Source organism: Phaseolus vulgaris, chromosome 11 (assembly GCF_051622355.1).
Source record: "Phaseolus vulgaris cultivar YP4 chromosome 11, ASM5162235v1, whole genome shotgun sequence".
NCBI lineage: Eukaryota > Viridiplantae > Streptophyta > Magnoliopsida > Fabales > Fabaceae > Phaseolus > Phaseolus vulgaris.
In genome coordinates, this window is record NC_143508.1 from 3,814,046 (window position 1) to 3,884,379 (window position 70,334).

Genomic DNA, 70,334 nt, shown 5'->3' on the forward strand with positions numbered 1-70,334 from the left:
ATGAACATAATAAAATTTCACTAAAACTTTAATTAAACTTTAATTTAATGCAAATAAAATTACATTAAAATATAATAAAATTTCATTAAAACTTTAATTAAACTTTAATTTAATGCAAATAAAATTACATTAAAACATAATAAAATTTCATTAAAACTTTAATTAAACTTTAATTTAATGCAAATAAAATTACATTAAAACATAATAAAATTTCATTAAAACTTTAATTAAACTTTAATTTAATGCAAATAAAATTACATTAAAACATGATACATAAAACAGAAAATAATTTTTCGTTACTCACTTTTAATTAATTAATTAAAGTTTAATTTAAATGTAAATTTAATTACATTATAACATAACCTAAATTACAGAAAAGTAACAATTGATTAAACTTTAATATGGGGTGCAACAAAGAATTCATGCATTTCATGATGACAGAGAATAATTCATACATGGATTCACTAATTAAATTCTTTTCATGCATTTTATTATATTATATTATAATATAATATTAATAAAATTGACGTATTGACGTATTTCATTATTTTATATTTCTAATATAATATTAATAAAATTGATAACCTAAGGCACAGTAAATCAAATTTGCTTCTTTTTCATGAAGCAAAATTGCTTAAGCTGCAGGGATGTCGTTAACCACCCGTCTCACAATGAGTCACCGTGCCGCAGCAGCAGCCACCGTTCTGCGCAAACCACTGCGCCGCAGCAGTCACCGTTCTTGCGTTTGGGTTCAAAAGATTTTAAGCCGTTAATGGCGTTGATCCATAAACCCTAATTTTAAAAATTAGGGTTCTTCAATTGAGATTAATTTAAAATTAGGGTTCTTTGATTTTGATAGTTTAGGACAATTAGGGATATATTATAGAGGAATGAAAATCTTAATCTATAAATGTTAATTTTTTTTAATTTTTTTAATTAGGGTTCTTAAAATTGGGAATATTTTAAAATTAGGGTTATTTGATATTGGAAAAGCATTAATGGAGAGAATCACAACATGAGCAACGAGGCTCTGGTACCACATGTAAATCAAAACATGAATAAACGTAAATTGAACACACATACAATTATGTTCACAAATAGATCTTATCATATCATGATTCTCACACAATCATATAATCAATAAGGAATAGACACTTACCTTGATCCATGAGTGATCCTAATTGAGCAATTCCGTACTTGTCACACACTTTCGTGATGGTTAACAGTGAGACAAGAACCCTATAACCTTTAGTACCCAATCTCTATCAGATGTGGGTTTTTCATTAGGTATATCATGAGATATATATTTCTCACATTAACCAATGGGCCCTTTATTCTATTATTATTATTAAATCATATTTGGGTCCAAAGCCCAAACTCTAAGTCATGTGAGTCACTTTATAGAAATTAATTTACATAATTTCTTACATCCAATACTTCTGGTCGTTTGGAGAAACTATTAAGTAAATAATAATTGTTAAATTCTATGCCTACAATATTGTAGGTAATTATATGCAATTAATTTAACAATGATAGAATTCCATTATTAGTGGATTCCTACATAATTAGGTTATAAGTTGGAGATAGAAAGTCTTCTAAACTTGTATATTGTACATGAAATTACGTAATTTGAGAATGAATGTTATGGGGAGTTATTGATTATGGTAATGCCTCTGGTGCAGGTAGAGTCTCCGAGGATGCAACTCCGGCGGGGCAGCCTCCATCGACAGATCACCCTCCGCCACCGACGGTTCACTCTCCGCCATTGGTTTACCCTCCATCGTCGTCCGTTTATCCTCCACCGTCACCGGTGCACCCTCCGTCGCCGATTCACCCTTTGCTGCTGCCGGTTCACCCTCCGCCGTCGACGATTTACCCTCCGCCGGTGATGCAAGTGCAAACGCAATAAAAATCATCATTAATATTAATATTTTTATATATAAAAATATATACTTGATATATATATATAATATAATACAAATTAAATAATCATAACTAATATTAAAATTATCTAAATACACTAATTTGACTAATAAAATAAAATAAAATAAAAATTAATTATAAAATTAATTTTATTTATTTAATTTTTTATTTATAATTAATTTTATTTATTTAATTTAAAATTAATTTTATTTATTTAATTTAAAATTAATTTTATTTATTTAATTTAAAATTAATTTTATTTATTTAATATAAATCATCATTAATTGTGCATATTTTATTTATTTAAAATTAATTTTTTCATTTAATTTTTTATTTATAATTATAAATTTATATTACTTAATTAACTAAAATAAGCACAAAATTAATTAATATTTTATATTTTATATACAAAGATAAATTTATAATCTTAAAATTTATACTATTAAAAAAAAATTAAAATACCTTTACAACCATCACATCACTCACATACTTAAATAAATATTTCTCACACATCCAACTAATATATTCTGACACATTCAATTTTCTTCACTTTATTCACAACATTAGCAAATTTAGGTAAATTGTCGAGTGTAAAAATCTTGTTAAAACCTATCTTTATCTATACTACACAAACATATATTAAAAAAATGACTTTTCTATTAAAATGATACAATTGATTAGTTTTATTATATAAGTGGATAAATTTTTCTTATGGAATTTGATAAATTCCGTCATAGCACGATTTTTATTCTGAAAATGTCGAAAACATACCATTTTCTTTTTTTCAGATATTGATAACATAAAAATTACGTGAATGGTAACACTTTTAGATAATGTAGAAAAAGTTGGACTCGAATAAGACAAAACATGTCACCACGTGATTTTCATGATATGCATCAACTCTCATTTCCAATGCTAATGAAGTGGATGAGAATTTTAAGATGATTGACCCTTATGAGTTTCCCCAACTTGGTTGTATAAAGTCAAGATGTGTTATTTAAGGGGAAAAACTTGTACAAATTTTACATTAAAATAGTGCTAAAACACAATTTTAATTAACCTTAAGTTCAAATTTTAAACAAAATCCTCTGCCTCACAATTTTGTCTACAAACATTTGAACTAAAATTGTCAATTATTAGCACGATTTTTGTATTAATTAGTGTCTAGAGAGAAATTGTGTATTAAAGTTAACAAATCACAGCGAAAAACCTAACAACATAATGCTAACAAATTCAACAAGAAAAAGAATTATATCATACAAGAAAAAGGTGATGTAATATAAATTATAATAAACCGGATTTAGGGTTCACTAACGAAGAGTGGATTGAAGAATCAGTGGAAAAATTTGTGTGTTTAGTAGTTGGTCTTATTTAAGTTAACTAATCCATGACAAATCTATTCCAAAATAAAGCAAAATCACTACCACATGGATTTGAGGTGATTATATGATCGAAAGGGTATGAATAACATGCGTTTGTATAATGCATATAACTTTTATAATATAAACCTAAAATATTATTTTATCGGTAGTAAATTGAAAATTAATAAATATATTAATAGTAAAGTACATTAAATTGATAAAAATTAATAATAGTTAAATATATTTGATATCTATTTAAAAATAATTAAAATATAAATATTAAGTTGATATGATATAAAAGATTATATTTATCAGAAAACAGGAATACACTACTAAAATATTTATCATTTTTGGAACTAGTTGTATCAATATTTTAAAATTAATGTATGTTATTATATCATTAAAATAAATTTGTGTGTTTATTTGATAGAAAATGTGAAAATATAATTTTCTATTACTAAATAATGAATTAGATACAAGTCATCATAATGGCACTAATATGTCTAAGGTTTGAATTTAGATAGTTAAAGAGAAAAGTTATCATATATAAGTCGCTTTTTACAGTAAATAAAGAGATAGCAAACACTGGGTTTTTGTCATCCTAATGAGTAGTTGTATGAACTGCAGCCACAGTTGAAACCATGGAATCTACTCCACAGATATTTCGCCCCCGACAAATCTTGTAGTATCCATTTTCTCCCCAATTCTCTCCCCATGAGTTTTTAATGATCCAATAGGGCTTCTCCTTCATCCGAATGGGTGCATAGGCACCAGATCCATATCCCACCAGTAAAACTCCATGATCCAGCCTTCTTGAGCATATGTATGGGCATGATACTCCATGCATGTATGTCTGCATAAATACTGCATTGATGGCCACTGTGTTTGTGCCAATTCAAAGTCAAAATATCAGTTATCATATTGGTAGTTAAATAAAAAGGGCTCCAAAACAGAGTTCTTTCTCACCTGCAAGAGGGCCGTTTTTCACCAGATTTGCAGCAATTTGGTCTTCATCAAGTGAGATGACACTGAAGTTTGCTACTGATGCTGCAACCTTTGCTTTGTCAAAATTACAGGTCCCTCTATCAGTACCAGAATAAGGATAGTCTTCCTCGCGCATGACCCCACCAGATTTTAGGATGTACTCAAAAGCACTATTCATCAATCCACCATTGCACCCAGAGTCGCAAGAACCTTGTTCCTCTGGATCACACTGCACATTGAAATGGATCCAACTTAGAGAAGATGAAGGAAACGATTGGTAATTAGTAATATTTCTCCCTCCTTTGTTTGAATCAATAAAATTAATTATTAACATATACCAAACTTGTTTACAGTGATTAATTTAAGACTTCTATTCATTGACTATATTGTGAGAGAGTATTTATAGAAAATTATTTAATTCGATTTCAAAGTCATGTCTAAAATTGAAGGTTCCAAACATAGGATAAGTAAGGCATCTTCGTTGTACACACATACCTATTAAAAAGATGTTAGAAATTAAAATGATCAATGATATGAACCTTTTTAGATTCAACATCTTTTAAAGTGGAGGATATACATTAGAACATATATGAATGAAATAAGTGTATTTTAACCTCTAAAAATATCACCTTCCGGAATTTTTCTCTTATTGGCAGTCCATAAAAGAATTATGGTGGACTAAATTTTTCCATCAATAAGCATGGAGGAACTAAGTTTAGAAAAGGCACCTTAATGGTAAAGCCAAATTATATCTCAAGACTAAATAAATACCCCAATACCAAATTTCACCTCTCAAACTCAGCACAATATATAGTGACATGCCCTCGAACTACCCCAAAAGAACAAACAACTGAAAACAACAACCCGAATACATGCTTAGTAAAAACGCATATGCTTCTTCGTCATGTCGTAAAGTTTATCATTTTTCCAGAACAGTTAGTTTCCTAACTACAGAGGACATGAAGTCTCTTGCACTGAGAAAAAAATTACACCATATCAAGCAATAAAAATAATAAAATATTGCATGAACAAACAAAGAGTTAAAAGTTGTTAGCAAGAAGATAAATGGCCAAAGAAAGAAAGGAAACAAACCTCGTGATCACAATCAACAAGCTGCTGTTCACTAAGACTGACAAGTTCCCCTGTTGCCAGAAAGTGAGCCCCTTCGAGAGCCCCAGTAGTGCTGAAGCTCCAACACGAACCGCATGAACCCTAATTTCACCAACCAGTCAAAATCAAATATTCCAAAGCAAACATTCAAAAATCATATCATCATGTTATTACTATTGGTACCTGATTCTTGACAGGGGTAACTGCACCGTGATCTCTCCAATCAAAATCACTCGGAATATCATCAGTGGGGAGAATGGGAGCCTTATTCGCATCGGAGGGCAACCTCACACCTCTCAGGCCCAAAACCTTATTTCGGAACTCCGACGGCGTAAGGTCGGAGAACCGCGTCACTCCGTGAACCGCGGAAGGGTCCAGGCTCTGGTGGCGCCGAGCGCGGCGCAAGTTAGCCTTGAACACCGTGAATCTGTAATCGTGCTCCTCCGGGGTAGCGTACGCCTTCCCGAACCTGCTCTTGAACTCCAAAAAGTGCTCTTCTGCTCCGAGCCGGACGCCGTCCACCACCTGGCGGATCATGGAGTCCTCGCCGCCATCCGACGAGGCCGCCGCCACAAAAACGACGACGGAGAACACAACAGCGAAGATGATAAGAATCCGATTCATGTTTGAATAATTTGAGTGTGGAAAGTATGAGTTTCGGAGTTAGTTTTTATAACGTAACGGTCATGCTAAGAATAAGAACCCAACTTGCGATTGCTTAGGAGACAGGTAAGCTTTAATACGTAACACCCAATCCCTACGCGACACACAACTAACCTCCGCTGTCTTTCACCCAAAAGCCCAATAACATTATTTGGGCTTAATTAGTCCAAACTTCAATTGGGCCTTTTCAATTAGTCCTAGGATGTTTTTCCCTGCACCCCAACAAATGGCTTCCTGCACCCCCATTACTTTAGGAAAAGACCATTTACTCCTTTTAAAAATGACTTGATTTTCGGAAATTAAAAAATTGTGTTCCGAAAATATTCTAAAATAGTTTTTCTTTTTCTGGATTTCTTATTCCAGAAACACACTTTGTTTACTGAATCACTATTCCAAAAATACATTTTACATTTTACTTAAGAACTTCTAGTTCAGAATCATCCAAAACTATTAAGAAAAAATATAATATTTCAAAGAATATAGGGGTGTAGGAAGAAATAACCTTACTCCTAACCCAAAAATAATTATCCTCCCTCAAAATGGCAATTGCTTCCTGCACCATATCATTGCACCCAATTTCAATGGAAAAGACAAAAATATCCTTAATGTATTATTTTTTATATTATGGATTTTCTTATCCGGAATGGACTTTTGATTTTTATTTCTGGATTTTTATATCCGGAACACAAAAAACTCTTCCGGATATATTTTTCCGGAATGTATTATTTTCTATTTCGGATTTTTATTTCCGGATCAAAGGTTATTTTTGGAATTTTTTAAATTGTGTTGGGTGCAGGTTGGAAAATGTTGGGTGTAGGAAGAATTTGCCCCTCAAATTCAGCATTTTCGTTAGCAAAGCACAAAGCTACGGCGAAAACCTTAAAAGTGTTCCTTCCTGGACCGAGTAAATTCCTCCTTGCACCCTAACACTTTGGGAAAAAATCATTTTACCCTCTTCAAAAATAACTTTTGAATTATTCTTTTCAAAATGTTTTGGAACATACTTTTTCAAAACATATTTTACAAATTTTAAATTTATTATTTCAAAAGTTAAATAATATCTTTAAAAAAAATATTTTAAAATAATTTTTTGTCTTCAAATTTTTTATTCCAAAAATATTTTTGGTTTATAAAACATTTCTTATGTGGGAATCACCCAAAACTTTTATATATACTAACACAGGTGACTTGCGCATGTCTATCCATTTTTAATTTTTATAATTGTTATATAAATATTTATATTTATTAAAATTAACTATAAATTTATAATAATAAAATAATAACTTAATAAATTAAATATTATATAATTGAAGATGTAATCTTGAGAATAAAAAATTCAAAAAGAAAAGCAACAGAAAACTGAAAAAATAGATATATATTTTAGAAAATTAAATTCAAAACTATTCTACGTTTATATAATAATTATTTTAATATTTACAAAATTATAAAATAACCAAAATATTTTTGATAACTGTTTTAATATAAAGATAAAATTAAAAAAAATTATATATATAAAAAACGGTTACAAAATAACCAAAATGCTTCGTAACGTTTTAATATAAAGATAAAATTTTAAAAAATTATATATATAAAAAATAGTTATTTAGGGGAATCCCCTATAGATATATTTTAAAAGCAGCATGTTAATTAAGCGAAATAATTCTTTGTTTACACGATGTCTTGGTTATAAGAATATGAATATGAAAAGTATAAACTAAAACAACGTAAAGATTTTGCTTCTACGTTTCGAGTCAAAATCAAAATATAAACTTTTGATATTTATTTATTTATTTTGAGACAAAAATATTGTCCTAAACAATTTTTCTCCTCTGTCAAGTCATAATAATGTTTTTAATTATATAACTCATAATAATTCCCTCTTAAAAAAAATTCATTTTAACATGAAAACAATAATTTCTACAGAAAATAAAAGAATAAACTTAAAAAATGAAAAGAATAAACTTAAAAAATGAAAACAACTCTCATACAATTGGAGATGCGGGGGATCGAACCCCGTGCCTCTCGCATGCAAAGCGAGCGCTCTACCATTTGAGCTACATCCCCTGATGAAATTATATTTCTACGAAGCTATATGTTTAGTAAGAAAAAATGAAGAGGTGCCGGAAGAAACACCCAAACCTTATTCGTCGTTTCTCTTCGAGCTTCATTTCATGGCGGCGACGTTGAGTAATTGTTCTTATTTCTCTTATAGTTTGGGTGTAGTGCAGCAGATGAAGGGTAGGTTTGCTGAAGAAGCTTTGGAACACAGTAAACACTCAGAAGTTAGCCATCACACAGCAGGTTTGGCTCTCAACTGATAATTTATCGTGGACAACTTGAATCTCTGATTAGTGTTTCTCCCACCATTGATATTCATTTGCCTGAACCAAAATAAATGTTTATCTCTCTATTTTATGTAATACACTTCAGCATAGAATGACAAAAGCTTCTTGCAATATACACACTTTCCGACTTTATAATTGCAAAAACAGATCAATTGATGCAATTGTTAAGTTTGCTTTTTTTTTTTTAAATGAATTTGCAGTTTTACCTTTTTTAATTTGATCTCGGCAAGTACGAGTTTACTGCAATTTGAATTACAAAGCCTCAATGACAAAGCATACTATATTTTTCATTTTTCACCTGCCATAGATTCTTCCATTGGTAAACTAAACCTCAACAGTTGATTGGAATTATTAACTGAACACAATCCTTCATTACTTGTACTTCTATAATTCCTGATGATGAAATATGAGTAAAATATATAACAAAATCATATAAAGCACAATTTTTTTGGACAGATATAAAATACATTAACAGATCTCGAGGGTGATTTGAATTTAATATAAACAAAAGTAATAGTGCATCAAACAACTTAACAGAACAAATTCATATAGCAAATCCACGTCCAGTTCTTGTGTTTCAGTATTCATGTAAAAGCCACAAAACTTTGTTGGTTGAATTTTCTCCAAGCTTCAGAAAGCAGATGCATAGGACCTGTTGAAATAGGTACTTGCATATTCTCCTGGTCGTGGAGATTGGCTTGTTCCTGGTGTCTTTGATTTCTGTGCAAGATAACACTTGATATAAGGAATCAGAAAGACCTCTCAGTTTATACCTTTGTGGCATGCATACATCAGCTACACGCTTTAATAGGTTTTGCACGAGCAAAAGGTGAATCATTTCTTGTATGAGCATCGCATTTGGGCATGGACATTACTGCTTCAAAAGCTTCAACTAGCAATGACACCTTCCTTTTCCCTGCCGGAGCAAGTTGCGTGACAGCTTTTCTGAGTGCGAAATCAAGCATCCATTCCTCTGCATTTTTTCTTTCATCTATCATTTGGTGCTTCAGATAAACTTTCTCTGGTTCTAGCTCAGAAACAATGGGCAGGAAATTTGGCTTTGGTGGGTTGATCTTTCTCATTTTCTCGTCCTCTTCCACAGGTCTCTTGCGTTTAGTTCCCCATTGCCAATTCTTGCTTGTGTGCTGCTCTTCACCACCTGTGCTCTTCAACTTACTACCTTTAACTTTATTTTCCTCTGATAATTTTTGCTCCTGAACAATAATCGTGGTGCTTTCTTCAGACACTTTAGACATGTGAGTTAGGGGCTCCTGGTTAAATTCATCATCGTCATTCTCTAGGCTTGCTTCTTTGTCTTCACAGCTCTCATCAATCTTGCAACTTTCACTATTGTAGTGGCCTTCACTATTTTTAACTATCTCTTCCTCCTGTAACACTGAGACACAACCAACCTCATAATCCAAATGTTTCTCATTTTCTCTGTTGCTATCTTTTCCATTTGTTAGATGCTGAAATACTTCCTCGGTCAAAGTAGATTCGTCATACTCAGGATTTATAGCTTTGGATGGATAGTATGTTTCTTGAATGCTTTCACTTGTGTCTTCCAGAACAACATTAGTGTAATGAGGCTTTGCTTCAAAACAGATTGTCCTCTCTTCTTTGGGTTCTTGGAGTCTGACCTCTTCAACCATAATGTCTGCATAATGGCTGTTAAAGATGTCATCTAACCATATTTCAGATATATCATGCGAACTCTCTGATATCGACTTGAGTTTTGAGTTGATCTCCTCCCCTGAGCAGATGGAAGAATCAGTATTGTCTTCATAGCTGAATTCACCGAAATGTTCCTCCTCCCAACTTGTGGAATAGGACTCATCCAATTCAATATCCTCCATGTGTTCCCCGTCATATCTAGCCTCATTGCAGTAGCTTCCTGTACAGGTTTCTTCATGAAACCAACTAGTTGGTTGGTTTTCCTCTGCATCTTTAACATCTTCTCCAAGATGAAAGCTCCCTTTGTTATCTACTTCAGTTGCATCAGCAGTGAAGTAGTTTTTGAAATCCTCTTCAAAATTGATCTGAGGCTTTGGGAGATCATGAGTCACACCTGGAGTAACTTGCTTGACACCATCCTCTTCTGCTGCAATGCCATTCTCATCCTTTGCAAAATTGATATCTTCTTGTTTTTCAAGGTCTTTGACGGAGTTGAATTTTCTCACTTCGTCAGCTCCTTCCCTTTCATTAGCATACATTTCAAAAAAGAAATCCATACCAATTTCTTGTGCCAAGGGAGAGATTGCTGGATTACCAGTAGCAGCTTCATCACATGCAGGTTTTTCATGAAAGACGATCTGCTCAATATCAGAGTCTTGTTTTGTATCACAGCGGGGCACATTCCAACTTTGAGGGACCTCAATTTCCAGCTTCATATTCTTCTTCTGAGTCTCCAAAAGATGCCTCCTTGCTGACATGAAGTTCTTCAATGGAGGCAAAGGAGCATGATCATGGCCATTAAGAGAACAGCATGTATATGGGCAAACCTTCATGACTGAAACTCCCTCAGACTCAGTTCCCCCGGGGTGAAGCGTGAGGTACTCGGGAAAGTTATAGTCTTTCAAAGTTGAAGAGCAGGTAGCCCTCTCTGGTGCATTCACATCTTCGAACAGAACCGCTGATGTGAATTTTTTTGAACAAGCATTACAAGGGTTAAAACCAGGACTCTTGGTTAATGTCCTCACTGAATTCAAACTACACGATCCAGACAAAGTTTTTGCAGGTTCTTTGCAAGAAACGAAACTAGTTTTTGAATTTCTCATACACTTTTGTTTTAGACTCTTACCATCTGAACTAGATTGAGTATGAGGATGACTAACCGACAAAAGCTCTTTTTTTGCTTTTGAACTGCTGGTAGGCTTCATGTAGTTGGGTGACCTTCTGACCAAAGCCTTTTGCTGTTGAGGGGATGCTGCAATAGTTGGTGACTTTCTTGGTTGGGATAAGCTCCTTTCTGAAGATGATGAATGAGAAGGGTCAAAATCAGAAAGCTGAAAGGACCTTGACTTCATCATTTTCTTCATCTTATCAGTTTTTCTAGTTTGGCCATCTTGGTGCTGAGAGGAAGATGGCTTCGACTTTGCAAAGCACTTGTCATATTTGACATCATCAGCTTGGATACCAAGCTTTCCTACAACAATTCTTTGAACCATATTCAACAGAAAACCACATACATAATAACAGGAGATTTGGAATCAAAATAAGTATTCCTTTCTGTGGTGGAATTCAAGCACAAGGAAAAAAATCTTGTGCTCTTGTTTTCCACAAAGGAAGTTCACATTGCAAAAAAAAAGAAGAGACTATATCCCAAAAAACCAAGAAAGATTCCCTCTCTTGGTTTAATTTGCTTTGTTTGCAGACCTTTTCCTTCTTGCTTACTCTCAGTTGTTGGGAAGGTAATGGAATTTGAACAAGGCTGATACAAGTAGTTCATGGTGATCCCTACTAACACAGGGTTTTGGTGCTTGTAACACCAGAACCAGAACTCTCCATTTGCTAGTGACTTGTTTCGTATATTTAAAGCATAAAATAGTTGCTGATTTGATTCCTTAACTTCGCCTTCGAATGACTAAATTACCCTATCTTTCATTTGGATGAAGAAAACCTTGAAGGCCTTTTCTAGGTGTCCCATGAGGACAATCCAATTTTTATCTACTTTGCCATGCTTTTGTTCAGTGGCAATTAAGTTCTATTAAAGCAGCCCTTTGGTTCACCAAAATAGCCTCAACTGTTTTTTGCTTTCAATCAATTGCATGTTAATGGTGTTACATAAACAGATTTCAAAGCACTGTGTTAATACAATGGTAAAGATCTTAAATTTGAATTATGGCTCTACCAAAACCCGTTTTCTTCAATCTGTAGTATACCTACTTCCTTGTAGCATATGGTGCAACTCACATCACATGAAATGTCAGAAGTTGGCAATGAATGAATATAACATTTTCTTATAATTCTCAACTATTAATAAATTGTGATGCTTCATGATAATTAACACTAATGCTTAAAATTTTAGAAGCTTGTATTAAACAACCATAAGAGTAATCAAGAGTAATAGTGTGATTTCATACTTTGAAATTTACAATTAATTTAAATTAAGAGACATATTCAGCAGGAGGTAGGTGCATGAAAGAGAGGATCTCAAACTAATCTCTCAGCTCCTTCAAAGATTCAAAGAATGATTAATGGTAATTATGGTATGGCCCACAAAAAGAAGAAGAAAAAAGCTAAAACTTAAAAATCAAATGGTAAGTAATCACCCTAAACAAAAAGTGTAATGCTTGATTGGGGTATGATCACTGTATCTTTTATGATCATGAGGCAACGAAACACCACCAACCAATGCTTTCTCTAAGTTATTGATTATGATCTTAAATTAAAAACTTAGTATCTGAAATAAGGTTAATGAAGATGCTTTTGGGTAGTATTCAAATTTCGTTTAAATCAAAAGGTCTAACATGAATACAAATTTCTAGATAGAACACTATTTATTGAATATTTAGAGTTTATATTTTGAATTTATATATTTTAAGTTAAATTCGAGATAGACGTTATTTATTGAATATTTAAAGTTTAGTCAATTGTCATAGGGAAAGATAATCCTTCCTTCCATATACTTTTTCAACCTTTCATTTATTTGATTTAAAATCACTTTAATTTTAAAAAACAAATCAGTTTGGCTTTCACGCTAATATTTATACTAAAAATATATAACACTCCGCCTAAGAATGTTTTTTTTTAATTCTCATGCATAAAAAATACTAAAAACATATTAATAAGTGTTTATAATTTTTATAAGTCAAAAAGTTAAGCTAGTATATATTTATTAATGTTTTGTTTGGACGAAGGATGTGTGAGAATTTCAATAAGTAAATTTGCACTAATTTAAAATGTAAGCTTTTAAATTTACTTTTGTCTTTAAAAATATTTGAATAATGTAATATAAAATATTTTTGCCTTATATTCTTTGCACACCATCATTAGCAGCTAAACATACCACCACCAACTACTAACCACACCACCACTAGTAGTTAACCATGCAAACCACAATACACCATTTCATGCTAAGAAAACGCGTAATGAACCATTATGAACACTACAAATATGTTCTTATCACTTGTACACTCCAAAAAACCAAGTTAACTTCATGAAATCATAACATAAAACAAAAACCACGCAAATAATCAATTACGAATTTGGGATAATTGATTATGCTTGATGATATTTTTAAGCCATAATAGGTCATCCCTTACCTTTTCAACCATATTCGATTATGCTTAATGATGTTTTCAAACCATAGGTGAGTATCTCTTGTTTTTTCACCCATAATCGATTATGCTTGATGTGTTTTTAAGCCATAATAGATTATTCCATATTTTTCAACTATAACTAATTATGCTTGATGATGTTTTTAAGCCATAATTGACTTAATTTTTCAGTCATAATTGATTATGCTTGATGATGTTTTTAAGGGATAATCGACTATATACGAAAGATACATGTATAATCCATTATCTGAAACACGTAATCAATTATTGGCTTCAATGATGTACGCTTTAGTGACTTTGTATGTCTTCAAGATTGTTTATTGAGCTCTAGAAATGGAGTCGGTTGTACAATACACCTTCATGCACCTTCCACACTTACTTATAACCATCTTAGAATGAGGACCATGTTCCCATGCACAAATGAAAGTTGGGGCAAAAGCGGAAATGCACAATTGCCTACTTGACTTTCAGTTACTTTCTCTACATGTGATGGAGGGAGTGATTTCAATGTATTCATGTCTATACTTACCTCCTTTTCCATGCATATCTTCTAAATCAAACTCAAAGCATCCTCGAACATCCGTCTTTGCATACCCTACCCAACTTAATCACAATGTAATAAAGACAATTATGTGTAACTTATGTAATTTATTACTAATTTTATTTTATTAATATAATTTATTTTATTATTTTATCTTTTAGGTTTTATAACTTTTTTTAAAGTCAATTAATTACCTATAATAAAATTATAAATATTATTTATTTTATAATAATTTTTTATAAATTAATTATATTTTTTAATGATTATGATTAAAAAAAATTGTTATAAACAAATATCAACACTCATTTACTTTAGTGTATATGTTTCCACTAACAAGTAATAATGATTTTGAGAAGTAGATGTGAATCTATGTATACTGCTTCTATGTAATTATACTCGTGAGTTTTTTATATGAAAAAATGTTGGAGGTGATTTAACACCAATGAAACCATTTATATAAGAAAGTTATAAGATTACTTCAATTCAAAACCTTAAAGTCATTAATTTAAAGAACCTATTTAGTTAGTTTCTTATTTTATTTAAGGACTCACTTTCCTCTTCTAGGACAAACATCATTTTAACTTGTGCATCAAATCAAATTATTTATTTCTTATTTAATTGAATTAAATTTGTGTCTACATTTATTTATAATTAACATTAAAAACTTCAATTAACTTTGTAAGTAATCATGAAATGCGCAAAATATTAGCTAAATGTTCATTGATTGTAAGCTTATTGATTTCCAATTTTAATTTTTTAATTTAATAATAATTTAGAATGTATTTTATTTATAAAATCATAAAATATTAGAATTAACAGTTTTATTAGTAGTAAAGAATATTTTCAGCAACCAAAAAATAGAAGAATTTTCTTAACCATTTAATCCAGAAATTAGGTCAAGCAAATAATATACAAAATGTTATAAAAAAATATAATAGAAAAACATTAATAATACTAAATATAAAAATTTTAATAAAAAAACTACTCTTTGTTCTTTTCCTATTTCCTTGAAGAGATTATGAACAGTAACATGTGTTTGCAGTTTCAGCACTTACAAAATTATCATTTTAAAAATTAGTAAGTATTAATTAAGGATAGTAGTTCTAAAAAACTGAAAATTGCATACTTGGAGTGTGTTTTTTTTGTTGATCTCTCTCTCTCTCTCTCTCTCTGCAATTTTTCCTCTGAAAGAAGTAAAATGCTGGCAAAAGAATTCTATGCATAAAACAAAACTAGCCAATTAAGAGGGTCACTATCCTTTCTTACAATATTAAGGAGAGAGATAGAGAGCAAGGTATTTGCACAATTCTTACATTTACAATGGTAGAGGTTAATAATAATTTTGCAGCAAAATCGAATGAAGTAGTCCAGATTGGAAGAGTTCTCTTCTGTGTATAGGATTTGATCATTGACATGTAATAATAAAATGAAGTAAAACAAATGGGACACTATACAAACTAAACAAAAGAAAGCGAATTATTTATATTCCTTTCCGAAGAGCAACAAATAATACAATAAAAATGGGAGAAACAAGAAAAAAAATATACGGCAAAACCTGATTCATTGCACTTTCTTGAACCAGGCCATCATCTTCTTGGGGGTAGTTAGATTTTTTCTCTACAAATGCATCAAAATAATTCTGGTAGCCTGTGTTCTTTAAATGAAATGGAGATCTTGTTGTCACTTTCATCATTTCCATAGCCTGCCAGAGTTTGTAATAACCCATGAATGCAAAAGATAAAAAGAAATAATTAAATGTATGTCTTCTTTTCCATGATGTGTGTAGGAAACATCATAGAGAAATGTTTTAGACACTAAACAAAGTACAGTTCTTTAAAATTCAGGTTGAACTGTTATGTAGAATATTATATTTTGGAAAGACAAAACACATTGCTCATCACACCAGAAATTACCTGAAAACTGTACATGAACTGTCTTGCTTTCTTGCTTACTTTAGGACTTGGGTGAGAACGAAGCTTCTCGTACATACTTCGAGCCTCATTGGACCTGTCAATAATCAAAATATGTAAGGAACTCTTGAAAAAAGAAAAACTGGTCAGTTAATAATAAACACCACCACTTTCTAGTCTACAGGCTGTAGTTATTCCTACACAAAGTCCCAGTTGTACCAGACTAACTAACCTATAATCTAAATGTTCACTAAGACTACAGGGTATGGCAATAAAAACATACAGCTCATTCTCAAGAAAAACAAGGTCTCAATCAAAATTAGCTCGGTTTCATATGCTGCAGTGGCAACTGACAAGGATTTCATTCCCATATTTTCCCCACTGATTGCAACTTCACTTTTGGAACAGTTAAATAGTTAAAGCGACCCTCTAGATATGAAGATGTTATTTCACTATGAACTAGTGTTTATCTTGCCCTTTGCATCAGGCAACAAAATTGACATCGGAACCCTGATTGTGAATGCGGCTTAAATTTGACCACTTCAATGGCAAAGACCCCTGTTTCCATAAAGAACTTCAACAAAGACTGAGCCATCTCAGCCACGGGAACCAACCAACACTTTAATTAGAGTTGACTTCTAGAGTCATATCCTGTATTTCCAACATTATGAATTTTGGGGAGGGGAAGGGGCCTACTTCATCACTTCGCATCAACAGCCTAAGATTATACAGTATGATTGGGTGATGATGACATCATCAAGAAATGGAAATAAAACTTCTTTTGAGGGTCCAAATTTATGAATTGAGGAATATTGGAGACTACAAGGCAATACACGATAAACCAATTTGACACAATACTATGACACTATTTTCAGAACCACTTAATTGTTCATCCTTTCAAGTTAAACATACACCAACAAACAAAATGCATGATTTTGAATAAGAAACAGTCATCAACACGAACACACAACACAAGTTGAAGTTACAACCTTGCACATGCAAATTCAATGCTAGTGTGTCATCAATTCTATGCAGAACACAATTTGGCAGTTTCCATTAGAAGTTTAAGTATGTGAAATTTCTGAACATACCTACTGAGGGAGTCTTGACAAATCGACCACTGCAAAGCAGCTAATCCATGGAGTTCACTCTGCAAAGACATGATTAATCTCATATATTCCTCCAATTTTTTTCCCTTAGTTTCCCTGCTAGAGTATAGGTTATTACATTTAAAAGTTCAAAAAATAGAAAAGAAAAGAGCATCTTCCGCTGGTCCCCATTTTCACCTTCATCAAGCATTTATTTAGCTGGTTTTCAAAGGGATGATATTAGCTTTATTAAAACATTTACCTCGAAGGTTAATTTATCCATGACCTTCTCATAGCAGGACGATGCTTCATTCAGCTTTCCGTCATTCATTAACAAGTCACCATCCTTCAATAACTATAAATATCACATGCAGTTTAGAAAGTATGTAGGCTGGGATTATCAAGCAAAAGATAATCAACTAAAGAAGAGGCAATAACAAATTAAATTAAAAAGATAACCATCTAAATAGACAAGCATTTAGAATTTAAGATATCCTAGCTAAAGGATTAAAAAAGTTTGTGCATGCTGATGTTCAATCTGCCAATCCTGGTTCTCATCTTATATATCTGCCCAACCCCTTGCCCCCAATCAGTCAATCACAATACTGAACTGAAGGCTTCCTTGCTATAACCAGTGAAGATTGAATTTACCAACCAGGAGGAAATCCAAGAGACTATTAACATGTCCGTCAATATAAAGGTTAAGCTTAAATCATTTCAATCCCAAAATGGTATTTTGATGTTGCTAGATTAATTTATTTGATATGAGCAGGCAAAAAGGATTAAAAAGTTTGTTTGCTCGAAATCATCAGTTTTGAAATTACTTATTTTATTTTCTTGTAAGTATAATTGCTTTGAACTGAAAACGGTTAAAAGGCTCTAAATTTAGTTTATTACCACTGAATGCATTTTGAAACATTTTAGGAAGAACATATAAGTTGAATGTCAATCTATCATATTCTATCAAACCAAGTTAGGTCCATGATTTGAATAAGCCAAGAAACCGAAGCAGCTTGAGCCGTATTATTATTTTTTATATTGGTCATAGCAATCAATTGTTAATGATAATCAACAGTCAATACAAATATTACAAAAAGAATATTAAAAGAAGGAAATAATAGCAGTAATATTTTGGGATATAGCTATATATGCGTACCTCCTCACACTCAGATTTTAGCTTTGGATCAATATTCAATCCATATTTCTTTTTGTAGGCAGCAAGTAGCTGCTTTGTGCGAGCTTCTTTAACAGCCTTTTCTTCTTCAGTCTCTAGAACCTCCCCTGGACGTATAACTCTCCCACCACCAAACTGAAAATGCCCAGAAAGAAAGTGTAAAAAGTGGGGGTAAAGGATAAAGGGGAATCATAAACAAGTGGACAAAATTGGATTCATTAGGCCGGACCATTTGACAAACACTAAATACCATACAGTTTTTGAAATATTGGCCGGTCTAGGAAAGACACCCCAGGTAGAAACTTTTGGCTTGTAAAGTTCATCCTCGTCTTCCTTAGTCTGTTCAGGTTCTGGAACCGTTGCATCATCAAACTTGCTTGTGTCTCCAACAATAAGCTCCACCTCAGGCAAGTCATCATCAAAGAAGGGGTCTGAAATAGGAACTAACCCAGGTGGCAATCCCCTAGTCTTCTTCTTATCTGCAAAGTCAAGCCCCACAAAATCCATCCTTGAAACTGAAAGTTCTCCCTTCCTACCAACTTTGTCGTCTATAACATTTTCCCCTGAACTCCTCTCACTCCCTCCCAAGGATCCTAAAATCGAATCCAAACACCCATTTTAGCACTGCATGCATATTGAAGTACAGATATATACCTTCTCGTTATACATTACTAAAGAAAAATCAATGGAAGTCCTAGTAAGATGGAAGATATCAACAAATATCTGTCACACAAGTGCCCTCAGGTTTGTTTCTAAAGTATCAGTTTCTCTACAAGTACTCGTAAGAGAAAAATATTTTAAAACTAAATAAACTTTTTTATCAGTTAAAATCAAATTAGCTTTTAGATGAAAAACCTTCCATAGCAGTCAAAAAGTATATAAGTTTTTTTATAAGAGTATTCAGTTGAGATTTAAGAAAAGACTTTTATAAAATGTCATCTAGATTTTAAAAAATTATGTAAGAATGTAATGATTTTTTAAAACATTTTGATTAGGATTTATAAAAATTTAAAGGATTTAACGTGTTTAACAAATTCATAGCTATTCTATATTTTACTTTTTTCACCAAAATTAAAGTATATCTAACTTGTAATCAAAGTATATCTTAATTGCAGCCAATGCCAATATCCAAGATATAACATTTGATATTAAATTATCAAATGATTATTGAAAATAGTCAGTAATTTTCTTATTCGTCATTATTTTAAATAGATAAAATCTTAAACATCCAATAAAAAAAATTACATGGTAAGTCATTATTTGAAACAAAAGTAACCTGAACTTGTGATCAATAAATTTCAAAACAGTTACCATAATTAATGAGAAAAATAAAAGAAAAACAAGATTTTTGATTAAAAAATGTAAAATCAATACAAATTATAATGAGAAATTGATTCTAACATATTATTTTCCTATATAACATTTATTTGTATATTTATAGTTCTAATAATTCTCCTTATTAATATATTTTCTCGTTCTTACTCTTGGCTCTTAGAGTTATGATTGTTTTAAGGGGAGCATGGCTTAATCACTGAGAATTATATTAATATTACATTAATCGAACACGTTAATGAAATTATGAGCAAAAACAAGTACTAATTATTACCTTGTGTTTGTGTTGTTTCGCTAAGAGCAACACCTTTGTTCTGCTTGTACTTTTTGGCCTTCTCCATTGCAATCTTCACGGCGTCTGGCAAATCCTTTTGGCCCTCGCCACCGACGATTCCCTTTTTAACCGAATCGTCATCAGCAGCGCCTTGCGTAGTTCCCAAACCGGGGTTCGATTTTATGGACTTTTTATAAGCTTCGGCCTTACTGAACGCAAGCTTCACGGGATCAGCTGGGCCCGTTCGGGCTTCGGGTGAGGGTTCAGAAGATTCAGTGTTGTCGGGACCCACGGCCCAGCACATCTGCCTGGCGGGCTTAAGAGACGCTGAAGGCGGGCCTGCGAGTTTTGCGGGGGACGCGACGCGTAACGAAGAGAACCATGGAGGCTGCAAACAAGCCATGTTTGATGTGTGCGAGAGAAAACGAAGGATCAGCAAAACCAAGTATGTGTCGCAGTGTTTGCAACGCAGAGGAACCGAGCCATCGCGTTTCTGGTTCCTATTCTGTTGTTTGTTAGATAAGGCAAACAAACCAAACTAGCATTTTTTTTTTCTTACCTTTTTATCAACTTTAATATAAAAAAAAGGGAAATTTCCTATCTAGCACTATTTAGACTTTTATTTTTCTAACTAGCACCCTTTTCTTTTTATTTTCCTATCTAACACCCTTTTATTTTTATTTTCTTATTTAACACCCTTTTACTTTTTATTTCCCTATCTAGCACCATTTCAAAAATAAATAAATAAATAATAATTTATTTATTTTTTGATAATTTTAATTTTGAATTAATTAAAAAATAAATATTTTTAATGTTTAAAATAGTTAGAAATATAATTAATGAATAAAGAAATGAGTTTTTATAAAATAAAATAAAAAAAATTAAAATGTTTAGTTTAAAATTATTTTTTTAAGAATGAAGAAAATAAAAAATTAAACCCTACAACAACATAAAAGTTGAATCTATAAACATAAATTACTATTTATTTTTATTATTATTGATGATGTAATCATGTTAATTTCAAGTAAAAAATACATAACATAATTACAAAAAAACCAAAGTCAATTAGTAATAATTAATAGTAAGTAATATTGAAGTGTCTATCTAAATGCAAAATCCTAAAAATAAACTAATGCAAATGTTACACTTAATGCTTAAAAATGAGAAGCAAAAAATGAAAAAAAAGAGTCTAGAAAATAAAAACAACAACAATAAAAAAAAAAAGAATGGTAGAAAAAAAATAACAACTAAAAACATGAAAGATATAAAATAAAGGCAAACCAAATTAAGATAAAGATAAAAGATATAAAAATAAATCCAAATAAGATAAATATAAGAGATATAAGGCGATACTAAATAAGTATATGTTGATCATAAAAATGAAAATAAATGAAATATGATAATTCATTTAATATTTTCTTCAATGGTACATTAAATAGTTTGTGCAAAATGAAACATAATTAATGACGAGAAGTGCACAATCCAGTAATGTTGGGACATATTCTTTATGTGTGTCTTGGTGTTTGACAATATGGACATTTTTTTTTCGATCATGTTGTTCTTTTATGTCCATATCAGTCCTTATTTAACTTTGTTTTTTTATAATTATGTCCTGTATTTTTTACTTGACATTAACATAATTACATCATCAATAATAGTAAAAATAAATACTAATTTATGTTTATATATTCAACTTTTATGTTTTTGTAGAGTTTAATTTTTTATTTTATTCATTCTTAAAAAAATAATTTTTAAACTAAATATTTTAAATTTATTACTTTTTTATTTTTATTTTATAAAAACACATTTTTTTATTCATTAATTATATTTCTAACTATTTTAAACATTAAAAATATTTATTTTTTAATGCATTCAAAATTAAAATTAGCAAAAAAAAAAATAATTTATTATTTTTTAATTTATTTTTGAAATGGTGCTAGATAGGGAAATAAAAACAAAAGAGTATTAGATAGGGAAATAAAGACAAAAGAGTGTTAGTTAGGGAAATAAAAGTGTAAATGGTGTTAGATAGGGAATTTACCCAAAAAAATATCATGAATTACAAATTAAAAAATTAAAAAATAAATAAAATATATATATATATATAATCAAGTTTTAACTAATTCTATCATCTTTAGTTGTTTTTAAAATATTTTCATTTATTTAAAAGTTTATTAATTGTTTTGTGTTGGAAATTATGCAGATTTTTACTGCATAATTATGCCATTTAAGCCTATGTTTGTTGTTTTGTGTTGGATTGTAGTTAAGTGGTGTGAATTTTTTGGTATTTGTATAAATATTGGGACATGGAATCTTCCATTTTAATTCATTTAATCATTCCTAATAAAAAAAGTGGAAGATGATAATTAGCCTTGCTTAGCATTTGTCCTTGAATATGATGAGTCACTTATATCAGATGAAGATGATAGAAGGAGATTCACTTAAAAAATGAATTTAGTAAATACTTGCTTAGTTATTATATATTTATGGATCTAGATGTGCTGTTGGAAAAATATTTAAAATAAATTAAAACATATTATAAAATATATAATTGAATCAACAATTACCAGGGATCCAAGTTATATAACTTGATCAACTTTTACTATATAATCATATGAGTTATACCATAAGGGGAGATTTAATTAATTATGTCTAATTTTATAAAACTGCACTTGTTTTTTATTATTACAATATATATATATATATATATATATATATATATATATATATATCAGTATAATTCGATTACGGGTAGATACAATATCAAATAAAATAAATATTTTTTCTAATAGCAAGACATTATATTTTTTAGGGTAAATCAAGGACCTAGTATACTGCAGTGACATTTTCGTAATTTTTTAAAAAATAGACTAGCTTTTTTTAAATTCTTAAATGAGGATAGAGATTGAACAATATATGTAAAACTTATGTTTAGATTTAAAATATCTACGTTAAGATTAATATAGAAATTATCATCATATAACTTATGATAAATGTGGAAGAGATTATTTTTTCGAAGTAATTTTAAATTTGATTTATTTTTAATTAATGTAAATTTTTTAATATATATTCTAAATAAATATCTTATGAATCAAATTAAATATTTATGTAGTCTAACAATGAATAATACAAACTAAAAAACTTTTTTAGAACAATTTTCTAATATTATATTAAAAATAATTTAAATTTAACTTATCTTCGTAAAATTGATTTGTATATATAAATTTAACATTATTTTTATTTGAGGTGGACTTTGAAAGTATAGTTAAATAAAAAAATTAATAAACTGACATCAGTGATTTATTGAAGTGTTGTGAAATTGTAAATAAAATAAAAAAAGTAGCGTTATTTTGAAACATATGCTATTAAACCAGGTTTTTTGTAGGGTTGGAGAAAAAAAAAAGTCTCAATATATTTGATAATCTTGACCATTAGATGACTTTTATATGTTTAATTTCAAAATTGAATTATGTTTCACGAAACACTGAAAATAAAAGTTGTAGATGTTTTTTTTTCGTTTATTTATAATTTTTTATTAATAAAAAATTAAATAAATAAAATAAAACATTTCAAGATTCCATCCTTATAAAACCCCCACACAAATTTTATACTTTATCATATACATTTCCCTTACAAAAACCCTTATAATTATGTGTATTATTTCATGATAAAAAATAATGTATTAAATAAAGGATAATAGCTACAAAAATAATATATTAAATAACATATATTATAGTCTTTGGAAATGACATTTATGAATGCGGCTATGATACTAGTTGGACTTGTAAATCATTACTTTTTATACATTTAGAAACATATACAAGTGTTGCTATCAGAAATAACTGTATTTATAAATTAGATTTACAAATGCAGTTATATAAGTGTCTTTTTATCTCTTCCATTTAAAAATACGTGTTCATCAAATACGATTATATATATAGTCACTCATATAAATGTAAAATAGCCGCATTCGTTTTGTCTTTCTGCATCAGTAATGAGATAACATAAAGCCTTGGGTGAGTGGTTGCATGATAGATGAATCTACATGCACCGATGAGTTTGATGAAATTCAAGTGCATTCTTCACTGCAGAAGATCAAAACCCCCATTTATAATGTTTTTTCGTTGTTTAGCATTGCCTTGGCATTCGTCAATACACTTTTCTAATTAATGTTGAATCAAGTAAATCATATATACTCTTTCAATCCGTGTTTCTTCAATGTATATCACAACAACTATAAACAAACACAATATTTTCCTTATGGGGTGCTTGCGTTGCTTGTTTCATCACCCATTAAGATTATTGTAAAATTGTGGCTCCAAAGTGTGATTTCTTATGTTATACATTACTTAAGAGAAACTTGTTTCATAATATTGAAAAATCAAATGGAAACGAACATAAATATATTTTAGTGCATTAACAAATGTTTTATAAGGTCAAATACTCGAGAAATAAAAAAAAAATCCGATGTTTTTGTAAAGTGAGAAACCGAATATCTTCTCTAATGAGTATCTTTCTGTAATCTCTTACTACGGTTTTTTATATGTTATTCTAACCACTCATCATCTATCTCAGCTTTAGCATTAATAGGATTTAATTACTTAATGATTGCACCATGGTGGTAAATAACCTTTCTTGCATTCTAGTACTTCTTTTGCTATTTTGATATGGTTGTATTTGGAGTTCTGCATACAACATAATTGCACAAGGTTAAGGAAAATCAACTATAGTACTTGTTTTCTTTTGTTTCAGGCCATTGTCAATAAGAATTTCATATCAGCATTGTACCCTCACCAACTTGTACTGTGAGTGTTGGGTGGTCCACATGTTAACTTGCACAGAGGATCACTAGTTGCACAAATTGTTTGCAAATTATGAGTTTCAACATAGGTTTCAACAAATTGTTCTTAGTGATTTATGATTTATTAGTTATTTTTCTTAGGTTTTCTATCATTTTTACATATATGAATGTGTATAAAAATAATTATATATTTTAGAAAGGATTTTAGCACCAGTGGAACACTAGCTACGTTGCATAAGATATTATTTGTTTCACACTAAGAGAAAATTTGTATTGATATTATATCATTTACTTTTATCTCTTTAACTATTAAGTTCTTTTATTTGAACTAATTATTTTATTTGAACTATTTGTGCTACTTGCAGAAATAGAAAAAGATTGTTTCAAGAAAATGACAGAAAAGACACAAACAAACTACTGAATATTCGAATATTCTTAACTGTTGTTCATTCGAATATTCTTAACTGTTGTTCACTTTAGTAAGAAAAAAAAAATTCAACCATACAAAACACACACGTGTAGTTTGGAACCCAGAAACTCACAACTTTTTCTTTTTCTGGATGGAATAATAATTTACTTTTTTAATATATATAATTTATCATTTAATAATAAAAATAATATTCTATTTATTTAATAAAATAAATAATTGAATAATTTTTTTTATTTCAGAATAAACAAATACTTCTCTTTTTAAAATAATGATTATATATATTTTATTATATATGTATATGAATTATAAAATTATATATTTTAATATGTATCTGCATTTTCTACTTTTTATCATTTATATATATATATATATATATATATATATATATATTTAATATTAAAATTTAATTAAATAAATATGAATATAAATGAGAAGACATATAAATTATCTAAGTACACCTACTTATATATTGTGAAAAACATAGTCAATATAATGTTTATATATGGTAAATTCATGTAATATGGTTAAATTTACAAATGTCATGCACTTTACAAATGTCATGCAGAATGGTAAATTTACACAAATGTCATGTAATTTACATAGTCAATATAACAGTTACCCATGAATTTGGTGTCTTAAAAATGTTAATAATAAAATATAAACTTGATATATATATATATATATATATATATATATATATATATATATATTCTAAAAAAGAAAACACTAATTTACCATGTCATGGTTATTTGCAATATTTAGTCTTGAAGTTTCTCTTCCTCGTTCTAGTGTTAATCTTTTATCACTTATATTTTCCATTTTGCTATATAATCTAGAAAAATTATAAAGAAAAAATTATTTAAAAAATTCTAAAATAAATATGATTAATGAGACTTGTAAAGTAAAAGTAAAAACAATAAAATAGATGCAAAACAATTATTAGTGTATAGTATTTGCTCTTATACCCTCCTTCAACATTACATTGTTAATTTTATTACTTTCATTCTCATTGGTAACATGAACCAAAGTCTCATAATGGAGATCTTGAACCAAAAGCTTTGTCATCTAACCTTTTCCATTCTTTTCAATGGGCACGTTATGAGTACAAAATAATAATCTATGCTTAACACAAAAGCTGAATACAATGATCGGTCATACCATCGCTATCCATAATGGAAAGAAACATTTACCTATTTATATAATAGATCGTATGGTAGACCATAAATTAGGAGAATTTTCACCTACTGTAAACTTCTGAGGACATGCGTAAATGATAATAGATTTCGTTGTTCATTTTGACATCCATTTTTAAAGAGTAATGCATAAATCAATCAATAAATATTACAAAATGGAATTCTTAGGAAAATGAAGTTCAACTCATTTCTTTTAGAATTCATTAAATAACGAGGATCAGACAAAAGCAAAGCCCTCTAATGATAGAGACAACACTTAAAGAGATATTAATGCAATGATATGTTAAGTCATTCTCCTCCATCTACTCACAAACTTCAATTACAATTTCATAAGACAAAGGTCAAATTAGGGTTATAGAAATATTAATCAAAACATAGAAAGAGAAAGAGAAGTGAGAATGAAAGTGGAAAGTACGGTGGGTTTATACGGAGATATTCAGATTCAATAGGGACCAAGTAGAGAGGAATTAAAAATTGTTTCTTAAATCAATTTGAAAACTGTTCTTTATGAAACTACGAAATGCCCAGAATAATTTAATAGAGTGAAAGGTTGTTATAAAAGGAAAATGAAAAAAATAAATAATAAGCGTATGCAACTTTTTTTGAGGATGCAACAGAGAGTGTCTTCCTCTTTCTACATTCCTTCCTTTTTTACTTTCTTCTAACTGAAGTTTCTCCATGTCTGAAGATTGTGAATAAGTAAATCAGCTTCGAAGTAACTTTTTCGTAAAACATAAAGAAATGAAAATATATTTAAAAAATTTAATTTAATTTTTTTTTTGAAATTTGAAGTGTTTCGAAAAGCTTTAGGGTTTGAAAATTGAAAAATTTTAAATTTAAAAATTTTGAAAAATTTCAAATTTTTTTAAAAAATAGGAAATTACGCAATACCCATGATAATAAAATAAAATCAAATATTAATATAAGGATAAAATAAAAAATAAAAAATTTAGGGGAGTTAAAGAGCGAAATCCCCTTTATATATAGGTATAGATAAGAGTTATATCATGAAATTTTGTTTTACTTTATATGGGTATGATTATAGATTACTTTAGTATTTGCATTTAGATTTATATTGGAATTAGAAGAAAATATCTTTCTTCAAATGAAGACATTATATTTATAAAGTCGGTTGAGAATACTCTTCGTACTAGATTTAGATTATATATTTTTTTCATGATAATTGTTGATTGTGTAACTTGATTAATTATTTCAATTAATTATTTCATATAATTGATGTATTATAATGAACATATATTTTTATATACTTTTCGATCCTAAGTATACGGTGATGTTCAAATGTCGGCCCATATATTCGTACACATCTCAACCTTTATGTGTTACTATAACAATCAACCTCTTAATCTCTCATAAGCAATATTTTGTCTAAATTTTATCAACTCCGTAAAGTAAATGTTCTTATTGGTGTTGAGGGAGCGATCTTTCTCACACAAATATTTCTCGATTGACACTCTTAATTTAATATTTTTCTTCAGTCTCGCGATGTGGTTCACAAGACACTTCAATATTCAAGTCGTAGTTGAAATGAATAAATACTATATTAAATACATGTATTTCATGTGATTGCAAGTTAAACTTATTTATAGGATTGTGTTGAATCCTACCACACAATCTAAATTAACCTAAATATCATGACTAAACTTATCATTAGTTTGATATCAATCAGTTACGTAGCTTAAACCCTTTCAACCGATTTTCAATAATCCAAATTCAACCATTTTGTAGAGCATGTGAAATGCCTAACCCAAATTAAGCAAGTTGGGGAAATCATAAACTTCTTTAAGGATGATATCTCATTGGTTGTCATGTCATTCTCCTGGATATGGACTCGATGGACTAAAATTTTGAAAGGATTTAGATTTCCTTATTCACAACAAGACCGTTTGCGTAACTATTGGCTCAATAAACAAATATTTTCTATGATTTATTTTGAATTACAGGAAACACCTACAATCATTAAATCTCAGAGTTTAAGGTTTAGGATTTAGGATTTACTAACATACAAGGATTGGTATTATATATTGATTGTTTCTTCTAATTAAATGTTAATTTGTTACGGGAGTGGAGTTGAAAAGTGAAAAATTAAAATAAAGAAGAGGAAAAGAATAAGAAGTAAACATATTTAAATTGAAAAAACTAGTGTAAAAAGTGTAAATATATATTTTTAAATTAAAAATAATATATTCTTAAAATGTTTTTATCATCAATTAATTAATTTTAATTAAAAATATTATTTAATTTTAATTATTATTCTTACTAATATCATTTTATTATGTAATAATAATTTATATTAGAATGAAGGTGGGATCTCCAACACACCCCCTCACGTCAAGACTGTCAACTCGTGCGTGGGACTATATATTATGGATGGTCCGATAGCGGCCCGATAGCGGGTGGCAGGATAGGCCCAATACAAACACTCGCTAGGATAGGCTCGAAAGGGCTCTGATACCATATTACGAAGTGGACTTTAAGCCTAACTCAACCCCATAAAACCGGCTCATGGAGTGAGGTTTGCACCCACTTATATACAATGAAAGGCTCTAATCTTTAGTCGATGTGGGATCTCGAACAAAGGTGTCTTACATGCCTTCTTTCTTACATATTTGTCCAAACATTTGTCGACATATTATGAGATATAAACACAGTGTTTTCTTATTCACATTATAGTTCTTACCTTGTTTAATAAAACACAATGTAAATTGAATTTCAAAACATTATGAGATAGTTATTCTATCTGTATTTAAAACTTCACTGTATTATCATATTTTTGGTATCCCTAAGTAAAACCTACATGTAATGTTTATGTATCTATTTTTAGATTTTAATTTTCACTAAAAATATCTAAATATTAATTAGGGATAATTCCAAGCGATTTTTATATTTATTTTTTAAACTTTTATCTTAAGTAAACAACCATACAATTTCACAAGATTATTAATAGTCAACTAACTTAGTTAATTATCAAATAATTCGTTCAATAACCCAATTTGTTTTATAATTGTACTAGGTCAGTCATTAAACAATGTAAAAAGTACCTCTAAATCATTAACTATCATATTTTGGCATACCATTTAAATTTAATATGAATTTATGTTACATCAAATGATACAACAACGATAAAAAAAAATTGTATAATGATTAAAATTAATAATAAATGACAACTTTATAAACATTTTAATTATGTAAGTGGAAGTTTATATTTATTTATAATATGTGATTAGTAAGATATATGTTAGTTAAACTAATCTTACGTATTTGCAAAAGTTGGTACCGAAATTATTAAAATAAAAATACAATAGCATAAAAGTGTAGTGACTAAATCACATTTTTCTTATTTTACTTATATCATTTTTTTAAACATTACAATTGTGATATAAATATTTTAATTTATTTTTTCGTTGTGTAAAGTAATATTTTCTTTAACTTGTTTGTAATTCATTTTGTACAATGGATTTAAATTTTTATCACATTATTTATAAATTTTAATTTAATCAACATTTATAATTTACAACCACTTTTGGGCTTTCAGTATTGGGTTTAAACAAAGACTGTGGCCAACCCAACAGCATAGGGTTTTTATTTTTATTATAAAATTGAGAAGAAAAAAAAGTTTAGGGTTTTTGCAGGCTTGCTCGTTGATATAAAAAGGAGTCCTTATCTCCTCTTATTGTTTAGGTTTTCTTAGCTTACCCTTTGCTCTCAGTACTGAGCTTAACCCAACTTCACAAGGTACGTTCTTTCTTCTTTTACCATTCAATCACAAAATTTCATATATTTTTCGCTGTGCCATGTAAAGGTTTACGTTAATTATTGGTTTCATCGGTTTCTAAGCCGTTTTGTTTTCACCTTCGTGTACTGTTTTTGTGATGTCATGATTTTGAGTTCTATCTGATTTCATCTCCCCGAATTTGGTCCTTTTTATTGGGATTTGTATACCATTTTCTCTCTTTTTTTTGCATGTGGGATTTTTGAAATAATCGGTTTTAAGTTGCAATTTTTGTCTGCAACATTTGGTTTTAGGGCTTCTATTGTTTCGAATCGCAGATTTTGTTTTTTCAATCGTGAACTGCTTCTTGGTGGATAGTGTATTGAAGATAAAATTAGGGTGGTTGCTTTTAATTGTTTTCTTATATGAAAGACTAAAAGTGGATAGGTTGTGTAAAGAAAAGACATGGAATCAATCGAGGGTTATAATGTGTGGTGGGAGGTATTTTCAGTGAAGATTGTTGATTGTGTGTTTACATTTCCTCCGATGATGAACAAAAATGAACTTTCGTTCTTCTGAGCTTTTTCCAATGCGGAAAATTACTGGAGACCTGAACTGAGGAGGCTGCTTAAAATGTCCTTCTTTATTTTGTATTTACTTTGTTGATTTTTTTTCTCAGGTTGCATGTTGTTATTATCTTTTCTCAATGTACCTGGTATTGATTGTCTGATGTTGTAGTTAGTATATGGATTTAGTGTAACACGTGCGTGGGGTTTATTTAAAGTAGGGCTGTCACCTTGGTCTGATATGAGCTAGTATTTAGTTGAATTCACACTGTTTTATATGGAGCACAACATCTTCAAAATCCATTTATTTGGTTCAGTATGGAAGTAACATATATACTTTAAACCTGTCAATTTGAGCGTGCATTTAATTTCTTGTAGGGTAGTATGCAAAGGCCATATAATATTACTTGTTCCGCGCTGTTAGCATATGATTCATGCATGATTCAATTGTACAATGTAGCCTATTTACCTTTGCATGTGGCATGTCACTGGATTTTAAATTGAATCTGCAACCAAGTTTCACTATCTGTCTACTGTCTTTGTATTTTGTCTTAAATTTCCTCTCCAGTTTTATACCATTCCTTTTTGGATCTTTCTATGTTCCTAGTTGGTTAGGATGAAATTTATTTTTTTTCTTTTTTGCCTTTACCCAGATGAATCGGGAAAAGTTGATGAAGATGGCTGGTTCGGTTAGAACTGGAGGAAAGGGTACCGTGAGAAGGTATTTCCATACATTTAACCTGGCTTTTCATCTCAATAAAAAGACAGTTTTCTATGTAATGACTATTGGATTTTAACATGCTACGTTTTTCATCTTTTGTCATTGGATTTAATGTTACCCTACAGACTTTTTTAGCTTTTCCCCTCTACCCTCCTTTCCACTATGCACTTATTTGAGGGATTGTAATCAATTTGTTGGCTTTTTCATTTTTTGGAAATAAACACACAATGCATCTGTTGAGTTGAATTTTCCAATGATGTTTTCTCTTTTTCAGAAAGAAGAAGGCTGTCCACAAGACGACAACCACAGATGATAAAAGGCTTCAGAGCACTCTGAAGAGAATAGGGGTGAATGCCATTCCTGCAATTGAGGAGGTCAATATCTTTAAGGATGATGTAGTTATCCAGTTTCTAAATCCCAAAGGTAGTATCAGCTCAGAAATTTATAAATTTTAATATAATAGGCTATATGTTTTGCTTCAATCATATTAAGTTGGATTTTTTTTTCTTTCCAGTTCAAGCATCTATTGCTGCAAATACTTGGGTTGTAAGTGGTTCTCCACAAACAAAGAGTAAGCGACTATTCTTTTTCTTTATTGTCGTATGGTCTCTTTTCCATGAGTACTCTCATTTTATTTGTAAATGTTGTAAAAACAGTATGGAAATTAAAGTAGTGGTTGTGTCAATCTTCTTGGTTTTCTGATTAGGCTTTAATGCATTAAGGGCACAAACACCTTTGTTATAAGTTGGACTATGCCAACGCATTGCTTCCTCCAATTTCTAGAGTACTTGATAGACGCGTATTTGGTTCAGTTTATTTTAGAGAGATATTTGCTTGTTTTTTGTCAACATTATTAAGTTCTTGAGTAACAAGCAGTTAGTTCTTCACTGATTTATGACCGAGTTATTAATCAAAGTTGAAATAAACTTTTTTCTTTTACAGAGTTGCAGGATATACTCCCCAGCATTATCCACCAATTAGGTATGTATTCTGTTTTTTTTTTTCAAAGTTGTCTATTGGTGCATCTCTTGCCTCAATTTAACATTTTGATTATTAAAATGCAGGACCAGATAACTTAGAAAACCTTAAGAAGCTTGCGGAGCAATTTCAGAAGCAGGCTCCTGAAGGAGCTGCTGGCTCAGCCGCAGCTCAAGAGGAGAATGACGACGACGTCCCAGAGCTTGTTCAAGGACAGGATTTTGAGACAGCTGCCGAGGAGACCAAGGCATCTTAGAGTGTTATTGTTATTGTGCCATCGTCATATATTGTGTTTTTAATTTTTTTTTCTTTATTTATCATTCCAAGTATTTCAGGTGTTCAGTTCTCCTGTCATATACTTTAAACACTTAAAATACTCTATTAAATCTGCTTTCCTCCATCCAACTAGGTATACTTGACTGCATCTGCTTGCATTATTCGCTATTCGGTAGTTAGTGTCGGTATTTAAATCCTTCCTGATTTGCCCCTCTTTTGGCTTTGATGGAATTTTATATGGAACAACTGTTTCTAAAATTTGATCATCATAATCTCTCGCGTTCTTTTAAAGTTTAATCTTTTATTTTAACCATTTTTGTGGAGTAAGATGATTTTGATGTCTAAATTTGTCTGAACTGAGCATAATAGCAGAATGCGAAGTGATTCAAAGTGTAATTCGCAGTCTGAATGGTCTATGCTATCCCAATGAACTCAACTGTTTCTGTAAAATGGTGCTGTCGAATGATTTCTGTTCAGTTTAAAGATCAATTAAAATTTCTAATTCGTTTAAGGAAAGATTTCATGAAATAGTTGCTTGTTTTTAAAATGAAAATGAATTAACAAATTTAATGAATTTCGTTAAAATTCATTGGTGGTTAAAAATGGATAAATTATTGTGTATTTACACGTGGCCCAACATGTATTAAATTGGCCTTGTATTACATGAAGCAAACTTTCGACCATGTTTTCTAATTTGGTTTTTTGAAAAATTTATGAAGTCTCTAAAATTATAAATACTAGCAGGAACATTGTGTGTTCATTTTCTATATGGTATCTTTCAAAATAAAATATCTATATTATTATAAAATACAAAGCAGAGTGTGAAATTACTTTCTTTAGTAGTTGGGAAGATTTTTTTCGTTACTTTTCCTTTACTATATTACTTAATAGCATATTTTATTATTTTATTTTTAGGATTTTATATTTACTATAGGGTAGATAAAATATATACTTTCAGAATATAATGAATGCGTACTATCTTAATTCATTAAATTATTAATTGAAATGGATGGCGAATAAAAGATGTATCCCATTCACACTTGCAATCGTAAGAGTTTATTTCAAAAAAAATTATTGAAAATTAGATAAAATCTTTCAAAAATTCAAATTAAATATTTACTCTAAATTTTATCTTAATTACGTCAGACCCCCAAACATTTAAATCATAATTTGTGATGAGTTAGATGGCAGAAAATATTCACATTTTAAAATAATCATTTTATATTTTCCATCTTTATTTATTATACTAATAATGCTTTTTCGGGATAAGACCTTTCCTTCACCAAATTAAATTAGTTTTTTTTTTTTTTCTAATTAAAATGATTTCGAATCTTCCTTTTGTTAAAAGATAAGGCCCCGAATAATATGGATATCAATATTGTCACAGAAGATTTGTGGTACTTTACGCTTCACTCACTTCCATATTCCAATTTAGTCTCTTTTATTATGCCTTTAACACAAGTAGTTCATGCCAATGCTAAAACTGTAGTTTTATACCACATGTTTAATATAACAAACCCTTAATTTTAAACAATTCAAAGTAAAAAATTTAACCTTCATTAAAATCTTCAATATATTTATATATATATAGTAAACATTTAAAAATATATAAAAATAGAATTTTTTTCTTATATTTTTATTATTGTTTAGTTTTATGAAATTTTACACAAATAATGAAAAAATGTTTGAATACTTTGTATATGTTCACTTATTGGTATGCATTTAATATGCAACTTTAGAAGTTATATATAATAATGCAGTGTGGGACAGAGGAAATAATAGCAGTCACAAATATTTTCTACAAAATTTGTACATGCAGAATCAGGAAAAGCCTTGACATGAATGCAAAAATAATTGAAACCTATTTTACATTTGATACTATACTATACTACTACAGATTTGTTTTGCTGCTCCACTTCCAAGAAACAACACATGAAGTTATTGGTACAGTTTCCTGTGTGTTAATTTATTCTGAAAGAGGTGAATGTGGATGACCAAAACATCATAAGTATATGTGTTTAGAGATTAATGAGGTTGTGGTTGTGAGTGTGAGTGTGAGTGGTGGAGTGAGGAGGATTGGTGAGCATGTGAACCACTTCCCTCATGGTGGGCCTGGCTGGGCCCATTTCCCTAACACACATCATCCCAATATTGAACATGTAAATCACACTTGTCAATGGATACGCACTGAGCCTTGGATCCACCACTGCCAACACCAACGCTGCATCCGACGGCGGAGAGATCTCCAATCTCGTTTTGTTGATCCATCCAACGATGTCCACTCCATCTCCAAACTCCCCCACTGGTTTTCTCCCTATTATCAGCTCCAACAGCACCACCCCGAAGCTGTACACATCGCTTTTCTCGTCCACTTTCAACGTGTAAGCATACTCTGCAAACCATTACAAACAAATCATCTTCCACCAACAAATCATTAAAACAATGCTCATTCTTAAGAAGTGTAATTTTACCCTAATTCAAACTCATAAAATCGATAAGTTGAGTTAGATTTACTTCGTTATAGTCATTTCGATTCTATCTTAACTATAGTTTGTAGAGTTTATTTGATCACCATTCATAATATATTATCACATACAAGAGTTCCGACTCTTTGTTATAGTTATTTCGATTCTATGTTAACGAGAGTTTGTTGGATTTATTAGGTCAGTCGCTATCACCATTCATAATATATTATCACACACAAGAGTTCTGACTCTTGGTGTGAGAAGTGTGTTGAAATTCGACATCGACTAAAGATTAAAACATATTTTATAGTATGTAATTAGTGTAAATCTCAACTAATAAGTCGATTTTATGAGATTGAGTAGGAATATGAAGAAAAAAGGAAGAGGGTTAATGGAACCTGGAGCAATGTAGCCGTAGGAGCCAGCAATGGAGGACATGGACTGAGAGGCACCTGGGTCGTGGAGGAATTTGGCAAGTCCGAAATCGGCGACATGGGCTTCGAAGTTTTCGTCGAGCAATATATTGTTGGATTTGACGTCTCTGTGAATGATGAGAGGGGAACAATCATGGTGCAAGTAGCAGAGTCCTCTAGCAGCTTCCACTGCAATCTTGAACCTCATCTCCCACCTTAAGTGCCCTCCCTTCGCCCCATGCAGCCACTCTCCCAAGCTCCCATTCGGCATGTACTCGTAAAGCAGCAGATTTGTCTCCTTGTTCGACACGTAACCCAGAAGCCTCATTATGTTTCTGTGCCTTATCTTCCCCAGCGTTTCTATCTCAGCCCTGAAGCCGTAATCGTTCCTTCCGCTACCCGCCCCAACCAACCGCTTTATAGCCACGTCGGTTCCGTTTGGCATGGACCCGCGGTACACGATCCCCGCCCCTCCTTTTCCTATGATGTTCTCCTCCTTCAGACACTCCACCACGTCCTCCGCTTTCCAGTTCAGCCGCTGGAACGCCGTCAGCTTCCACGTCATCGCCCGGTGCAGCATCCTCCTTCGCATCATGTACACCGTCACCGCCACCAGCAGCGCCGCTGTGGCTATTGCGATCACGGTGATTATCGCCCTCGTTTGCTTAGAACTCCAAGGGCCGCGCCTTCTTCTGAAGGCGTCGTCAGGGTACATGGAGGAATTAGGGCAAGAGCGGGAGGAACAGAGATTGGGGTTCCCTTCAAAGGACTTGTCGCTGAACACAAAAAACTGGCCACCCGTAGGGAGCTTGCCTTTGAAATTGTTGTAGGAGAGATCCAGCGTTGTGAGGCTTGCCATGAACCGAATCTCGTCGGGGATTGGCCCTGTTATCAGGTTTCTGGAGACATTCAAAATGCTTAAGTCCGTGAGGTTTTTTATGCCTTTCGGAATCTCCCCGACGAGCATGTTCCTGCTGAGGTCCACGGAGGAGAGTGAAACGCAGTGAATCAGCGTCGTTGGGATTGCTCCCGTCAGATTGTTGCCGCTTATGTTGACGGTGGTTAGCATTGGTAAGACAAAAACCTCCCCCGGGATTTCTCCAACCAACTCGTTCGCGTCGAGTGAGAGTGTCTGCAGTGCCCTCAAGTTCTTCAACGCCGGGGGGATTCTCCCAGTCAGTAAGTTGTTGGAAAGTGTGAGAATCCCCAGAGAATCGCCGGAAATCTCCGGTGGCAGTTCGCCGTCGAAACGGTTGTTCGCGAGTTCGATTATCTTGACCGAAGGCAGTTTGAAAATTCCTGACGGAATGGCGCCGCTGAGGTAGTTATTGGAGGCTCGGATCTTGACGAGAGACTTGCAGTTTCCAATATCATCAGGGATTTGACCGTGAAAGAAGTTGTCGGTGATGAGGAAGGTTTGTAACCTCCCACTCTTGCACAAACCCGGAGGGATCAACCCGGTGAAGTGATTGGTCGTGACGTCGAAAAACTTTAACCTCCCGTTTTGGCCCAGATTCGGGGGCAGCACGAAGGAGAAGTTGTTTTCCCAGAGTTGCAGCGTTTCCAGATTCGGAAGCTCGCCGACGAAGGCGGGAACAGAGCCGCTAAGCTTGTTGTGGAAGAAGTTCATGAGAGTGAGGTTTCTGAGCTGAGAGAAACTCTGCGGGATCTCTCCGGTGAGACCGTTGAAGGAGAGATCCAGTGACATGAGGCTCTCCATCGCCGAGAATTCAGAAGGAATGGTTCCGGTAAGGTTGTTCATTTGCAAGAACAACGTGTCAAGTTTCTTCAAACTGCTCAAGCTCGGTGGAATCTCGCCGCTGAGGTTGCAGCTAGATAGGTCAAGGTATATAAGAGATTTCATGGCGCCGAACTCCGGCGGGATTCCACCTTCGTAAGCGTTGTTGTATCCGAGTTTTAGATACTTCAGCGTCTTCAACCGAGACAAACTCTCGGGAATCTTCCCCGACAAACTGTTAGTGCTTAAGCTCAAAAACTCCAAGCTCTTAAACTCGGAGTAGCTCTCCGGTATGCTGCCGGAGAAGTAATTTCCGTCTAGCTTGAGGTATCGGAGTTTCTCCAGTTTCACGAATTCCTCCGGAAGCTGTCCGATGAAGTTGTTGTCGTAGGCGTCGAAAACCTCGAGTTGGGTGATGGGAAGAAAGCTTTGGCCGGGAAAATAGTGGGAGAAGGAGTTGTGAGAGATGTTGAGGAGCTTGAGGGAAGTGAGGGCAGCGAGCTCCTTGGGAAGCTGGCCGGTGAGGTTGTTCTGCGTGATGGTTAGGTTTTGGAGTTTGTCGAAGTGTCCAATCTCCGGCGGCAGGTTGCCGAAGAGTGGAACGAAGGAGACGTTGATAGCAACGACTCGAAGGTCTTGATCACACGTAACACCAGGAAATAAACAGTGTGCGGAAAGCGAGGTAGAGAACTTCCAATCGTGAAGAGCATCGTCTTTGGCTTTGGCTCCTTTCATGGAGTCCTTCAGCTTCCGCAAAGCATCCATGTCACTGAAGGAAGAACACTTGGCCACGCTGAACCATACCAAGACCAAGAACAATAGCCTGTAACACACACCATTTCTCATCTCTCTCTCTTCCTTCCTTCTACTCATACATTTGGCTGCTCCTTCTTTTGACATCACACACCTCCTTCTGTCTCTATTTATATACACTGCTATAACATACTAAATTAAACAGCATGTGTGCATGCAATACTATTTCTGTTTCTACTGATTCATAAAGTTCTTCCAAGTGGATGCCCTAAAAAGTAAAGAAAAGAATAATATGCATCACCAGTAGCTGCACCAGATCCACTATAAGTCTGTGAAACATCAACCATAATTATGTTTCAAGAAAATTGTATACCTATATGGGAGAGGTCCTACCAGCAATTACTTTAGAAAAGCTTTCTCAAATCTTTTTTATATTAATGTCTACACATATCAAGTTAATTATTCTTGGTATATTTTATATAATATGACAGTAATAATATTCTTACATTCTTAATATGGGCCATGCACTCTACTAAATTGCTTGATGATGAAATATGCTTGGCTCACCAGTAGCAGCCGAGTCCGCAGAAGGTGGAGTTAGCTTTTGTGAAGAGAAAGATGCAATCTCTTCCTGACCATTCATGGAGGTTTGAACTTTTCATGAGCCTCACTTTGCAGTGAAACGAATTTAACGTGATTCACCAAATTTAAAAAGGGAATACATGAAAGTTTCTTTAAGTACAAGTCTTCTTAGCTACTGTTCTTTGGTATATCACAGGGATAATTAGTGCCCGTGCCAAAGCAAAGCATCGATTCTGTGTTTTAAGTTGTACTGTCAACGATCAAGAACTAGATATTGCAGAATCCTATTCTGTGCATGACAATAAATGGATATGCATATCAATGAAAATTTAAAGCAAATATTATTCATCTCAAGTTGTTAAATACAAATTACCATTTTGGAGTGTTGTGTCCTTAAACAGACAAGATGATATACAGATAAACAAAAGTTGTTCTTACAAACTGTTCTTGTAGGCTTCAGTTTTGTGTTAATCATGTTTTGGGTATGATTACCGTGTAATATCTATTTTGTGGTACTGTTTAATTAATCTGAAATATGAGATAACATGTGTGTATGAGAAGTGTTTTAGCATATAGTCTGAAGAAGGAAAACACAGTGTACAATATGAAGGGATTCCTCAAAGTTGTTGTAGCCTTTTGTTCTGTATTTGGTTCGATTGTAGGTACTTTAGATGATTCGTATTAGGCATATAAAAAAAAACTTAAGAATATTGGTAAAAGAAAATAGCTAGAGACAAGTTTTTTCTTTTAATTCTTTTGTTTGTTTTATTGAATGCTTAAAAAAGTGTTACAAGGTGAAGATTCTCTCAGAATGATGCTTCAAGAATGGGTTCAACAATTATTTGATAGTTTTGGAAATTGGGAGCCAGTGATAGACGAATGAGTGGTAGATGCTTCTCAAAAGTGTTCAATATTGTGGTTTGTCAACGCCTGTGATGATAGTGACAGTGAGTTAGTGTTGGTGAAGTGCCCACATAAATCTTATATCATTGGTCCTTTTAGTTACTTCGTGTTTTACGTGGCAGACACTTTTAATTCCCTAAGCCTAATTAAATTCTATATTTCATTAACCTAATAAGAAATTGAATCCAACACATTATCTGCGAAAGATACACTCTATAGTTATATTTTTAGATATCAGGGATATCTTTCATGATATTTTTTTCTCTGAATTGAGTAAAATTGATGTTAGGTAATAAACCAATTACATATTTTATTACACTTACAAGTTACTCTACTTGTATATTTGCATATGGGAAGAACTAGAGAAAATAGAAGAATAAACAAAACAAAAAAATGTTTTGGTTTGGGCTTATAACTGAGTGTTGTGTCATTTACTATGTGAAAATTAAATTTTATATCATTAAAATGGGAAACTAATAGTGAATATGTTGAAGTGGCATAATTATAATTATTAAAAAAAGTTCTATATGGAATGCGCGTGTAAGTAATTAATGTGGAAGAATGTCTATTTCATAAGTAGGTGGAACACTATAAAATGTTTTTTCCAATTATTACTTAATTAACGTAGGGGTGGGTTTGTGAGTCTTCGTGTTTTTCTTTTATTACAAAGAAAGAATAAATAGATGTGAACTGATTTAGGAGTGTTCCAACCTTTATATAAAACGAAAACTCATCTCTTAAGAACAAAATAAAAATTAAATACTCATATGCGAGCAACACAACAGTAGACACCCAACAAAACAAAATACACATACACATACCATTTTCGATCATTACACCTCTCCTTTCCAAATTAGTCTTTGTGACTAACTTATTTTCCAACACCCTCCAAGCTGTGACATGGGTTGATGACAAAATCTTAATCCTCCAAAAATTTACGTACACGTAATTGTTTTCCCCTTCAAGCTCACCCCTTAAGAAAACGTAAGCATACTTGACCGAGTAAGAAGAATTCACGTCATCCTTCCAAACTCAGCTATTTATCCAAATCCAACTTAATCCTCAAACCTTGAAGCTTCTAAAGAAGTTGACTCTCCATAACCTTTTCCCACTCAAACATACTCCTTCTTCAAGCTAATTTTCACTCCCAGACTCCATCAATCCAATTCCCAAACTCAACCAACTTAGACTCAGAAGGAATGCTCAAGGAGCACAACCTCGAAAAAACGCTCTTCAAATCACCACAATCCCCCCAATTATCTTTTCAAAAATTAATTTCCTTCCTGTTACCAATCTTCCATTTGAACGATCTTCAAACCTCCTTCCCCAACTCTACAAAACCCAAATCTTTCCACCAAAGGGACACCTTAAAATTATTCCTTCGCTCTCTCGAGCTTCTCCAACCTCCGTAGTTGGACTCAAGAATATCCTTCCACAAGTCGTCCTTATCCGTCCCCAAATGCCAAATCCATTTTCCTAATAGAGCAACATTGAAAACATTCAAATCAATAATTCCAAGACCATCAACCTCGTGAGACTCGCAAATTTTCTTCCAAGAAGCCCATGCAATCTTCCTCCATTTCGAACCCCACCCCCACAAGAAATGACCCTGAATTCTCTCTATCTCCTTTAGCACCAGAACATGCACTTTGTATAGAGACAAATAAAATAACATAATAGATGAAAGCACAAACTTAATCAAGAAAATTCTCCCAGCCAAAGAGAGAAGCCTACCTTTCCACCTTCCCAGTCTAGTCTTTAATCTTTCAATCACCTCTCTTATGACACCCCCCAACCATCATTTCCAAGTATTTAAAAGGAGTTGTCATCACCTTACAATTAGGAATAGCCGCAAATCGTTGTGTCGTTGTCTGATCACCGAGACATATTCTAAACAAGACTTGATCCATTTAATCCATTTGTCACATAACTCTTCCCATCATATAATAAATAAACTCCCAACTTATAGGGTCATAAGCTTTCTCATAATCAACCTCAAAGAAAACACAACTTTTCTTCTTTCTCTTCAACTTCTCAATGACTTCATTGGCCACAAGCACTCCATCCAATAAATCCCGTCCTTCAAGAAAAGGGGCATATCTAACATCAATAATTTTGTTAATCACCCTTTTCAGTCTAAGAGATAAAGCTTTCGAAATAATTTTATATAAGCAACCAACCAACGAAATAGGTCTAAAATCACTAAGTTGTTGAGGATTATTAACTTGAGGAATCAAGCATAAAAAAGACGCATTTGACCCCCTAGGCCATTTCCCTCTAGCCGCAAAGTCTTTCATTGCTGACAAAACATCCTCTTTACTGAAGTCCCAACTAAACTTTAGGAACCCAAAATTAAAATCATCTAGACCGGGGACTCTTTCACCTGTCACAATTCCATATTTTGTCCTTTATTTCTTCAAAAAAAAATCTCCAACCAACATCTCGTTATCTTTCCCGGTAATGACATTAAATATTATTCATCCTGATCTGGAAAGCTTCTTCCCCGACAAACCTAGACTTGAAAAAATCTTGGACATTGTCATTAACCACATTGTTATCAACATACCATGGTCAATCCCTATTTTTCTAAATGAAACAACAAACCTTTTGACTTGTTTTTTTATTAATCATTGTCATCATCACAAATTCAAACAAACTTTATTATTTTGTTTTCTATTTAGTAAATCTTTTACTTGATTATTCAACTATTTCTTGTGGATTCGATATTCGTTTTTAGAAACAAATTATTACTTCAGACAACACGATCACTTACCGTAAAAAGTTATCATTCATATATATATTTTTTAATCCATATTTCATATTTTAATAATGTGAATCCAAAGTGTGAACCATGTTTGATTTTTTCACTATATTAGCGCAATTTAATACGTTAATGATTGAAACAAGTAAAATTGAAAACATTATCAAAAGGAATAAGTAAAGTCAAGCTCATAACTTTGACTTTATAAAAGTAAAGTTACAACTTTGACTTTATAAAAGTAAAGTTATAAAAGTAAAGTTATGTCAAGTGATACATATTTAAACATAATTAGTCATGTCACTTAACACAATTTTAGTTTAAAAAGATAAAAAAATAGTGTCTATTTTACATAACTTATTTACAATAAAATCTATGAACTTTGACACAACTTATCTATTTTAATAATTTTTAATTTTTTTTTTCAATTTCAATAATCAACTTATCAATTTCACTAGTTTGATGAAAAGAATCATCATGTTCATCCCATTTGCCACACTATCTATGGACCATTAAGGTGAACGTCATTTAAAACCCTACTCCAAGTAGCAATTGTTTTGAGTCTTCTAAAGTAAATTTTTTAGATTTTAGGTCTTGTGAAAATGTGAAAATATGGACACTAAAAGAGATTCGTTAAATGTGATTATTTGAACATATACACTCAAGTTTCATTTTCACCAAAAACAAATACATGCAGTAGAAAACGAGAAAGATTAAAAAATGTTTAATTATGTTATCAATTAACCATGGTTCATTGATTAAAAAAATGTAAAATGATCATATTCAACACTATTAACTAAATTAATAATCTGTCTTCATTACAAATAACTTGTTGGTTACAGTTTGAAATAATACAGATGTAGATAATTTATAATAACAGATATTATATTTAGAAATGTAAAAATGGGAGTGGTAGCTGAAACTGAAGCTGAAGCTGAAACAGGGTTTAACGAGGATCTTTGATTGAGAGAGAGGTTGGGGTTCCCCGCAAAGGCGTTGTCGTTGAAAACAGAAAACTGGCCACCAGTTGGGAGCTCGCCGTTGAAATTGTTGAAGGAGAGATCCAGCATGACCAAGCTACTCATCAACCCAATCTCCTCAGGGACTCGCCCTGTCAAATTGTTTCTCGAAACATTCAAAATGCTCAAGCTCGAGAGCTTTTTTATGCCGTTTGGAATCTCTCCGACGAGCATGTTCCGGCTGAGGTCAACGGAGGAGAGTGAAACGCAGTGAATCATCGTCGTTGGGATTGCTCCCGTCAGATTGTTGCCGCTTATGTTTACGGTGGTTAGCATTGGTAAGACAAAAACCTCCCCCGGGATTTCTCCAACCAACTCGTTCGCGTCGAGTGAGAGTGTCTGCAGTGCCCTCAAGTTCTTCAACGCCGGGGGGATTCTCCCAGTCAGTAAGTTGTTGGAAAGTGTGAGAATCCCCAGAGAATCGCCGGAAATCTCCGGTGGCAGTTCGCCGTCGAAACGGTTGTTCGCGAGTTCGATTATCTTGACCGAAGGCAGTTTGAAAATTCCTGACGGAATGGCGCCGCTGAGGTAGTTATTGGAGGCTCGGATCTTGACGAGAGACTTGCAGTTTCCAATATCATCAGGGATTTGACCGTGAAAGAAGTTGTCGGTGATGAGGAAGGTTTGTAACCTCCCACTCTTGCACAAACCCGGAGGGATCAACCCGGTGAAGTGATTGCTCGTGACGTCGAAGAACATGAGCCTCCCATTTTGGCCCAGGTTTTGAGGTAGCGCGCAGGAGAAGTTGTTCGCCCAGAGCTGCAGCGTTTCCAGCTTCGGAAGCTCGCTGACGAAGGACGGAACAGGGCCGTACAGCTTGTTGTGGAACAAGTTCAGGAGAGTGAGGTTTCTAAGCTGAGAGAAGCTTGGCGGGATTCCCCCCGTGAGGCCGTTGAAAGAGAGATCTAGAAACGAAAGGCTCTTCATAGAAGAGAGTTCCGACGGAATGGTTCCGATGAGGTTGTTCATTTGCAAGAACAACGTGTCAAGGTTTCTCAAATTTCCTAGGCTCGGTGGAATGTCGCCACTGAGGTTGCAGCTGGAGAGGTCAAGGTATTTCAGAGATGTCATGGCGCCGAACTCCGGCGGAATTCCACCTTCGTAAGCGTTGTTGTATCCGAGTTTTAGATACGTCAGCGTCTTCAACCGAGACAAACTCTCGGGAATCTTCCCCGACAAACTGTTAGTGCTTAAGCTCAAAAACTCCAAGCTCTTAAACTCCGAGTAGCTCTCCGGTATGCTGCCGGAAAAGTAATTTCCATCGAGCTTGAGGTATCGGAGTTTCTCCAGTTTCACGAATTCTTCAGGAAGCGGTCCAGTGATGCTGTTGTCGTAGGAGTCGAGGATCTCGAGTTGTGTCAAAGGAAGAATGATCTCCCCGGGAAGATTTCCGGTGAAGGAGTTGTGAGAGATGTTGAGGAGCTTGAGGGAAGTGAGGGCAGCGAGCTCCTTGGGAAGTTTTCCGGTGAGGTTGTCCTGCGCGATGGTTAGGTTTTGGAGTTTGTCGAAGTGTCCAATCTCCGGCGGAAGGTTGCCGAAGAGTGGAACGAAGGAGACGTTGATAGCAACGACTCGAAGGTCTTGATCACACGTAACGCCTGAAAATGAACAGTGTGCGGAAAGCGAGGTGGAGAAGTTCCAATCGTGAAGAGCATCGTCTTTGGCTTTGGGTCCTTTCATGGAGTTTTTGAGCTTCAGCAGCGCATTCATGTCAGTGAAGGAAGAAGAAGTCTCCATGCGAAACCATACCAAGAAAACAAAAAGCAATATCCTTCTCATCTCTCTCTTTCTTCCTACTACTCCCTATTTTGGCACCACACTCCTCCAACTCTTTCTTTTATGCACCTTCAATGTTTATACATGAACTCAAAATTAGAGAGAAAAATAAGAAAATAGAAAGATGAGAAAAAAAAAAAAAAAACTAAGAAGATAATAACACTTACTTATAGAATGCTAGAAAAAAGAAAAGACTTTCGAAAGATTTTATCCAATTGAAAATTTGAAAATAACTGGAATAAGATTAAGAATTCAATCATTGAAAGTGAATATAAGTAAGTAAACATATAAAGGGGATTGGTTGAATAGTAAAAAAAAAAAAAAACTAAATTGATTTGTAAGATTTGGTTTGTATATCTCTACTCAATGAAATTTCAATATCATATTTTATTCCTTAATAGTTTTTATACTCATTTTACATCGATTATTTTAATAAAATTTATTCTTTTAATAAATATATTAACAGTAAAAGTGGATATTGAACCCGTTGGTTGTAGTATTTTTGTTGTTGTTATATATAAGAGATATTAAACAAAAATGTCAATGAAGCCCTTGAAATTAAGACGGCCTATCAAGAGACTTTAAAACTCTTTTTTTTGTCAACTTCGTGATTTGTGAAAGTAAGTTTTGAAAAGAAACGAAAATGAGAGGGAAAAGAAGGAGGAATAGAGGGAGAGAACATCATACTAGGAAGAAGAAACATTATTATTATAAAAAAAAAACTGAGATGAAAAAAGAGAAAAAAAAACAAATGATATGTGAATGACTATTTCTTCTATTTTTTTTCCTTACTTAATCAAAGTATAGAATCTGAATATATTTAAACAATACACTCATTTTAGGTCTAGATAAAAAGACAAAAAGTAAAACAAAGAGCTAATAAAGGTTATAGAATAAAAAAGAGAAAATAAAGACTAGATATATGTACAAAGAGAAACAACTAAGAATAAAAAAAAAACAAAATTAATATTAGTTTTCTTGTAAAAGTCTTGTACCCATATCCTTTGTTACTTCACAAGTTGGAAAGCAAATATTGATGAGACCCAGCTTAGAACAAATACTCTTGAAAGATTGAGGACTTAAGATTTTGGTATAAATGTCAGTCAGTTGCTGTGGTAGAAATGCGAAGCAAATGTATGAGACTTTTCTTCATCTTTTCCCTAACATTGTGACAATCTATTTCTATGTGTTTCGTACGGTCATGAAACACTGTATTTGTTGCAATGTATCTTGTTGAGTCATTTTCATAGTTTAGATGAGATGGTTGCTCAAAAGAAACTTTGAAATCTCGAAGAAGATAAGTTAATCATTGAATTTCACATGTAATAGTGGTCATTGATTGCCCTATATTCAATTTCACAATAACTCTTTGATATCTTTTCTTGCTTCTTTAATTTTCAAGATGTGAGGAAATTCTCAAGATACACTAAGAATCACTACAGGTGCCCCCAATCACTATCACAAAATAATTTTAAATAAACAGAAGTGTTGGAAGAGAAAAATAAACCAAGACTCAGAACTCCTTTAATATATATATGAGAATTTTAAATGTTACATTATAGTGAGCAATAGTAGACTTAACAAGAAATTTATAAAGTTATTGAACAGAAAATATTATCTCAGATAAAGTATTAGTGAGATACATAAGCTTTTCAAACATTTTTTTAACATAATTTATATGCATCCTTATACTATTGTATGTGTAAATATTAAAATTAAATAATATATATATATATAGTGTACCATGGTAGCATGCGATACAAATTCTGTTTGTATGAAATGATAAAAGTAGTTCAAAGTTGATGCCGCGAATGTAACGTCGTTTTTAAAAAAAAAACAGAAATCTACATGCTTTTTCTTCTTCCTTATCTCCATTTCTCTTTCTCTTTCTCCAATTCTCTTCTCTCCCTCTCTCTTAATTTCTCTCCCAATCTTCATCTATTTTAAAATCTGATCATACCACGCTGTAACTAAGGAGTTCAGGAACATTTCTACCCGATCAAATTTTCAAACAGAGTAAGTTCATTTTTACTCTAAATATCCTTTGTTCTCTGTTTTTCCTTAGGATTTAGTCATCAATCTTGGTGGGGTCAGTTGAGAAGTTTAATCCTCTCAACTTATTCTATTATATACTGAAATTTTGTTCTATTTGGATAATTTACATTAGGCCCGTAAATCTTGAAGCTTATCCAAACGGTGGGGAATAAAATTCTAAAAGTTGCTTGGAAAGCAAGCAATTGAGGTAAGGGAAGCTAATTTAATTTTTTTTATAGCACCCTAGGATAGAAGATCTGAATGCGGAAGGGACGTGGTCCCAATATTCAATTTCTCTTGCAGGGATGTTGTGTGTTTATTTATATTGGGTTGTTTGTTTATATATTATTTAAATTTGTGAAAATATTGGGTTTTGATGACTTAGTATTAAAGTGTTATTTTTTTATGTCAAATAAACTTTTGAATATTGAGGATAACGTTTTGACTAATATTGTATGACAGAATGGTATGGAATTAAATTCATACATTTGGGATAATGTATGGACTGATGGTTGCTGTGTATTAAGTATTGATGCCTATGTGGTAACAGAGATCTCCGAGCTTCACTGATGATCTAAGTCACATAGACTAAGATATCAGGTGGTGAGAAGCTTATGGGGGAGTTCATGCACACCGTGACATATGAGATGCACGGCTTGGGTTGTATTGAACTTATCATAATCCTTTATGTTGGATTCGCTGGTAATCTTTGGATCAGGTGTTAGTCTCTGGTAGGACTTACTTAATACGGGTCTTCCGGAAGACGTTGTTTGTTGAATATTTTGGGATGTGTAGATCCATGTGAGATCTATGTGATTGTTTTAATGTTGGGATTTGAAGAAGATTGTATAATTTGAGAAATTGATCATGTAACTTGGTTTTCTCTTTTAATTTAATTGCGTATATTATAAAATTCTATTTTCACTAGCTTACCCTTGCTTTTCTTGCTGTGTTTGAACTGCGATGACTGTACTACGTATACAAGCAGATGATCTTACAGGTGTCTGAGGATCAGAAGAGTTTTAAGACGTTGATTTTGAAACTTATATTGTAAATATTTGTATTTCTATATGTCCTAATCACGTATTAGGAATATTTTGAAAAACTGTAAGCTTGTATAGAAATATGTAGAACCGGTATTGTAATAGTTATATGTAAATTATGGAGTGTTACAGCGAATGGAAAAAGAAAAGGTTAGTGTGCATAACGCAAGATCCATTATAAGTTTGTGAAACATGAAATGCAACTATGCTTCAACAAAAATTTACCAATATATTTATTAATGCGGACTAATTATATTGAGTTCTAATTTTTTAAATAAATGTGTATAAAGTTAACTATTCTTGGTATATTTTTTAATAGGACAATGATACATTGATACTTCCAATTTTTTATACACTATATTATAACTTTCAATATTATTATTTTAATATATTTTTATATTATTTAATTATAAATATATTTTTATTATATATTTATTTTTAAATTCATCACATTAACAATTATATATAATTCTAAGAATTGTGAAACTATAATTTTTTCTTTCGACTAAATAGTATTTTTATATTTTTAATAAAATGTGTATTAAGTGGGCATGCACTTTACAATTTTTAAGACAGATTCTGACATTTGTGGAGGTTTTGAGCTTTTCATTTGGAATGAAACAAAAGTTGTTTTAAGTGATTCTGAAAAATTTAATAAAAAAAAGGAATAAAAGAAAGGTTCTTTACGTGGAAGTCTTCCTAGTTACTCTGCTTTGGGATAATTACTGCCATGGAAAGGCCAAAGCATCAGTTCTCTGTTTAAGTTGTTGGGTCAACGATGAAGAAGCACTATAAGATATTGCAGAATCCTATTCTATATGTCACATTTTTCATTTCAAGTGGTTTATACCAAACATTTCCATTTAAAAAAGAAAATATCCAATGTGTTATTTTAATAAGAGAATGAAGACAAAGGATGTATAGGTACGTAGAACTTATGAAGTGGGGTTGCACGTAGAGTCTTCATCTCGTTCATCACTCTAAGAATTTGATATCTCAAAGATAGAAGAATAAAGATTACTTTTACATTAACAACTTTCCACCATGTTGCAACTAAAAAAAAAATAATCAATTTTAAAATTATAATAAGTTAAATTACAATTATAAACTGGTATATACTTTAATTTATAGTTGTTAAAGTAATATTTTTAGAAAAAAAAGAAAAATGTTAAAAGAAAAAGAAAAATATTAATTTTACATTCCTTTTACACTAAAATAATAATTAATTTAGTGCACAATCCTCAACATATCAATCCGCATTAAATAAAAATATTATTCCTATTACTTTGTTTTAAGAATATTCCTACTCAGAAATTCTTAAATACACTCAATATTATGTAACATTTATATATAAAATTAAATAGAATAGATAATATATTTCAAAGATTTCCTACCTAGTCTCACTTTTTTTTCTTGATTTAGTTCTGGTAAGAAAGTTAAATAAATTGGAAAATCTTTAAAGTAACAAAAAATTTGCGAGTTACAGAATTACGAGTGAATAAATTATAAATTATTTCATGTTAAAAATTTGTTGATAAAATGAAGTAAAAACATAAATAAATTATAAGTTTTTCAAACAAACGAAATTATTAGCAAAAATATCAATTTGGAGAATAATAAAGATCCATCATATATATAAATAAATATGAACAACCATTAATTTATAAACCCATTTTTAAAAATTAAGTTAAATTTACTTTTTTTATAAACAAATTTTTCAAATAAAATTAAACTACTTTCTAAAAATAAGTTAAATTTACATTTTTAATAAATAATTTTTTAAAATAAAATTACACTTAAATTCACTTCTTATTGTTAATTCATAAAGTTTAATTTATTTTGAGTTAAAAAAAGTACATGTTTAAATACGGAATCGTTTCCAAAGAAAAATAAGATGTTATTAGAGAGTTAAAAGATAAATGTACAAATTTAGAAAGGTCAAAAGTTTAGTTAAATTTACGTCTGAAATAACATGAAGTCGATGATTGTCCAACAAAACGTGTTTGATTGGATGTTAGATTTACCATAAAAAATGGGTTCGATACTAATATGCTTCTCCAATAAATTACTAAAAAGCCACACAAAAGTACTTTCAAAAGACAAACAATTAATTACTTATTCACACAAAAATTACAAGTTGAACAGTATTAATATTAAAAAGAACACTTTATTCTTATATTAAGAAATCAAATTACAATTTATCCACCTGAATCTATGTTTATGTGCTACCCATGAAAGATATTTGGTGTCCAAATTATGAGTAACAAATATAAGAAGCAGGTGGAGAAGCTATTCAAGGTTTTGGAAAGCCAATGCAAACATAGTGTAACAAGCCCCGTATAAAATTTCAGTAATTATCCTACTGCACATAACCTACAACAGATAGCTCCACATAATTATAACGAAGTTGGACATGCGAAAATAGCATTAAACAGCATCTTCTATGATTCACAAACATGATTGCATCAAATTATCCACTAAAGTCCAGATAGAAGGAATGCATCCCATTAAAAAATAATAAGATGTATATAAGGCTACAAGTTGCATAAAAATGAAAACAAAAATTATACCGAACAAACTACCAACCTGCCAGAAGTATACAAAAATGGTTGTCATTCACCAGATTGATTAGCAGATGACTACACCGCTATTACACTTTAGTCCTCACTTTTCTTTTTTTTCCCTTTCTTCTTGATTGGCATTTCAGGAGATTCTTCCTGCTCTGCGTGCTTTTTCCTCTTTTTCTTCTTCTCTCCTCCATTCAACTCGTCATTCCCATTCTGCAACTCAGCACTCTCACTAGCCTCCTTCCTTTTCTTCTTCTTCTCTTTCTTAACAACTTCGGGTTCTGCCTCTTCAACAACATCTTCCTCGGCTTTTACAGTCGAGTCCTCTTCATTTTTCCCCTTCTTTTTCTTCTTTTCCTTCTTTTCTTTCTTTTTATCAGCAACAGATGGAGGCTCTTGTACATCCTCATCCATGGCAGAATTGATTTGCCCGATAACTGAATCAGCCGAAGGATTATATGTCTACAAGGAAAACGATAATTAGCATAAACAGAAAGTAAAATTTAAATTATTAACACCAAAATGAGCAAGAAACAAACCTTGGCCGGGGTTATCAGTCCACCCGGTCCTTTCTTTCTGTCCTTGTCATATGCTTCTATCTTGGGCTTTCCCTTGGCAGAACCAGCAAAACGGCCCAACTCCTTGCCTTCAAGGTTCCTCAATCGTGCCTCAAGCTGAACAAAAAACTTGTTAGAAATCTAAAAGAAAAAAGGCAGAATATATATATCTAAATAAAATATAGCAAGTACCTTGGCTCTGTTCTCCAATCCCATGGTGTTGTCTTGGCCATCTCCAAGTGCATCACATCTAATAGCCAATGCTGTCTTTGCAGCAAGTGACCGAGAAATTTTCCCCTTGAACTTTGCAGCTGCCTGACCAATCAAGGATGCATGGTATATAAGACCATACTTGGGAGTAGCATGCTTAGTCTTCAGTGCTCTAAAGAGAGCTTTCTCAGCACCAAGAATTTGTACAGTGCTGCCAGGCTGCTTTGCAAGGTTTAACAAGCTACCACCATGGGCAATGAGGCGAGCACCAACAAGCTCCCCAACCATCGCAGTCAAATTGGGTGCAATGGTGTTCATCCTACTCTTTAGATAGTCATAGAGCTGTGCCCTGTACTCCGAAAGAGACAAAACCTGGTCACAGAGTTCCCTAATATTTGCCAAATCAAGCTCACCGATTTCAGTTCCCATTGATATTACAGATGCCTCCTTAACTTCTGCCTCCACTTCCTCAGACAAAATCTGGGAAAATGAAAGAAAATAATTAGAAAGGATGCCTAAATTGTCCACCAGTAGAGTAAAAATTAAACATTAAATCTGATTACTAATCACACGTTAGCTTAAGTGCAAAAAAATGGCAGCATTTGACTGATATCAAAATTATACCTCAGAGAAATCAAGCACAGCTGCATTGACACGATCACCCATCAACTTGACTGCCCTTGCATATTGAATGTTATCTTGTATAATTTTAGTGAGTTCAGGGAAATGCCAACCATACCATTCGCGAACCCTCATGGCATATGTATTCAATTCTTTATCAAGATCATCAAGTAAACCAATAGCCTGGACAATCATGGTATCCACCTAAACAAACAACTTGAAGTCAGCAAACAGTTATTCAATAAATAATCAGTTGCAAAGATAAAAATTTCCATTGCAAAAATAAGTCTATTAAAATAGACACAGTCTTGTTTGCCCAGTCAACCTCTGAAGACCAAATTATTCATCTTATTCCAACTCTATGCAACTGATTACAATGAAATGCTTAAACTGTTAATTTGGTATCAGTTATTCATCCATGTAAAAAATGAGTAGCCAATCAAAACTCCAAAAAATGTGAAAACCTATAAATATGGTCCTCAATTAACACGTGTGAAACAACATGCAAACTATAAAATATAGAGAACTGGTCTTGCAAATGTACAAGCAATAGCACTAAACACATAGTTTGTGACAATGATATCTGTCCTGTATGGGTCATACTTTATTCCTAAAAAAACTGAAATATCAGGACAAATCATTAGAAATCAGATGCAAGATAAAAAATCATGACTAATAGGAAGTTTAAGCTAACATTTATCCCAAAAGCAAATTACACTAACATCAGAAAGAATTCATCAAACTTTGCATAATACCAATTTTTTCTCTCTACACTAAACCCCTTAATTCTTTAAAAAGTAATAAACCGTGTACTCCTATGAGATGATAACAGTTAAAAAAGTAGGGGATCATGTGCAATTTCGGAAAAGAAAAACAAAAAGGGAACTTGCGTACTTTACTCGTATTCTAACCATGTTAATGTGATTAACAAAATCCAAATTCATCACAGCCTTTGGAACCCAATCAATTAGGGAAGAATGCTTTGATGATAGCATAGTTGGATATAACATGAAAAATGTACAGGATGTCAATATAATTAATAGGAAAACAGAATTAAAAATGTTAGAGTACAATTATAACTTCAAATCCTTATAACCATAAAGTCAACAGAAAATACACCTTCTCTGCACTAAACTTCAACTTGTATCTGGATAAGCTGTGGGATAAACCCAAGCTCATTGGAGCCATATCTTGAACAGCTAGACCAGATATGAGTTCAGTTAACTGATTTCTAACACCTCTCATCAACTCCATGACAGCATTGTTGTGAACACAGTCGATTTTCTGCAAGTATCACCAAAACAAATTAGTTTACCTATTAGTTGGGTGGAACATAAATTATCATATCAAATATTTTATGGGGAACAAAGAGGCCTACCAATTTCTCTTTAATCACATTCCCAAGTTTTGAATCAGCCACACCTAGCGTTTCATTTTCACAATGAACACGCAAGAACTTGCGCAGACCCTTGCTTGCTTTTCCATCAATTAGTAAAGTAGCAGCTTCTAGAGCTTCGGAAGTGTTCTCGAACTTAGAAAATGCTTTCAACTTAACCACCTAAATTTGCAGAAATTTGGATTAGCTTCACAAGCAATTAGAAAATTTCACTAGAGAATAAAAACAGAATTCCTATAAATAGATTGAGCACAGTTTTTCAACTGCCACGTTGATAGCATCAGAAAATAGAAGCCAGAACTGTGGATAAGAATATATGCAAAATAAAACCTGTCTAGCAGTGTCTGCGCTGGAAAAGTTGGTCCACAAATCCTGCGTAAAGAAACAGGTATAATTTAAACTGATAGTAAAAGCTTGAGAATGTGGGAAAGAAACGGCATGATATATCACATATTCATTATAATACAAACTCAACACCTTCCAAATTTCAAAATGTTCAGATGAAAGGGTAAGTAGGAGTAATGAGCCCGAAAAAAAATTAAAAAATATTAAAAATATGCAGATCGAAGCAATAATTTCATGTGAGGAATTTAAAGTAAGAGACAATCTGTGTATGGTGTCCCAAGTCATACTATGATCCAGAGTATAATCAGAAACTCGTAAAGATGCAATCGTTTCGTTAATTACGAAAAAAAATGCATGTCTCATTCAGAAACTGAAAAGTTACCGTAGAAAAGAAAGAAATAACAGCAAGAAACATTCTACAAAAAATAAATTCCAGCGATGCTAGCTTTAAATTTCCATGACAAAATGAAGAATGCATACCTCAACTTTTGAAAGCTTGCCTTCATCCAGAACTTTAAACAGGGCAAACCCCGCAGGCGTTTCAAACAACACAAGCATTTTCTTCCTCCTCCGATAAACCTGAAAAAAGAAACACAAAACATCAGTTTAATGAACTAGCAAAAGTCAAATAAGAAGAGGCACGGAACACTGGTAAACAATGACCCGAACAAAGTAAACTTTTTTTACAAGGAAAAGTCGCTACACAGAAGCGTTGATGATCACAACAAGCACAAAACAAAGTTAAGAACTACATAAAAACCAGGAGCATAAACCCTAAGTTAAAACTAGTGTAACGGCACAGGATGAAAAGAAAAGAAAAATGGAAGAAGAAGAAAACCTGGAAAAGGATTTCGATCCCAGAGAGGGTTTTAGAGTATAAACCCTAAACTAGGGTTGAAGACAGAGGGTACACGTCGAAGAAGAAGAGGCGGCAGCTAAACCATTTTGGGTCTAGGCATGAATCATATATAATGACGAAGAATGCTATTATTAATGGGCCTCGATTATTGTCATGAAAGCCCAAGTTTTACTTCAATTATCATTCCAGCTGACCCAATAACATTGCGCCTCTAGTATCTAGGGCTTCTTTTCTTTTATCAACTTCATGTAAAGAAAAGTTGGTTCTTAAAAGTAAATGAGAAAATATTTTAGAACAATAACTAAATTTAATTTTTTTAATTTATACAAAAAGTAATATATATATATATATATAAAAATTGTTAAAGTTTATACAATTTTATCATTATGATAGTAAGAAAGTTTTCAAAATAGTGTGGCATGGTACAATTTAATTGAAATAAAATAAGATCTCGTCAAAGGGATTTGATAATATTGTTGTTTTTACGTTTGGATGACGTAATTTAAATGAATTTAATTTTTTTTTAGAAGAAAGTTGATTGTTTGGATGCTATATTATATATATATATATAAATTATTAAATATCATTTAAATATTTAATTTTCACTAATACTTTTTTAAAGTTTAATTTCAAAAATTTATCTTATGATAAATTTATTTATTTTATTTAAAATATATATATAAGATATTTTAATTATTTTAATTAAATGAAATGTTGAGAAAAATAAGATAATTCAATTACAGGTAGTTTAAATATAATATATTTTAATTTGTTGGGATTTTTTAAATCTCTTTTCAAACATGGTGGAAAATGCTATGAAAATTTACAAGAATTGTCAAAATGAATTTGCTCATAAATTGGTCCAAAACGTCCATTAAATAGTCAAGTCAAGTAAAAAAGGTTATAAATTAAATTAAATCAATTCTTATTTGATCTATTTAGTTACGATATCAGGTTGAGTAGAGTTATGAGTTTATAAACCAGTCTATTTTTATAAAATAATAAACATATTTTAAAAAATAAAATAAAAAATAGTTTATTAAAACGTGTATATCTATTATAATTTATATATTAAATTATGATATCTAAAATTAAAATTAGTTTTATCATTGAAATTTATCAACATATTTTATTTTAAACATTTTATATTAAAAAAAAATAAAAATTAAAGAGGATTAAAATAGTCTAATTAGATCAAGTTTAATAATCCACTAATAAAAAAAATTCAATTACATCACACTTTTTTTGTGTCATCATCTAAAAATGTTGAGGACAACATTATAAATAAAATCAACTTATTTAGTCGAATCATATAGAATTTAACATAAAATTCATAATTGACGTAGTGTGATTATAGAGTTTGACATAAATTTTTAATTTCACGTTGAAATATATATATAGTCTGATGTCTCGGCGTGAACTTTTTCTTCCTTGTCTAAATACTGCATTTTATAATCTAAATAGTGTATTTTATAATTTTTCTTTGATAGTGGCTCAAGTGAGCTTGTTTTTACCTCCATTTGTGATCCAAATTTCATTTCTCTTCGATTTTTGCAATTAATTTGATGTGATGGAAGTTTTTGTCAGATTGGATCTGGTTAAACCTCACTTTATTTATGATTTTAGAAATTAAACTAGAGGTAATTTATACGATATATTTTAGATAAAATTATAAGAAAAGTTTATATTCAATGTAGAAATAAATCTTATTGTAATAGTGATGCACATACCGAGAGAACATTACTTCTCATTTGAGAGTTAACACAAATGATTAAACATTAATAATTTATATTAAATATAGGATTTTCTGATTGAATAATTTTGATTTTTTTATAATTTGTTAATACATTCACACGGCAAGCTTTTGCTTAAAATTTGATACAATTTGGATTCAAATCATTATTTTGTATTGTTTTCTAGATGCAAAATTGATTGTGGTAATTTGTCACAATTTCATGTATTTTGGAGCCTGGTATAAAATGTTGTCGAAATTTTACCAAATTTATAATAATAAATTGTGTTATTACTAAATAAACAAATATTTTTACAAATGGATAAAGTTTCGTCTTCAATTAGAAAAATAAAAATTTTACATTGCATTGATGATGATAGAGAAAAGTTGAATAAATACATGTCTTGTGAAGAGTATGAAAAAAAAACCCATAAATAACATAACCAAACACTACTATGTCAAAGTAATTACTCTAAACCTAAATGTTTCATATATTGTGATTTGTAATCAAATAACCTAACAAAACTATATTTTCATTATCAATATTATTTATTTTCTCCTTCCAAATATTTTCTATTATAAATTTATTTTATAATTATTATGTAGTTAAATTTTTCACGTTTCTTCTACCCCTCTTTACTTTTAAGTTTAAAGTGGATATATTTTCAATTATATTATAATTTAATATTTAGATGTGTAATTAGTATATTTTACTAGTTAGACTCTTATTGGAATATCTTATTTATTAAATTTAAAATATGACGATTTATTTCACAAAATTCACCCAATCAAGTTTGCAAATGTTTTTTTTATTGTAAAACAATTTTTGCACTCATATGATTACATAATTTGTTCTTCCATATTTTTCAATTTAATGATTTTATAATTAAATGTATAATTATTGTATCAATATCATTTTTGTTCAATTTCAAAATCAAAATTTGAAGTGAAATTTAAAATTTTAATATTAAAATATATTTGTATATTTTTTATAATTAATTATACTGAATGTAAAAAATCAAGCATCGTATAAATAACCAATTTTGTTATAGTTTGTTGTATTTATAGTGTGTGTGATACTGTTATTTGTCGTTAAATTATTTCGTACTTTGAAGTTCAGACACTTCTCTTAAATGACGTGTCGGTATCCGATACTCATATCGGACACCGACACTCGTATGACACCTGTAGGACACGTATCCGTGAAGTGTCAAATTCAAAAAGTATTTGTTAGATTTCTGACAATTATAATACAGTTCTAACACAAATTTAAAAAGGAAAAATACATTAATTTTCTAAAAATTCAAATTTTATTGTATTAATTGTTATTATGATTATAAAAATAAGAAACAAATCATTGTGAACCAGTCATGAAAAACATATTTTTGCTCCAAAAAATAATCTGAAACATAATTGTGCACATAAATATTTATTGTTAATTTATATAATTCATAATTATATAATATATAGATTCGTGTTCCCGTATCCTACATTTTAAAAAATTTACGTATCTCTGTGTCCGTGTCATATAAGTATCTGTGTCAGTGTTTGTGCTACATACTTCACAGTAGTGTTATAAAAGGGAAAATAAAATAAATTTTCAAAATGATAAAATCAGATACATATGAAAAATTATAATAATTTAAAAAATATTTAGAACAAAACAACAAATAGTGTGAAAACAAAATAATTTCAGTAACGTGTTTTTCGTTCGAATCTTCAAAGTATTAAACGTCTAGTGAATATTTATTATTCAAATTAAGTTTTTCTTTAAAAGACTTCAAGCATTTTCAGCATATACTTTGAAAAAGTTTACGAAGAGTTTATTTTTTTAATTTCAAATAAATTGTATATATAAGTTTTATTAATAATCATTCAGAATGATTCCTAAAAAACAGTTAAAATTTAAATAATTGGATTTTTAATCTAAAAAGGAAATTTGAATTAAATTAATATTTTGTTACATGTGAGTTTTATTAAACTTAATTAATTTTATGTTCTCATGTTTATGTATCCATTTACAATTTTAAGTTCAAAGTATTTTTTCAGAGTTATTGTATCCGTCACAAAGTCGTATAACTTTTTAAAATCAAGTATGTATTCTCTATTATTATTTTCAAATATATGCTTACTTTATTATACCTAAGATCTTGATTAAAAAAATATTAGATTTTTAATTCTTTAAATAAAGTAAAATTTAATATTATTGTAATATTAAACGATTCTAATTAATAAACTTGTTAAGTAAATTGAAAATGTTTAACGAGTGTAAAACAGGACATAAAAGAGAATACTTTTAACTTTATATTTGGCGAGTAAATATAATTCGATTAATTATATTTTGTATTTTAATATATTTTTTAAATGGTATCTTAAAATTAGAACTATTTTTTTCATTCACATTTTTAAATATGTTTTTTAAAACAAAATGAAATTACATTAACGGAACCATGCTATAATTTTAATGATTCTGTAATATTAATATATATATATATATATATATATATATATACACACACAACTGGAGTTGAAAAATGTTAAAAATATCAAAACAATCGGGAAGTTCTAATAAAATGTTGAGAAAATGGGTAAAAATAATTACTTTGAAGCTTATAAACTCAAATACTAAGAAGACTAAATTATTTTTTTAAAAAAACTAAAAAATAGTAAAAACAAGTTTTTTGTATGAAATAATTTTATTCTGACTAAATACATTAAAGATACTCATTTTCTTTTTCTCAGTTTCCCCTTATCATTTTACTGCACGAGTAAAATTTTCACAACACATACATAGTTCAATACTAAATTTATTTAAACACATAGCACTCCAACCATGTTTAATGTTTAAAAACAATTTTATATAATTTTTTAAAATAGACATATCATCGTCACATGCAAGAAAAAAAAAAACAAAAGAAGCATATGTCCTAAATATCCAATCACGAACCCCTACTTTTGTGACATTTTAAAAAAAAAAATTGTGTCCATTTTTGTTCTATTTTGTTACTCTTGAAAGTATTAGTGAAATATTATTCCTTTAGTTTTGCTTATTAAAAAATAAATAAAAATTACAACAATCAAAACAAAAAAACAAGAGAGTAAGCATTTAAATCTGGGTCTTAGTGAAAAATGAAGTAAAATAAAAACAAAAATGGATCATTTGATCTTCAATTCAATAAACAGCTGCATGTTGTTCAAGCTACCATGCGCTTCTTTATCTGCAAGTACACCAATAATAACACATATAAGTCTCTATTGAATAACCTTTTGGATCTACCAATATAAAAGTTAAAATTGTAATTGAAAAAATGGAAACAAATAAGGATTAATTAACAATAAGAACATGCCTCGGGCAGTTTCTGTCGATAAATCACATCCAACCGTGCATCAAGGGTGTTTTCCAACACAATCTTCCCATCCTCTGATGCCAACACTATTCCTCCAGAGCTTTATTCAAACAATTAAGCACACACCAGAAATATTCAAGTCATTTAGGGTTAGGTTTAATATAATAATATGATCAAAGGTGTTCATGAAAAAGTGCATATTGTTTGTTATCAAATCAAGAGTTGTATATATATTACTAAGGACGTGGAACTGTAACTTTTCTTGTTATAATAAAAGATAGCACACATAATTTGCGTAAAAACTCAGAAAAGAAAATACCAATAAGGTTCATGGGAATCCGATGCAGCATTATTCTTAGGTGGTGGTGGGAGATAAACACGATCATCAAGGGTAACTTTAGGGACTTGCACATTTGCTTTCTCTGAATATTCTTTTTTGCATTCTTCTAACATTGACTCAACTAGCTTACGATCACCCTCTCTGCATCTTATCAGCACAGATGGTTCCCTCAAGCGTAGTAAACCCTACAACACGTACAAGTAAATAGTTGATCACATGCAATCATCAATGCATGAGAAGAATTGTGTTTTGTGAAAAAAAAAAACAAATTTGGATGAACAAAAAGACACCATTATACCTGAACAATCATGTCTCTGAGGAGTTTTCTGTATACTTTCTTATCATTTGAGAGACGTAAAAGACCCTTTCTAGCAGCGTCCTTCATGGAAACCACTGCATCATCTTGTGCTTGAAGCACTTTTATTCGGGATGCATTCAATTGTGTTGAGTATTCACTGCTCATGAAACAAACAAGTTTTGTGAACATTTCAAAAAAATTTACATAGGTCAATCCTTTTACAGTGTATCTGTAATCAATTACCATGAAAACGAAACGCATAAGCTTACATTTTTCTACGAACGTCAATTTGTTTGGCTTTTCGTTCATACTCTTGCCTGATCTTTTTCTTTTCAGCTTCAAGCAATTGCAGTTTCTCGATATTGAATTCCTACAACGTATCAAAGTAATGTAATAAGATAAAATATAACTTTGAGAACAATATTAAATGTAAAAATGATTATACTTCTTCAGCAGCAACAGATATTTCATTAGCTTTCTCCTCAGCTTCTTGGCGGATGAATCTGATCATCTGCTGGATCTGCCTTGACACATCTGCATCCTTCATATTTTCTTTTGTTTTCAGACTCAACCTGGGAAGTTTTTGTATCAAATAATCAACTTTTTGATGATTTTTTCAAAACAAAAGAATCAAATTGAGAGAGAAAGGAAGTTTTTGTTTAATGTATGTAACTATGTTTAAGTTTAATCTTTGTGTTATAATAAATAAGTAGTGAGAAGTTTAAAATGTGAGGAAAACCACACAAAGCTAATAACTAGCTTTTATCCACTGATTTGGTTAGTTTAGAAAATACCATCAGAGCATTGATTTCGGTCTGTTGAGGAATTGGATCTTGAACAAATTTACCCTATTTTTGGAAATTTGAACTAGCAAAATAAGGACAAAAAGATTGAAGAGAACAAAAAGTAATTAACTCAAGAAAACATGCATCCACTTTTTTGTCCACAAAAAAACTACTCTTCAGCAATTATAAAACTCTTGTGGTTGAAATAAAATAAAATTAAGAGTATATTTAGATAGGAATTTTTATAAGCATCTATAGAATAGAGAAAAAGAAAATAAAAAGTGAAATGAACTTATTCATAAAATAAACATTGAACTATGACAAACCTCTCACACACCATAATTGGAAACATGATAAATAAAAATATAAAATTTGAAGTTTGTAGTCTCTTTAATGCCACAATGCAAAAAGTGACGTCCCTAATAACAATCTTTTATGTCTAACGTATTTAAAGTGAAATTTTGCTTGGCGAATTTGATGTTTTGACGAGTAAAAAAGACATGATAAATTTGGACATTTTTTAGACTTTTTTTTGCTTAGCTGCAACATCACCTCTTGAGTGAGTTAACAAAATTTAGAAATGTTTCTTCAAATTTCACTCGTTAAAGTAAGATTTCAAAGTAACAACTTCCCTCCTCTAAAATTTTAAATATTTTATTTCAAAAAAAAAAAGTGAAAAATATAGGTTAATTAGTTTTTTGGTTTTAGGCAATTAAAGTATTAATATGGACTGTTTTCATAAAAAAAACTATAATTTTTTATCATTATTTTTATAACTCCTCCTTCATGTCTATCATTCTTTTTAGGTTTTGATTATTATTTTTTTTTTAATATTTGTACCCATTTTTTGTGTTTTGATATCTATACAAACTCTACATTCTAGTCAATATTTTTTCTAGTCCCTCCTACACAAACTCTGCATTATAACGACATTAAATTGTTGTTGATATAGCCACATGAAATCCATCAGTTGCATTCCATAAACTATGTGTCTAAAATTTTAGGTTTTAATCCTTATAGGATTAAATTTGTTATGATTTAGTTCCTACGTAAGTTTGCAATGATTGTGAGTGTTTTAACATAGTCACGAAATTAAAAAATGAGAATATATAATCGTTATAAATTCTCTAATAGTTAAAGTGATGGAGATTGGAAAACACGATCTACCATATAATTGTTAAAGTGTCAAAGTTGTGTTTTTAAATATAAAACTCTTCCAATTTATGATGTGTTTTTAACTAACCTTATACAACATGTAAAATGATAGGATATAAATAACTCTGATATCATATTAAATCTAACTCAACCTTATAACGGTGACTTATAAAGTGAGGTTTGCACATGCTTATATATTATGAAATGTTTATATCTCTAGTTGACGTGCAATTTCCAACATCATCTAAATTTGTTCTTACACATGTATCGAAGAAGTAGTCTAACAATTGTTGGTGGTTTCGGTCTTTGGCGGTACTTATAAAAACACTTTGACGCTCAAGTCAGAGTTTGATATTCAATGGTTGAAGTATTGATTGTTGTAATCAATGCGTACATTTATCTTGGTTGTCATGCATATTTATAAGATCATGGTGGACCTTTGATGCTGGCCGAAATTTGCATAAATCCATTAGACTAATATCAATATTAGTGTAGTATTTTGTGTTGTAATATTAAGTTAATCATATTATATTAAGAGATGACCTTTATTTCATAGGATTGTTTTTGGTCATGTCACCTATGTGATATTCAGTCTTTAAATCGTGTACATCAAGGTCTCCTCGACCACTTACTTGTATTCGATCTTTACATATTGTGTGTTTAAACCTCCTCAGTCACTTAGATAACAAAATTCAATTTAAATAATTTCAAAACTATTTATAAAATCCAAAAACTTCAACAAATTCATTGAATACTTAATCAAAATTTAATCCTAAGATATCGAGTGTATACTTTTGTTGTTGGAATTCTCCATACATATACACATGTGGCCTGAAAGAAATATCTTTGTTTTAAATTTTTCAAACAATTTTGACAATTGTAAAAAAATCTTCAACAATTTTATATCGTACATTTTAATCACTTTGAGAAATATTAGACATCTAAAGTTAACAAAATAAAAAATACTCACATGGAGACTAAAACTTAAAGTTTCTACTTATACAAACTAAACCAAAAAGTTTTACTAAGTATAAACCTAAATGCGTAATTTAATCATTGGACCTCACACCATAGCATATTAATTGTAACATACAAGCGTCTAATGGCCACTTCAAAAAATTTAACATTATTGAAATATAATTAACAGTAATTAAAAAAATATTATAAAAATTAGAACATAACAAAAGTCAGTATACAGAGATTAAAATGAAAAATTGTCTAAATATAAAGATAAAATAAATAATTATTTTTTTAATATCCAGTGGCCTTTTATTTTTTAAGTGTTTTTTTAATTATGTATATTTTTTATACCTACCAAATTGCCGTGCCAAAAAATATTAAGTAATAGAGTTAAAATACCGAGTTGTACCACAATTATTTAGTTGATTTCAATTATAAATAAAAGTTATTAAAAAGCGGAAACCATTCTCCTACACGAGAGAGAAGCGAGCGAAAAGAGGACATTTACGAAATGTATAAATTCCTGAGCGGAGCTAAATTGGAAACGTTTCTTTGATTGGGTTCCGTTCCATTTCAGATCATAACTATAACAGTTTTCGTTATCACTCTCTGTTGCACGGTGCTTATAGATCTAGCGCCAGCAGGTTACATTGTTCTTATTTCTTGCACATTTCGTTTCTTCCTAATGATTTCGTCTCGCTTTAGTTTTCGTGTGCGATAATTTCTTCCTTCTGTGTTTTGGTTCGTTAAAAGTGATCCATCTCGACGTAACCTTGTATGATTTTGGTTCTAATTCTGCGTGTTTGGGAATGTAGCCAAATTGATAGGATCAGGACGCCTATATCACGAATTTTTTAGGCTGCCTGAGATTCGAGTCGTTGCTGATTAGATCTAGACTCCGCCGCATGGAGTGTCTTATGTCGCTGTGTTTTGTTGTGTAGCTTTAGATTCTTTGTTCACGATATTCGACGGAGTTAATTCCAATGCCTTGAAACCGAGCGAGGTCCTTTTATGTGGTTGTGTTTTTTGCTACTTTTACGGAAAATTCTCAATAAGTTATAAACTTACGAATAGGTTAACAACCAGCTTATGGAGAATGTAGGAAGGTTTGAAGGTTTGGAGATCTCACAGAGATAATAATATTTTATAGTATATAAGTGAGTTCAAACCTTAATTTATAAGTGTTTTTGTAAAGTTAATTAGGTTTAAATTCCAATTCTTATGACATGAGAGTAATTTCGCAGATCATTTTGGAGAAACGAATTTTACTTTTCTTCTAGTTTTCTTTCTTCCTATAAATGCACGACTTGAACCTTAGTAACAGCTGCACGTTTATGAATGAGTTTACTGTTGAACCTTTGAAAGTACAGCATTTGTTGATATTTTTCACTTAATAGACTTGAACATTGATCATTTACACTGTTTCCTTGTCAAGTGTCAATGTGTCAGCATAGAGGTTGGTATTGGAGAGTTTATAGGTGGATTTTTTTAAAATAATAATTTGTTGAGTTGATTTATTTTCATTTTGTGGTTAATCCCTCAATGTACCTGATTTCAAAAGTGCAAAGATATGCAACGGTTGATTCTAGGCCTGTGGGATTTTTGGCCTTACAGGCTTTGATTTTGCAAGTTTTTTCAGCCATGACCGGAATAAGCTATGGGTGTTCATATTGACTACTATAATGTATACTTGACATCAGGATTTGGCAGCTGGCGACTGCTAACAACATCATGAATTTTTTTTGGCAGATTCATTTTGACACTGGAAGCACTCGCTCATTTCAAAGATCAAGTGGAAAGATGGTAACACTTCTTGTCTCCTTGCAGTCCCCTGGTTAAATATTGCAAGACTTGTTTGATTTGCTTGACTATTTAACATTAATTGTTTGATTTTGCTTTAACTAAATTGTTTTAATTATCGTTTTTTTTACTTCTTATACTATATTCACATTGTAGCTACTCCAATTTGTTGTACATCTACTTTTAAACCATGATCTAGAATTACAGCCTGAAGGAGCCTCCTAATATATTTTTATCTGCTTTGAAATTGAAATCTTGTATAAATATTTCCTCTCCTTCCTGTGGTAACATTGAAGCTTGAATTTGCTTCCAGATTACTCGTAATGTTGGATCTTCTATGTGTGTTGTTTTTTCTTCTTTTCATCCCAATTCTAGCAACATTGCTTTGAATGTTTAATTTAATCCTAAATTAATGGTGGCCCTGACTGTCTGATCAATTTGCGTGTCAAAGGCCAATTGGGTGTTACTCAAATGCGGTGTTGGGATTAGATTTAGACAGAGGTCACAGGCTCAGTCCCTTTAGTAACTTAAAAAAGAATTATTTTTTGACCAAGGAAAAAGAAGAATTCACATGGAGGAAGAATAGTAGTTTATCTTTCGATATATTCTCGAATTCCTTTATGTTCCATTAAAATTTTGTTTTAATTGTTCAACAGGTTGTCCTTGCTGCATCCATTGTGAGCAAATCTGGAAAAGGTTAGTTCTCCGTTGCCCTCTACCCAAGTCCCTGACCTGTTCCTTTGAAAGAATAGTCGACTTCTTCCTTTTTAGTAATCTGAACCTGAAATACAGGCAATACGGTTTTAGGGACTAAAAGGTAGAAATTCCTAGTGGGGGTAGTTGCTTTCCAGCATCATATACATTAGTTTGATATGTGGGAATCTACCGTCAATACTATGCCTTTTGATTTGGTTTATGATTCCTGATGTTGAGATAACCAAGTAACTGATATATATATTGTATACTCCTATTGTTAAAATTAGGATACATGATCTGTGATTTTTAGTCTATTTTTTCTTTTATCTGTAATCTATCTTCCCATTACTCTCTGTCAGCAACATATATGGAGTTATTAAATCCTTTTCCTACTTAATAACTAAATCTGTTAGTTTTGTATGTTTCTCAAATATTATATCTTATCAATTGGCCCATTACTTAATATTGTCAAATTCAAGATTAGTTTTTAGTTTGTACAGCAAACCTTAATTTGAATCGCTTATAATGTCGAATTTGGTGGTACCTAAACAGAATGGATTCAACATCTGTGCTCTTTTACCAAAACACCTTTTTGTGTTGTTTACAGTGCTAGTTTCTAGGCAGTTTGTGGACATGTCTCGTATCAGAATTGAGGGTCTTCTAGCAGCATTTCCCAAGTTGGTAGGCACTGGAAAGCAGCACACGTATTTTGAGACAGAGAATGTACGCTATGTTTACCAGCCAATAGAAACACTATATCTACTTCTCATAACAAACAAAAACAGCAACATACTGGAAGATTTGACAACTCTGAGACTTCTCTCCAGACTTGTATCCTTTTTTTTATGCTTTATGTTATTATGCTACTAGCTCAATTACTTTTCAAGTGCTTGGTTTTGTCTTTAACTTGGTGAGACTCGCCCCCTGAATCTAGAATTTGTTCTGTGCCTTAGCTACTCATTTTGGTTTTCTCTTAGAGTTTTAAAGGTACAATCAATTTTCTTAAACGTGGCATTTAGTATATTAATTTTTATAGGAAGGTCCAGGATGGTTTAGGATTGATCAATTGGTTATTACTGGAGGTGTAGGATTTTCTTAAACTTTATTGGTCAGTTTTAGAGCCATTTAATATCTATATATTCTTTTTGCCAAAATGTTGTGCTTATAGAATTAGTTCATTCCTTAATACTTTTAGGTGCCTGAATATTCTTACTCCCTCGATGAAGAGGGTATTTCTGAACATGCATTTGAGTTGATTTTTGCATTTGATGAAGTCATCTCTCTCGGGCACAAGGAAAATGTGACTGTTGCACAGGTTAAGCAGTTCTGTGAGATGGAGAGTCATGAAGAGAAACTGCACAAACTAGTTATGCAGAGCAAAATCAATGAAACTAAGGATGTTATGAAGCGTAAAGCTAGTGAGATTGATAAAAGCAAGGTATGATTGGAGGGACTGTTACATTGTTTTATATTCTGGGAGTGACATTATTTGTTCAAATTAATGTATGTTTTCTACAGATTGAAAAAAACAAAGTTGATAAAGGGGGATTTGGTCCCTTACAGTCACTAGGCTCTGGAAAATTTGAAAATAGCTTTAGTGATTTGAGCATATCTAGCAGCGGAAATGCTTTTGGAAGTGGCTCTGGTCTCGGATTTAGTTCCGATGTTGATTCCTTTCCTACCAAGTCTAAAGGTTTGGTCTTCATGGATTTTCATGAAATCTTGTAGAATGCTTCTAAATGTAATGACTGGAAAGGGCATTGAAACATGTAGTGTCCTCGCTGTGGTTTATTCTATGTTCAAATTAAGATGTTGCTATATGAAGAGTAGCCTTTTCATTTATGTACTTGTGTGTTATTCCCTTCCTTAGGTCGTCCTACTTCGTCTGCTACCGCTCCATCAAAAGGTCTCGGAATGAAGCTTGGTAAATCCCAAAGGACAAACCAGTTTTTGGAATCATTGAAAGCAGAAGGTGAGGTCTTTCTTGAAGATATTCAGCCGAAACGTAGCCTGTCTCAGGCAGCTGCCCCACCACCCACGGATCCCATCACTTTAACTGTTGAAGAGAAACTAAATGTGGCACTAAAACGAGACGGTGGAATCAGTAATTTTGATGTTCAAGGCACATTGTCTCTCCAAATTCTCAGCAAAGAGGATGGACATATTCAAGTTCAGGTATCACATTCTCACTATCCTCTTTCTACCTTGACGTGTCTCCACTGAGCTTGTGGTTATCATAACTTTTGGTGTGCCTTAGTGGCTTGAAAGATCTTTTCGTGAACAGCCATTAACTAATATAGTTGGATTACAATATATCAGTTTTAGTCTTCTTGAATGTTGACATCATGACAACAACGACAAAAGTAAAAGGGAAGAGAAAAAAAAGGAAGGGATCAGATATAATTCAGTTAGGCACAAAGGATGAAATGATGGGAAGATACTGGTGGTTAAAATTTCTGTAGGGTGATATTAGTTCTGGTTCCATAGTTTGATTGATATGAAGTATTCTGGTGTTTTCGATATGTCATGTATTGTTAGGGTTTAACTGAATAATTTTTTTTTGAATTCTTGCTTAAGACGGTTTTTAACTAGAGGACAATTAAAATTATGAGCACTTGCATACTGTGCCTTGTTTTTACAGGTCCAGACTGGTGAGAATCAAGCCATCATTTTCAAGACACACCCGAACATGAATAAAGAATTATTTTCCAATGAAAATATACTAGGCCTAAAGGATCCCAGTAGACCTTTCCCCACAGGTCAAACTGGTGGTTCTGAAGGTGTTGGTCTTTTAAAGTGGAGAATGCAAAGCACTGATGAATCAATGGTGCCACTGACAAGTGGGTTTACAACTATTGTTCATATGGTCCACTATTTTGAATTTGTATTCACGCATTAATAACTGACAATGCCTATTGCAGTCAACTGCTGGCCCTCTTCTTCTGGAAACGATACTTATGTCAGCATCGAGTATGAGGCTTCCTCAATGTTTGATTTGCAGAATGTTGTGATCTCAGTACCTCTTCCATCTCTTCGGGATGCACCATCTGTTAGCCAGGTTGATGGGGAATGGAGGTGTGGGATTTGTTTCTTTATTTTTTTACCTCTGAATAAATGTTAGGGCCAAGGTTTTTGTATTTTGCATTGGACGTTGCTGCAAATGAGCTGGTTTATATTAAAATCGATGTGTTTAATGTTAACGGTTGGCAATCTTTGAAATGCTGACCGTATTTGGATGAATTACAAAGCTCCACAGATCAATTCTGCTCCCCTCCCCTCCCAAGATCATCAGTTGTTGACTTAGCATATATTTATGTTGTGAAATTATTTTATTTTACTGTTTCTTCCTTTCTCTCTTATAATCCCTATAAAATTTGTTTTGCAGGTTTGACTCTAGGAATTCCCTTCTAGAGTGGTCTGTCCTTCTGATTGATAATTCAAACCGCAGGTATGTTAAAGTTTAGGTGATTTTTTGAAGAGTTGACATGCAGTATTCACTATAATGTTAAATTTTTGAACTTGTTTTGTTTGACTTAATATATTTGTCAGTGGGTCAATGGAATTTGTTGTTCCACAAGCCGATTCATCAGCATTCTTCCCCATTTCCATTTGTTTTAAAGCAACAGATACATTTAGCAACCTGAAGGTTTGTTTTGATTTTCAGTTTTTTTTATTTGACTTATGGTCATGGCTGTACTGTACCATTTAAATTATGTGTCAAAGTTAAAACTGAAACATTTATTGGATTTGTTGGCTGGGAAATCTTATATCATTTAATTCAATTCATTTGCCATCATCTACAATAATGGATTATAATTGACATTCCATTTCGGAATATTGCTTGAATGGGAGCTTAAACTCATGCATCACTTCTCTTTGTAGGTCACCAACACCATACCGCTAAAAGGTGGTAATCCTCCCAAATATTTTCAGAGGACACAGTTGATCACAGAAAGCTACCTGGTTGTGTGATTGATTTTCTCCCTCTTGAGGTTTGATCTATGACAGTTTTGTTTTTACCATTGCAATTCTTTTATCAAAGGGTTTTTCTTCACCATGTTGCATCATTTATTAAATTCGAGTCATAATTTAGTTTTACTTTGCAAGCGTGCAAAGTAAGAAATTTCACACTGAAACTTAAGAATGTGTTTTTACTCCATAGCTTGTATATTTTATAAGGAGGGATGCCTTTTCCATCTCTCTGCCCTCTGGATTTGAGAATGGAATAAATAGAGTGTTACACCATAAAAATACTTTTGATGCGAAGAGTGAGTGAAATAGAAAGGAAGTGTGCCATGGACTTGGTGGATTGGAAATAAATAACCCTAGATGGATATTGTCATGTTTTATGCCTAGTCTGCAAGAAAGCAAAAATTCTCTTTACTTCATAACTCAGCCTAATGAGGTGCTCTCCCTTAAAAAGAAATCATGTAAGCAAAAACACTAGTGATAGTACATTTACAATATCGGCCTGATTAATTGAGTTTAATTTTGGTTTTGTTA

General features: G+C 31.6%; 9 protein-coding genes, 1 long non-coding RNA gene and 2 other non-coding genes across 15 annotated transcripts; 4 read left to right on the forward strand and 8 right to left on the reverse strand.

Moving 5' to 3' along the window:
- Positions 1–3,773: 3,773 nt before the first annotated feature.
- LOC137828392 (cysteine protease RD19A) lies at positions 3,774–6,090 on the reverse strand. Its single transcript, XM_068634954.1, has 4 exons — positions 5,562–6,090; positions 5,361–5,480; positions 4,251–4,497; positions 3,774–4,163 (listed from the first exon to the last, which is right to left on the reverse strand). Exons 1-4 carry the CDS (start codon positions 6,000–6,002, stop codon positions 3,886–3,888), a joined length of 1,086 nt encoding a protein of 361 aa, XP_068491055.1. The 5' UTR covers positions 6,003–6,090; the 3' UTR covers positions 3,774–3,885.
- Positions 6,091–8,032: 1,942 nt separating this feature from the next.
- TRNAA-UGC (transfer RNA alanine (anticodon UGC)) lies at positions 8,033–8,105 on the reverse strand. The gene has a single exon. It is a non-coding gene; the product is annotated as a tRNA-Ala (tRNA).
- Positions 8,106–8,734: 629 nt separating this feature from the next.
- LOC150023001 (uncharacterized) lies at positions 8,735–12,878 on the reverse strand. Its single transcript, XM_090297705.1, has one exon. The coding sequence runs from the start codon at positions 11,551–11,553 to the stop codon at positions 9,178–9,180; it is 2,376 nt and encodes a 791-aa protein (XP_090153831.1). The 5' UTR covers positions 11,554–12,878; the 3' UTR covers positions 8,735–9,177.
- A 2,686-nt stretch (positions 12,879–15,564) lies between these two features.
- LOC137820657 (cytochrome C oxidase subunit) lies at positions 15,565–20,541 on the reverse strand. 4 transcript variants are annotated; one of them, XR_016517284.1, is made up of 7 exons: positions 19,985–20,541; positions 18,634–18,971; positions 18,361–18,513; positions 17,467–17,559; positions 17,208–17,321; positions 16,120–16,213; positions 15,565–15,908 (listed from the first exon to the last, which is right to left on the reverse strand). XR_016517284.1 is itself a non-coding variant. In XM_068624844.2 (7 exons), the coding sequence occupies exons 1-7, from the start codon at positions 20,385–20,387 to the stop codon at positions 15,687–15,689; spliced, it is 1,362 nt and encodes a 453-aa protein (XP_068480945.1). In that variant the 5' UTR covers positions 20,388–20,541; the 3' UTR covers positions 15,565–15,686. The 4 variants fall into 4 exon arrangements, 1 of the variants encoding a protein (XP_068480945.1); XR_016517285.1 differs by having other exon boundaries at positions 17,208–17,266; positions 18,608–18,971; positions 19,985–20,517; XM_068624844.2 differs by having other exon boundaries at positions 17,208–17,266.
- A 9,480-nt stretch (positions 20,542–30,021) lies between these two features.
- Positions 30,022–32,808, forward strand: LOC137822054 (basic transcription factor 3). Its single transcript, XM_068626952.2, has 6 exons — positions 30,022–30,161; positions 31,358–31,425; positions 31,700–31,848; positions 31,940–31,996; positions 32,368–32,406; positions 32,490–32,808. The coding sequence occupies exons 2-6, from the start codon at positions 31,358–31,360 to the stop codon at positions 32,657–32,659; spliced, it is 483 nt and encodes a 160-aa protein (XP_068483053.1). The 5' UTR covers positions 30,022–30,161; the 3' UTR covers positions 32,660–32,808.
- Positions 30,678–30,763, forward strand: LOC137811677 (small nucleolar RNA Z159/U59). Its single transcript, XR_011081115.1, has one exon. It is a non-coding gene; the product is annotated as a small nucleolar RNA Z159/U59 (small nucleolar RNA).
- A 1,647-nt stretch (positions 32,809–34,455) lies between the features above and the next one.
- On the reverse strand, positions 34,456–38,727 carry CLV1 (Leucine-rich receptor-like protein kinase family protein). The gene is made up of 2 exons (XM_090296981.1): positions 35,543–38,727; positions 34,456–35,071 (listed from the first exon to the last, which is right to left on the reverse strand). The coding sequence occupies exons 1-2, from the start codon at positions 38,193–38,195 to the stop codon at positions 34,698–34,700; spliced, it is 3,027 nt and encodes a 1,008-aa protein (XP_090153107.1). The 5' UTR covers positions 38,196–38,727; the 3' UTR covers positions 34,456–34,697.
- Positions 38,728–43,088: 4,361 nt separating this feature from the next.
- On the reverse strand, positions 43,089–45,207 carry LOC137822065 (uncharacterized). Its single transcript, XM_068626965.2, has one exon. The coding sequence runs from the start codon at positions 45,087–45,089 to the stop codon at positions 43,128–43,130; it is 1,962 nt and encodes a 653-aa protein (XP_068483066.1). The 5' UTR covers positions 45,090–45,207; the 3' UTR covers positions 43,089–43,127.
- Positions 45,208–46,971: 1,764 nt separating this feature from the next.
- Positions 46,972–48,147, forward strand: LOC150023002 (uncharacterized). The gene is made up of 3 exons (XR_016517120.1): positions 46,972–47,102; positions 47,254–47,328; positions 48,109–48,147. It is a non-coding gene; the product is annotated as an uncharacterized LOC150023002 (long non-coding RNA).
- A 2,438-nt stretch (positions 48,148–50,585) lies between these two features.
- LOC137822070 (putative nucleolar protein 5-2) lies at positions 50,586–54,955 on the reverse strand. Its single transcript, XM_068626977.1, has 9 exons — positions 54,698–54,955; positions 54,340–54,438; positions 53,845–53,886; positions 53,497–53,676; positions 53,238–53,402; positions 52,122–52,322; positions 51,480–51,977; positions 51,270–51,404; positions 50,586–51,192 (listed from the first exon to the last, which is right to left on the reverse strand). Exons 2-9 carry the CDS (start codon positions 54,415–54,417, stop codon positions 50,821–50,823), a joined length of 1,671 nt encoding a protein of 556 aa, XP_068483078.1. The 5' UTR covers positions 54,418–54,438; positions 54,698–54,955; the 3' UTR covers positions 50,586–50,820.
- Positions 54,956–59,644: 4,689 nt separating this feature from the next.
- On the reverse strand, positions 59,645–61,112 carry LOC137822435 (V-type proton ATPase subunit E2). The gene is made up of 6 exons (XM_068627324.2): positions 60,881–61,112; positions 60,705–60,805; positions 60,436–60,592; positions 60,117–60,322; positions 59,798–59,897; positions 59,645–59,668 (listed from the first exon to the last, which is right to left on the reverse strand). Exons 1-6 carry the CDS (start codon positions 60,980–60,982, stop codon positions 59,645–59,647), a joined length of 690 nt encoding a protein of 229 aa, XP_068483425.1. The 5' UTR covers positions 60,983–61,112.
- A 2,643-nt stretch (positions 61,113–63,755) lies between these two features.
- On the forward strand, positions 63,756–70,180 carry LOC137826606 (coatomer subunit delta). Its single transcript, XM_068632633.1, has 12 exons — positions 63,756–63,979; positions 65,085–65,138; positions 65,792–65,831; positions 66,439–66,662; positions 67,027–67,269; positions 67,350–67,524; positions 67,702–68,006; positions 68,473–68,671; positions 68,753–68,906; positions 69,217–69,279; positions 69,381–69,477; positions 69,714–70,180. The coding sequence occupies exons 2-12, from the start codon at positions 65,136–65,138 to the stop codon at positions 69,801–69,803; spliced, it is 1,593 nt and encodes a 530-aa protein (XP_068488734.1). The 5' UTR covers positions 63,756–63,979; positions 65,085–65,135; the 3' UTR covers positions 69,804–70,180.
- Positions 70,181–70,334: the final 154 nt, after the last annotated feature.

Bases quoted from the DNA above. Each gene is read 5' to 3' on its own strand.
- CLV1 (XM_090296981.1), bottom strand. From the start codon at position 38,195: ATGTCAAAAGAAGGAGCAGCCAAATGTATGAGTAGAAGGAAGGAAGAG. The intron at 35,072-35,542 runs GTTCCATTAACC...AATGGTTTGCAG, and splicing joins CTACGGCTACATTGCTCCAG to AGTATGCTTACACGTTGAAA.
- LOC150023001 (XM_090297705.1), bottom strand. From the start codon at position 11,553: ATGGTTCAAAGAATTGTTGTAGGAAAGCTTGGTATCCAAGCTGATGAT.
- LOC137828392 (XM_068634954.1), bottom strand. From the start codon at position 6,002: ATGAATCGGATTCTTATCATCTTCGCTGTTGTGTTCTCCGTCGTCGTT. The intron at 5,481-5,561 runs GTACCAATAGTA...TGGTGAAATTAG, and splicing joins TTACCCCTGTCAAGAATCAG to GGTTCATGCGGTTCGTGTTG. The intron at 4,498-5,360 runs GTTTGTTTCCTT...TTCAATGTGCAG, and splicing joins TTGTTGATTGTGATCACGAG to TGTGATCCAGAGGAACAAGG.
- LOC137826606 (XM_068632633.1), top strand. The intron at 66,663-67,026 runs GTATCCTTTTTT...TAATACTTTTAG, and splicing joins TGAGACTTCTCTCCAGACTT to GTGCCTGAATATTCTTACTC. The intron at 69,478-69,713 runs GTTTGTTTTGAT...TTCTCTTTGTAG, and splicing joins ATACATTTAGCAACCTGAAG to GTCACCAACACCATACCGCT.
- LOC137822435 (XM_068627324.2), bottom strand. From the start codon at position 60,982: ATGAAGGATGCAGATGTGTCAAGGCAGATCCAGCAGATGATCAGATTC. The intron at 60,806-60,880 runs GTATAATCATTT...GATACGTTGTAG, and splicing joins TATCTGTTGCTGCTGAAGAA to GAATTCAATATCGAGAAACT. The intron at 60,593-60,704 runs GTAAGCTTATGC...TTTCATGAGCAG, and splicing joins ATTGACGTTCGTAGAAAAAT to TGAATACTCAACACAATTGA.
- LOC137822065 (XM_068626965.2), bottom strand. From the start codon at position 45,089: ATGAGAAGGATATTGCTTTTTGTTTTCTTGGTATGGTTTCGCATGGAG.
- LOC137822070 (XM_068626977.1), bottom strand. From the start codon at position 54,417: ATGCTTGTGTTGTTTGAAACGCCTGCGGGGTTTGCCCTGTTTAAAGTT. The intron at 53,887-54,339 runs GTATGCATTCTT...TTCTTTACGCAG, and splicing joins GCAAGCTTTCAAAAGTTGAG to GATTTGTGGACCAACTTTTC. The intron at 53,677-53,844 runs GTTTTATTTTGC...CTGCAAATTTAG, and splicing joins GCGCAGACACTGCTAGACAG to GTGGTTAAGTTGAAAGCATT.
- LOC137820657 (XM_068624844.2), bottom strand. From the start codon at position 20,387: ATGGCTTGTTTGCAGCCTCCATGGTTCTCTTCGTTACGCGTCGCGTCC. The intron at 18,514-18,633 runs GTATGGTATTTA...GGGCATTTTCAG, and splicing joins CGGCCAATATTTCAAAAACT to TTTGGTGGTGGGAGAGTTAT. The intron at 16,214-17,207 runs GTATGTTCAGAA...GATTATTGACAG, and splicing joins TGTCAAGACTCCCTCAGTAG to GTCCAATGAGGCTCGAAGTA.
- LOC137822054 (XM_068626952.2), top strand. From the start codon at position 31,358: ATGAATCGGGAAAAGTTGATGAAGATGGCTGGTTCGGTTAGAACTGGA. The intron at 31,849-31,939 runs GTAGTATCAGCT...TTTTCTTTCCAG, and splicing joins CCAGTTTCTAAATCCCAAAG to TTCAAGCATCTATTGCTGCA. The intron at 31,997-32,367 runs GTAAGCGACTAT...TTTCTTTTACAG, and splicing joins TGGTTCTCCACAAACAAAGA to AGTTGCAGGATATACTCCCC.